The sequence below is a fragment of the Leptodactylus fuscus genome, chromosome 6 (assembly GCF_031893055.1).
Source record: "Leptodactylus fuscus isolate aLepFus1 chromosome 6, aLepFus1.hap2, whole genome shotgun sequence".
Lineage (NCBI taxonomy): Eukaryota > Metazoa > Chordata > Amphibia > Anura > Leptodactylidae > Leptodactylus > Leptodactylus fuscus.
Window position 1 is genome coordinate 182,055,337 of NC_134270.1, and position 63,179 is coordinate 182,118,515.

The 63,179-nt window shown below is 47.6% G+C and overlaps 2 protein-coding genes across 2 annotated transcripts in view; both read left to right on the forward strand.

Annotated features, from left to right (window-relative positions):
* Nucleotides 1–6,269, forward strand: part of LOC142210220 (phospholipase A2 inhibitor and Ly6/PLAUR domain-containing protein-like) — a 7,531-nt gene extending 1,262 nt beyond the window's left edge. Inside the window, exons 2-5 of the mRNA XM_075279245.1 lie at nt 350–457; nt 4,639–4,794; nt 5,785–5,931; nt 6,097–6,269. Of these exons, the coding sequence (XP_075135346.1) occupies nt 350–457; nt 4,639–4,794; nt 5,785–5,931; nt 6,097–6,269 (584 nt within the window). The remainder of the gene's footprint in view (nt 1–349; nt 458–4,638; nt 4,795–5,784; nt 5,932–6,096) is intronic.
* A 31,652-nt stretch (nt 6,270–37,921) lies between these two features.
* Nucleotides 37,922–59,538, forward strand: LOC142210221 (ly6/PLAUR domain-containing protein 3-like). The gene is made up of 5 exons (XM_075279246.1): nt 37,922–37,988; nt 40,269–40,415; nt 40,622–40,792; nt 56,328–56,474; nt 59,088–59,538. Exons 1-5 carry the CDS (start codon nt 37,922–37,924, stop codon nt 59,504–59,506), a joined length of 951 nt encoding a protein of 316 aa, XP_075135347.1. The 3' UTR covers nt 59,507–59,538.
* Nucleotides 59,539–63,179: the final 3,641 nt, after the last annotated feature.

Below are 63,179 nucleotides of genomic sequence, written 5' to 3' on the forward strand. Positions count from 1 at the left end.
GATAAAGAGCAATGTCTAAGGGTCCATGTCCAGAAAGGTCCACAGCCTCCAATGTAAAAAAACATTGTGTCACTGGCGTATGACTAGGGTACTTGGATAAGAGACATTATTTCCACCATACAGTCTATGAAGGACATTTCCAAGCTTCGGGAACTCTGCAGAGTGGAGGACATCATTTGTCTGGGACACCATAGAAGGTCCCGGCTTATGGACATCCACCAATGTTATTCTCTGATATGTCTACATTGACTTCCACACATTGCCTAGTTGCTGTCACCACTTCATCTGGAATAGATTCTACACAATCTGATACTCATATTAAAAATAAGTTTTTGCCCCCTTTCTCCAGGTAACTGCGTTCTGTGCTACGAATGCAGAAATTTCAATGAGAGTGACTGTGAGGGCACCCTGGTGACCTGTGGAAGCTGCATGACCCGAGTGACTGAGACTATGTCTGGTAAGTACTGTATATAATACAGAGGCTTTTACTAAGTACTGTATATAATACTGAGACCGAGTCTAGTAAGTACTGTATATAATACTGAGACTGAGTCTAGTAAGTACTGTATATAATACTGAGACTGTGTCTAGTAAGTACTGTATATAATACTGAGACCGAGTCTAGTAAGTACTGTATATAATACTGAGACTGTGTCTAGTAAGTACTGTATATAATACTGAGACTGTATCTAGTAAGTACTGTATATAATACTGAGACTGTGTCTAGTAAGTACTGTATATAATACTGAGACTGTCTAGTAAGTACTGTATATAATACTGAGACTGTGTCTAGTAAGTACTGTATATAATACTGAGACTGTGTCTAGTAAGTACTGTATATAATACTGAGACTGTGTCTAGTAAGTACTGTATATAATACTGAGACTGTGTCTAGTAAGTACTGTATATAATACTGAGACTGAGTCTAGTAAGTACTGTATATAATACTGAGACTGTGTCTAGTAAGTACTGTATATAATACTGAGACTGAGTCTGGTAAGTACTGTATATAATACTGAGACTGTGTCTAGTAAGTACTGTATATAATACTGAGACTGAGTCTAGTAAGTACTGTATATAATACTGAGACTGTGTCTGGTAAGTACTGTATATAATACTGACACTGAGTCTGGTAAATACTGTATATAATACTGAGACTGTGTCTTGTAAGTACTGTATATAATACTGACACTGAGTCTAGTAAGTACTGTATATAATACTGAGACTTTGTCTAGTAAGTACTGTATATAATACTGAGACTGAGTCTAGTAAGTACTGTATATAATACTGAGACTGTGTCTAGTAAGTACTGTATATAATACTGAGACTGTGTCTTGTAAGTACTGTATATAATACTGAAACTGAGTCTAGTAAGTACTGTATATAATACTGAGACTGAGTCTGGTAAGTACTGTATATAATACTGAGACTGTGTCTAGTAAGTACTGTATATAATACTGAGACTGAGTCTAGTAAGTACTGTATATAATACTGAGACTGTGTCTAGTAAGTACTGTATATAATACTGAGACTGTGTCTAGTAAGTACTGTATATAATACTGAGACTGAGTCTAGTAAGCACTGTATATAATACTGAGACTGTGTCTTGTAAGTACTATATATAATACTGAAACTGAGTCTAGTAAGTACTGTATATAATACTGAGACTGAGTCTGGTAAGTACTGTATATAATACTGAGACTGTGTCTAGTAAGTACTGTATATAATACTGAGACTGAGTCTGGTAAGTACTGTATATAATACTGACACTGAGTCTAGTAAGCACTGTATATAATACTGAGACTGAGTCTAGTTAGTACTGTATATAATACTGAGACCTCTACTAAGTACTGTATATAATACTGAGACCTCTAGTAAGTACTGTATATAATACTGAGACTGAATCTAGTAAGTACTGTATATAATACTGAGACTGAGTCTAGTAAGTACTGTATATAATACTGAGACTGAGTCTAGTAAGTATTGTATATAATACTGAGACTGAGTCTATTAAGTACTGTATATAATACTGAGACTGAGTCTAGTAAGTACTGTATATAATACTGAGACTGAGTCTATTAAGTACTGTATATAATACTGAGACCTCTACTAAGTACTGTATATAATACTGAGACTGAGTCTAGTAAGTACTGTATATAATACTGAGACCGAGTGTGGTAAGTACTGTATATAATACTGAGACCTCTACTAAGTACTGTATATAATACTGAGACCTCTACTAAGTACTGTATATAATACTGAGACTGTGTCTACTAAGTACTGTATATAATACTGAGACCTCTACTAAGTACTGTATATAATACTGAGACCTCTACTAAGTACTGTATATAATACTGAGACTGTGTCTAGTAAGTACTGTATATAATACTGAGACTGTGTCTAGTAAGTACTGTATATAATACTGAGACTGTCTAGTAAGTACTGTATATAATACTGAGACTGTGTCTAGTAAGTACTGTATATAATACTGAGACTGTGTCTAGTAAGTACTGTATATAATACTGAGACTGTGTCTAGTAAGTACTGTATATAATACTGAGACTGTGTCTAGTAAGTACTGTATATAATACTGAGACTGAGTCTAGTAAGTACTGTATATAATACTGAGACTGTGTCTGGTAAGTACTGTATATAATACTGAGACTGAGTCTGGTAAGTACTGTATATAATACTGAGACTGTGTCTTGTAAGTACTGTATATAATACTGAGACTGTGTCTTGTAAGTACTGTATATAATACTGACACTGAGTCTAGTAAGTACTGTATATAATACTGAGACTGAGTCTAGTAAGCACTGTATATAATACTGAGACTGTGTCTTGTAAGTACTGTATATAATACTGAAACTGAGTCTAGTAAGTACTGTATATAATACTGAGACTGAGTCTGGTAAGTACTGTATATAATACTGAGACTGTGTCTAGTAAGTACTGTATATAATACTGACACTGAGTCTAGTAAGTACTGTATATAATACTGAGACTGTGTCTAGTAAGTACTGTATATAATACTGAGACTGTGTCTAGTAAGTACTGTATATAATACTGAGACTGAGTCTAGTAAGCACTGTATATAATACTGAGACTGTGTCTTGTAAGTACTATATATAATACTGAAACTGAGTCTAGTAAGTACTGTATATAATACTGAGACTGAGTCTAGTAAGTACTGTATATAATACTGAGACTGTGTCTAGTAAGTACTGTATATAATACTGAGACTGAGTCTGGTAAGTACTGTATATAATACTGACACTGAGTCTAGTAAGCACTGTATATAATACTGAGACTGAGTCTAGTTAGTACTGTATATAATACTGAGACCTCTACTAAGTACTGTATATAATACTGAGACCTCTAGTAAGTACTGTATATAATACTGAGACTGAATCTAGTAAGTACTGTATATAATACTGAGACTGAGTCTAGTAAGTACTGTATATAATACTGAGACTGAGTCTAGTAAGTATTGTATATAATACTGAGACTGAGTCTAGTAAGTACTGTATATAATACTGAGACTGAGTCTATTAAGTACTGTATATAATACTGAGACCTCTACTAAGTACTGTATATAATACTGAGACTGAGTCTAGTAAGTACTGTATATAATACTGAGACCGAGTGTGGTAAGTACTGTATATAATACTAAGACCTCTACTAAGTACTGTATATAATACTGAGACCTCTACTAAGTACTGTATATAATACTGGGACCTCTACTAAGTACTGTATATAATACTGAGACCTCTACTAAGTACTGTATATAATACTGAGACCTCTACTAAGTACTGTATATAATACTGGGACCTTCACCATTATATTCTGATATTGTATCATCTTTGCCCCTTCAGGCCTCTGCGCCATCCTCTGGTCACATGTTATGGCGTAGGAGGCGTGTCTATTTGTGCTCCTGTGCTCCGTCTGTTTTAGCACAGCTTGGTTTTTGTTGCTTTGTGTCATCCTGTGCTATTAGTCCTCTGGCTACTATGGAGTTAAGTTTGTAGCTAGTTGATTGACATTTCTCTTTGTCAGTTGAGCCAAGGGCAGACTCCCTTCGTATTGTGTCCCCGCCCTCTCTTGTGCTTGCTATTAGCTTATCTGAGCTTGCTGCTTTCTTACTGTTTTCTGTATATTTATATTTCTGGTTTTGGTTATTCTCTGTGACTACTCTCTTGGATTCTGACTCTGTGCTTCATTGCCCATTTGGTTCTGACCCTTGGCTTTGCTGATTATCCATATCTGATTGTCTTGTCTGCATTTTGCCTTTACACTTGTTTGTAGGAAGGGTCTGTCGCCCAGTTGTCCTCTGCCACCTAGGATATAGGCAGGGACGGGGCTGGGTTTCAGTATTAGGACTCACTGTCTCTGTCATTCCTCTTCCTTCCAGGCTCCAGCAGCAGTTACTGGGGAATTGCTCATCTAGTAATTCCCTAACAGATATACGCTTGGACAGCCATATTTGTTTTCTGCCTGTCTACTGTCATTGTTAATCCAATTTTAAGCCTGTTTAGCTAAAAGGGGGGACCCTCGCTACAACCATCATGGATCAGAGAGTCCTGCTACAACTGTGCACGTCAATGTAATACAATAGTAATGATTTCTATGTCTTCGTAGGAGATGGAAACAATTCCTCATACTCTGTGTCAAAGACGTGTAACCTGAACCCCAAGATCTGCAACATCACCTACAGCGTCACTAGTGACCAGTACCAGGCAAGGTACACAGTGCAATGCTGCGTTGAAGACTACTGCAACAAGAAGGCTCTCGAAGGTAAGACAGCCCCATGGATCATCCAAAAGTGGAAAATGGCAAGAGTACCAAATTACACCAAGATGGTCCATGCACCATGGGCCACACATAGGATGCTATCCCATCATGAAGCCTGAAGTGCTTGGGTTTCCCCCTACCATATATCATTTATAATAATGTTAATGACTTATGTGGCCAGGAGATATTGTGAACCTAGGTTTTCAGAGTTCCCCAAGAAACCAGGGCACCCAAAGATCCATCATGAATCAGGGGGCCTCAAAGCTCCCCCAGGTATTAGGGCCCTCCACAGCTCCTCCATGAACCAGGGTCCCCCAGAGCTCCTCCATTGACCATGGCCTTTCACAATTCCCCACGAGCCAGGACCCTTCAGAGGTCCACCATGAATCAGGTCACCTCAAACATCTCCCAGGAACCAGGGTCCTCCACATTTCCCTAAGAACCAGGTCCCTCAGAGTTCCACTATGAACCATGGCCTTTCACTAATCCCCACGAGCCAGGACCCTCCAGAGGTCCACCATGAATCAGGTCGCCTCAAAGATCTCCCAGGAACCAGGGTCCTCCACATTTCCCTAAGAACCAGGTCCCTCAGAGTTCCACTATGAACCATGGCCTTTCACTAATCCCCACGAGCCAGGACCCTTCAGAGGTCCACCATGAATCAGGTCACCTCAAAGATCTCCCAGGAACCAGGGTCCTCCACATTTCCCTATGAACCAGGTCCCCCAGAGTTCCACTATGAACCATGGCCTTTCACAAATCCCCAAGAGCCAGGGCAGCCCAGAGCTCCAACTTGAGCCCCAAAATCTCCCCATGAATTGGGGAACTCCACTGCTCCCCCATTAATCAGGAACCTCTAGAGCTCCTCCATGAACCAGGGCAATTGCTACCTCTACACCACTATAGATAGCTCTAATGCCTTGCGATATTTTACTAGGTTGGGATTCATTGGGCAGTGGAGACAAATTTTCATTTCATCCTTTATGTTCCCAGTCACCCCACGGAATAAGACAGAGAACAACCTGCGATGTCCCACCTGCTACGCGGAGAACGAAGAGAACTGCATGGCCAACGCCACCGCAAAATGTACTGCAGATGAGAATAGATGTATCGTCTTCTCAGGAAAGATCCAACAGACAGGTAAGTCTGCAACGAAGTACTCAAGGGTGGAACGAAGGGTAACGCCAGGGTCTTCTTAATGTTCCCTGATTTCTATGTAGTCTGAGCAGATAAAATTTGGTTGCAAACGTGAATTTCCCCTTTCAGATATTGCAGATCTTAAACCCCATGTCTCTGTTTTTACAGGAACCTGTCAGACAGTCGCTTTCCAAGGTTGTGGGGCTGAGCTCCTGTGCAATAACTCTGGACAACTGTACCCTGACAACAATCTGTGTCAGAACGGCACCATGACCTGCTCCAATGGCCAGGACGCCTTTCTGGATTCTGAACAGGGACAACAGGGACAGAACGGCAACTGAGTGGTTGTCTATTGGACAGTCTTGGTTTGGCTGGTAGACGGCTGGACACGGATATTTACACGGATATCACTGTTTGCTATGGCAGAAAATAAAGGATATTGATTATGCAACAAAGAGTTGGTGCAGAGGTCAGAGGTCAGTACTTGGACATCAAACATGGACGGAGACAACTGTCCTGTACAATTATGGCCAAGAGTTTTACGACTGATACATATTTTGGTTTCCAAACAGTGTTGGCATGGCACAGGACTCATGGTGGTGCTCAACTTTCCTAATCTAGACCAGTTCTTGATGATCCAATCAATGAGTAATAAAGGGGCAATCTAACAAGCAGCATTGGATGCAAACTATGGTTAACAGAAGAAGACAATGATGTCAAGCACCACTGAGTCAGCAAATTCGGGGCAAACCAAAATTGGTGTTAGTTTCAAAACGTTTGGCCACAACTATATTAGTATCACATATATAGCAATAAAGTTTAAAGGTACGAACCCACAAAGGTGAGGGATACATGTCTGATACCTGGTCACTAAAACAGATGTCTGAAGCCTTGATCTGACGTGAGGGCCATAGAAGTCCATTGTGTGGTTCTTTACAGACCTTGCTGTATTTTATATACCTAGATGATGTATATGAGGTGTAGTCTCACAATAGAGGGAGCAAAAGCTAAAGAAATACCTTTAATATTGAAGAAACCCATAAAGAAGATTGAACTGCTGCACTCCATGACCGGTGCCCATGAGTGGTCATGTGAGCAAGGCCCAATCAAAGTCACCAAGAACCTCTGAGTTTGCCCAGGAGGCAAGAAGAGGCCTGAAGAGGACCAAAGACCCTGGAGAATGTGAGTATCAATGTTCATTATTTTACGACAACCATCAAAACAATATGATTTTGTGATACTCGGTCACAAGATGTCTATCACGTAGGTGTCTACCTTACTGATTCCCGTCACTCCCGTTCTGATACTGGTTCTTCAATGTTTTTTTCTCCCTGGTGCTCCTGAACCCATTGTAAACTCAATTCACACTTAGAACTGGTCATCAGTATCAGATTGGAAGGGGTCTGACAACCGGGACCACCACAAGTCCGCTGTTCTCTCTCCAGTGAGTGTCACTTCTGCTTCATAGGAGCTCCAGTACCAAGCATGGGCACTATACAACGTACGACGACGTGTTTGGTAAGTCCAGAAGAGACCGCGGGCTCATCCAGACACGGCTGAGATTATATAAGGACAAGAGTCAGGCAGAGTTTCGATGTGAGGAGTTGTCTGGATCCATTACCTTGCCTTGGGCCTCATGTAGAAGTCATCCACTATAAACAAACGCACCCACTAGGATATAATATATGTAGATGGAGATAATCCCCGTCGCTCTTCCAGATCTTCCGCTTATGATCTTTCTTTCAATTTGTATCTCATAACCTATAAAAGTTGGGTTCAGTTGGATTCAGGTCTTCTGCCAGACATGTGTCAAGAGTTTCCAGCGATATATCATTACTTATCTCTGATATATCAGTGGCCTGTAGGTGCGATAATACGGGAGATAGCAGGAGGTGTGTGGCGGGGTATTAGAAAGGGGCTCCATACAGTAACCGATACAAATGGTGGGCAAATAGAGAAACAAGGAATTAGAAAGATACAGGATGTTATTACAAATCTGACCCCAATATTTCGCTACTGGGTTTGCAATACTGGCTAAATTACTGGAGAAAAGATATCACGCAGGATCACATGACCTGGCAAATGAGACGGGAACACCCATAATACAGCCCTAGTGACAGGAGACGGCCAATATGAGGGACTATAGGTCAAATGTCACAGGCAAGATAGAAAGCCCAGGGAGCAGAAGGAAGGATTGTGGGGAGAGATTAGAAAGATAGGGCTAGACTGAGAGAGATAGGAGATAATACACAGATAATACAGTGGGGATTAGTGTAGTGGAGAGAGGAGCGAGAAGTCAAATATTCGATATTCGTTTTGATATTTGAGTATTCAACCGAATATCAAATCCCATTATAGTCTATGGGAGAAAATGCTTCATTTCAGGGAATCCCACCATTCACCTCAGGAGAGTCACCAAGTCCACTATGACACCTCAGGAAATGATGCCAACACCTCTGCAATGCAACTGGGACAGCAGGGGGCGCATGTCTGGGGGCATCTAACACACCAAAGTCTCTCTATTACCCCACTATCACAGCCTAACAACTACACACTATACACACTCACTACAACCTCTATCAAAGTGGGGAAATACCTGGAAACCTTCTTTCCCCCACATTAGTATGGACAGAAACACATATTTTACGCTAAAGAAACATTAACAAGCCCCCCTTTATATCACGTTCCCCATGACAATCACAGATGGAATAGACAATGGGAAATCCTTCAGTCCTCCCCTGACCTGTCATTGTGTGTGTGTGTGATGTGGTGAGACCTTCCAAAATTCACTTTTCTAGCCCTTAACATGAGCCTGTACAAATGAAGTTCCAGGCCCTTAAGCTGAGCTCCAGCAGAGTGTTAGGCCCTTTAGGGTGCATGTACACTACGTAACGCCGGGCGTGTATGAGAGCCGTACACGCCGGCATTACGGCAGACTGCCGAACACTTCCCATTCACTTCAATGGGAGCGCTCGTAACAGCGGCGTTTACGAGCGCTCCCATTGAAGTGAATGGGAAGTGACCGGCAGCCCTGCTGTAACGCCGGCGTGTACGGCTCTCATACACGCCCGGCGTTACGTAGTGTGCATGCACCCTTAAGTGAGTTGAGTCTTGCACCAGCAGAGTTTTAGTTTTTGGCCCTTTGGGTGAGTTGAGCCTTAAACCAGCAGAGGAGGAGGAGGAGGAACTGAAGAGCTGGAGCACAGACCTGGAACTTCATGTCGGGGTGCCTGACACTGGTGGACATGTATATGATGGGTCTATCCATTGGCTGTTCATTTTGATCAGAGCCAGCCGGTCAGCACTGACAGCTGACAGACGACTGCGCTTATGGGTGATGTCATTGGGTGCGCTGAAGACCCTTTCTGATAGCACGCTGGCGGCAGGACAGGAAAGGACCTCCAAGGCGTACAGCGCATGTTCCAGCCACAAGGCCAAGTTTGACACCCAATAAGTATAGGCCGCAGAGGGATCGGAGAGGATAGGGCTGGTGTCGGCCAGGTATTCCCGCAACATGCGCCTATACTTATCCCTCCTGGTGACACTAGGCCCCTCAGTGGCGGTGGTTTGGCGAGTGGGTGCCATTAACGTGTCCCAGACCTTGGAGAGTGTGCCCCTGTCGGGTGTGGACCGGATGGCAGTTTGTCGCCTGTTGGAGCAACTCTCCAGTGTGCCGCCAACGAGAGTTAATGGAAACATCTCCATCATGTTCTGCACCAGTTGCTTGTGGCAAGCATTGATGCGATTGGCCCTCCCCTCTACCGGAATGAAAGACGAGATGTTATTTTTATACCAAGGGTCGAGGATTGCAAATATCCAGTATTGTTTGCTCTCCAGGGTTTTGACAATGCGTTTGTCACTGGAAAAGCCCAACATGAAGTCAGCCATGTGTGCCAGGGTGTTAGTTGGCATGACTTCACTGCCCCCACTGGAAGGGTCACTCTCCATTTCCTCCTCTTCCTCCCTTCACCCTGAAGTAATGGGATGCACTGCACTTCCCCGCTAGCCTTGTGTGTGACAATCATCTCATCTACCACTTCATCCTCCTCCTCCTCCTCTTCCTCCATCGTTACAGGCTGAGAAGCGGACAGGAGTGTGCACTGACTATCCTGCTGGTAGGTTCTGCTCCTATCCCAGACTCCTCAGCGTCCAATACGTTATCCCTGATGGCGATGAGGGATTCTCGCATCACACACAGGAGGGGGATTGTTACACTCACTAGTGCGTCGTCACAGCTTGTTCACGCGTCGGTGGTCAAGTGGACCTTAGTGCAAAGCGTGGAACTAAGGGCCCGCCTGATGTTACAGGACACGTGCTAGTGCAAGGCACACCGGGAGAAGTAGGGACGGCATAGCGAGGTGCCGCAATTGCCATCAGGTCACAGATGGCCTGCATCTCCACAAGCCTGAACGGCAACATCTCCTGGGCCAGCAGTTTGGGGGTGTGCGTGTTTAAGGCTTGTGCATGGGGGTGGGTAGCGCTGTACTATTGCCTGCACTCAATCGTCTGGGAGATAGTGAGTTGCTAGGAAGAGGTGCATGATGGTGCTGGAGAAGGAGCTGAGGAAGGAAAAGGGAAGGAAGAGGGTAAAATCACCAAAGTGTCAGAGACAGATGTGGAGGTTTCCTGGCTGCTGGTCTGGACAGTGGGAGAGGCAGTGGCAGCAACACAGGACTATGATTGTCCTGCATTTGCTCTCACCCACTGAGCCCAGTGCTTGCCTTCCAAATGATGGCGCATGGCAGTGGTCGTAAGGTTGCTCTTTCAGAGTCCCTACTCGATTTAGAGTTGCAGAGTGTGCGAACAGCACTATATTTGTCCTCCACGCATACATTGAAAAATCTCCACACCATCGAGGAATGTGGCCTGGATGGGGGAGTTTTTCTTGAGTGGCTAGGACAAGGAACTTCTTGGGCCTTGCTGGTTCTGGCGTGGCTTCTGTGAAGCAGCTGTCCTCTGCCTCTGGACATGCCTCTGCCTCTAGCCACCTTTTTTGGTGCTGCGCTTTCCTCCACATCTACACTGCTTTCCCTGCTAGACATCACCCCTGCCCAGGTCGGGTTGGTCACCTCATCGTCCACCACCTCCTCTTCCAACTCCTCAATCTTCTCCTCCTCCTGCACACCGCACATGACAGCAGCCTGCCCTGATGGCAACTGTGTCTAGTCATCATCACTGAGGCCGAGAAACACTTGTTGTGGGTCCACAATCACAAAATTGCCAGGTGATGGTGGATGCTCCAGTGTTTGGGCATCAGGGCAGAGAAATTTGTCTGTTAGCTCCTGGGAATCGGGAAGTGATTGAACAGAGGAAGAGTGGAAAAGGACCCAAAAACAGATCCTTGGAGTGGGCAAGGGTGGGATGACTCTGCTGGGAAGATTGGGCATGTTGGGAGGAAGGAGGGGCAGACTCTTGGCTAGGAAGACGACTGCGGGTAGTGGCTGACTGGCTGGTGGAAATGCAGCTGGAAGCATTATCCGCCAGTCATTGTAATACCTGTTCCTGGTGCTCGGGCCTGGTTAATGTTGTACCCTGCACCCTGCTTAATGTAGCTATAAAGCCGGGGATTGTGGAGAAGCGCGATGCTGGCTGCCCCTCACCAGTAGGGATTGGATGCGCTGTGGCTTGATTGCAACCTTGCTCCGCAGCTGCATTTCCACACCCCCGGACTCGTTCCTGTCCCTTTGCGCTAATCTTATGCATTTTGAGATGTATACAAGTGTATAATACACAGATAATGCAGTGTGGGGGTTCTGGGGATCAGTGTAGTGTTATTACTAGAGAGAGATAGGAGATAATACACAGATAATACAGTGTGGGGGGTTCTGGGGATCAGTGTAGTGTTATTACTAGAGAGAGATAGGAGATAATACACAGATAATACAGTGTGGGGGGTTCTGGGGATTAGTGTAATGTTAGGACTAGAGAGAGATAGGAGATAATACACAGATAATACAGTGTGGGGGGTTCTGGGGATCAGTGTAGTGTTATACTAGAGAGAGATAGGAGATAATACACAGATAATACAGTGTGGGGGGTTCTGGGGGTCAGTGTAGTGTTATACTAGAGAGAGATAGGAGATAATACACAGATAATACAGTGTGGGGGGTTCTGGGGATCAGTGTAGTGTTATACTAGAGAGAGATAGGAGATAATACACAGATAATACAGTGTGGGGGGTTCTGGGGATCAGTGTAGTGTTATACTAGAGAGAGATAGGAGATAATACACAGATAATACAGTGTGGGGGGTTCTGGGGATCAGTGTAGTGTTATACTAGAGAGAGATAGGAGATAATACACAGATAATACAGTGTGGGGGGTTCTGGGGATCAGTGTAGTGTTATACTAGAGAGAGATAGGAGATAATACACAGATAATACAGTGTGGGGGGTTCTGGGGATCAGTGTAGTGTTATTACTAGAGAGAGATAGGAGATAATACACAGATAATACAGTGTGGGGGGTTCTGGGGATTAGTGTAGTGTTATACTAGAGAGAGATAGGAGATAATACACAGATAATACAGTGTGGGGGTTCTGGGGATCAGTGTAGTGTTATTACTAGAGAGATAGGAGATAATACACAGATAATACAGTGTGGTGGTTCTGGGGATTAGTGTAGTGTTATACTAGAGAGAGATAGGAGATAATACACAGATAATACAGTGTGGAGGGTTCTGGGGATTAGTGTAGTGTTATACTAGAGAGAGATAGGAGATAATACAGTGTGGGGGGTTCTGGGGATCAGTGTAGTGTTATACTAGAGAGAGATAGGAGATAATACACAGATAATACAGTGTGGGGGTTCTGGGGATCAGTGTAGTGTTATTACTAGAGAGATAGGAGATAATACACAGATAATTCAGTGTGGGGGGTTCTGGGGATTAGTGTAGTGTTAGGACTAGAGAGAGATAGGAGATAATACACAGATAATACAGTGTGGGGGTTCTGGGTATCAGTGTAGTGTTATACTAGAAAGAGATAGGAGATAATACACAGATAATACAGTGTGGAGGGTTCTGGGGATTAGTGTAGTGTTATACTAGAGAGAGATAGGAGATAATACACAGATAATACAGTGTGGGGGGTTCTGGGGATTAGTGTAGTGTTATACTAGAGAGAGATAGGAGATAATACACAGATAATACAGTGTGGGGGGTTCTGGGGATCAGTGTAGTGTTATACTAGAGAGAGATAGGAGATAATACACAGATAATACAGTGTGGGGGGTTCTGGGGATTAGTGTAGTGTTATACTAGAGAGAGATAGGAGATAATACACAGATAATACAGTGTGGGGGGTTCTGGGGATTAGTGTAGTGTTATACTAGAGAGAGATAGGAGATAATACACAGATAATACAGTGCGGGGGGTTCTGGGGATTAGTGTAGTGTTATACTAGAGAGAGAGAGAGGAGATAATACACAGATAATACAGTGTGGGGGGTTCTGGGAATTAGTGTAGTGTTATACTAGAGAGAGATAGGAGATAATACAGTGTGGGGGGTTCTGGGGATCAGTGTAGTGTTATACTAGAGAGAGATAGGAGATAATACACAGATAATACAGTGTGGGGGTTCTGGGGATTTGTGTAGTGTTATACTAGAGAGAGATAGGAGATAATACACAGATAATACAGTGTGGGGGTTCTGGGGATCAGTGTAGTGTTATTACTAGAGAGAGATAGGAGATAATACACAGATAATACAGTGTGGGGGTTCTGGGGATCAGTGTAGTGTTATTACTAGAGAGAGATAGGAGATAATACACAGATAATACAGTGTGGAGGGTTCTGGGGATTAGTGTAGTGTTATACTAGAGAGAGATAGGAGATAATACACAGATAATACAGTGTGGGGGGTTCTGGGGATCAGTGTAGTGTTATACTAGAGAGAGATAGGAGATAATACACAGATAATACAGTGTGGGGGTTCTGGGGATTAGTGTTGTGTTATACTAGAGAGAGATAGGAGATAATACACAGATAATACAGTGTGGGGGGTTCTGGGGATCAGTGTAGTGTTATACTAGAGAGAGATAGGAGATAATACACAGATAATACAGTGTGGGGGGTTCTGGGGATTAGTGTAGTGTTATACTAGAGAGAGATAGGAGATAATACACTGATAATACAGTGTGGGGGGTTCTGGGGATTGGTGTAGTGTTATACTAGAGAGAGATAGGAGATAATACACAGATAATACAGTGTGGGGGGTTCTGGGGATCAGTGTAGTGTTATACTAGAGAGAGATAGGAGATAATACACAGATAATACAGTGTGGGGGGTTCTGGGGATTAGTGTAGTGTTATACTAGAGAGAGATAGGAGATAATACACAGATAATACAGTGTGGGGGGTTCTGGGGATTAGTGTAGTGGAGATATATAGGAGGCTGAGTTTGCTGATTTTGGATTACTTTCCTGTTTCCTCCTTGTCTTGATGATTTGGTTGTATCTGGGACCTCTTGGACTTCTGATATTTCTCTACATTAAGTTCAGCTATTTCTGTTCTTTCTTGATTTTTGACCCTGGCTTGTATATCACATTCTTGCCTGCAATAATTTTCTTGTTTGGTCCTTTGCCTGCAAGTGCTCCTGTTTTCTGGCTCCTGAGCAGGCAAGTCCATCCTACCTTGCATTGGGCTCTGTTGAAGACCCCGTAGTAGCCTCAGCGTAGAGAAGCCACTCTGTATACTGTATACTTACAGTCTTATTTAGGGGGTTATGATGTTTAATAGAGATGAGCGAACAGTGTTCTATCGAACTCATGTTCGATCGGATATTAGGCTGTTCGGCATGTTCGAATCGAATCGAACACCGCGTGGTAAAGTGCGCCATTACTCGATTCCCCTCCCACCTTCCCTGGCGCCTTTTTTGCTCCAATAACAGCGCAGGGTAGGTGGGACAGGAACTACGACACCGGTGACGTTGAAAAAAGTAGGCAAAACCCATTGGCTGCCGAATACATGTGACCTCTAATTTAAAAGAACAGCGCCGCCCAGGTTCGCGTCATTCTGAGCTTGCAATTCACCGGGGACGGAGGTTTCCATCCAGCTAGCTAGGGCTTAGATTCTGGGTAGGCAGGGACAGGCTAGGATAGGAAGGAGAAGACAACCAACAGCTCTTGTAAGAGCTAAATTCCAGGGAGAAGCTTGTCAGTGTAACGTGGCACTGACGGGCTCAATCGCCGCAACCCAGCTTTCCCAGGATCCTGAATGGAATACACTGTCAGTGTATTCCCGTATACCCGATATATACCCCGATACCCGTTCCAACGGTGTGCCCCCCCACCTTCACCCCAGAAATACCCTGCAAGTCCCCTAGCAATAGAATTGGGGCTATATACACCCACAATTTTTACTACTGGTATACAGTGCCATTGTCTGACTGGGAATTCAAAGAATATATTGGGAATACAAATACCCTCATTTCTTGCTACTGCCATATAGTGCCAGTGTCTGACTGGGAATTCAAAGAATATATTGGGGTTACGTGCACCCACAATTTTTACTACTGGTATACAGTGCCATTGTCTGACTGGGAATTCAAAGAATATATTGGGAATACAAATACCCTCATTTCTTGCTACTGCCATATAGTGCCAGTTTCTGACTGGTAATTCAAAGAATATATTGGGGTTACGTGCACCCACAATTTTTACTACTGGTATACAGTGCCATTGTCTGACTGGGAATTCAAAGAGTATATTGGGAATACAAATACCCTCATTTCTTGCTACTGCCATATAGTGCCAGTTTCTGACTGGTAATTCAAAGAATATATTGGGGTTACGTGCACCCACAATTTTTACTACTGGTATACAGTGCCATTGTCTGACTGGGAATTCAAAGAATATATTGGGGTTATAAATACCCTCATTTCTTGCTACTGCCATATAGTGCCAGTTTCTGACTGGGAATTCAAAGAATATATTGGGGTTACGTGCACCCACAATTTTTACTACTGGTATACAGTGCCATTGTCTGACTGGGAATTCAAAGAATATATTGGGGTTATAAATACCCTCATTTCTTGCTACTGCCATATAGTGCCAGTTTCTGACTGGGAATTCAAAGAATATATTGGGGTTACGTGCACCCACAATTTTTACTACTGGTATACAGTGCCATTGTCTGACTGGGAATTTAAAGAGTATATTGGGAATACAAATACCCTCATTTCTTGCTACTGCCATATAGTGCCAGTGTCTGACTGGGAATTCAAAGAATATATTGGGGTTACGTGCACCCACAATTTTTACTACTGGTATACAGTGCCAATTTCTAACTAGGAATTCAAAATGCGCAAGGCTCCCGGAAAGGGACGTGGACGAGGCCGTGGGCGAGGTCGGGGGAATGGTTCTGGGGAGCAAGGTAGCAGTGAAGCCACAGGGCGTCCCGTGCCTACTCCTGTGGGGCAGCAAGCATTGCGCCACTCCACAGTGCCAGGGTTGCTTGCCACATTAACTAAACTGCAGGGTACAAACCTTAGTAGGCCCGAGAACCAGGAACAGGTCTTGCAATGGCTGTCAGAGAACGCTTACAGCACATTGTCCAGCAGCCAGTCAGACTCTGCCTCCTCTCCTCCTATTACCCAACAGTCTTGTCTTCCTTCCTCCCAAAATTCCGAAGCTTTACAGAACAATAACCCAAACTGTCCCTGCTCCCCAGAGCTGTTCTCCGCTCCTTTCATTGTCCCTCAACCTGCCTCTCCACGTCACGATTCCACGAACCTAACAGAGGAGCATCTGTGTCCAGATGCTCAAACACTAGAGTCTCCTCCATCTCCGTTCGATTTGGTGGTGGATGACCAGCAACCCACCCTCATCGACGATGATGTGACGCAGTTGCCGTCAGGGCATCCAGTTGACCGGCGCATTGTGCGGGAGGAGGAGATGAGACAGGAGTTGGAAGAGGAAGTGGTGGATGATGAGGACACTGACCCGACCTGGACAGGGGGGATGTCAAGCGGGGAAAGTAGTGTGGATGTTGAGGCAGGTGCAGCACCAAAAAGGGTAGCTAGAGGCAGAGGCAGAGGTCAGCAGCTTAGGCGAAGCCAGGCCACACCCGGAATCTCCCAAGATGTTCCAGTTCGTACCCAGCCCCGAAAAACTCCCACCTCGAGGGCACGTTTCTCGAAGGTGTGGAGTTTTTTCAAGGAATGCGCCGAGGACAGATATAGTGTTGTCTGCACAATTTGCCTCTCGAAATTGATTAGGGGCTCTGAGAAGAGCAACCTGTCCACCACTTCAATGCGCCGTCATTTGGAATCCAAGCACTGGAATCAGTGGCAGGCAGCAACGGCAGGACAAAGGCCGCCTGCCGTTCACGCCACTGCCACTGCCTCTGCCACTGCCTCTGCCTCTGCCACTGCCACTGCTGACTGTGCTGGCGATGCACTCCAGAGGACGAGCCAGGACACCACTTCATCTGCCTCCGCCACTTTGTTGACTTCTACCTCATCCTCCCCTGGTCCTGTCTTATCTCCTTCTCCTGCACCATCAAAGGCACCATCAGGCGTTTCTTTACAACAACCCACCATCTCTCAGACATTGGAGCGGCGGCAGAAATACACTGCTAACCACCCACACGCGCAAGCCTTGAACGCCAACATCGCTAAACTGCTGGCCCAGGAGATGTTGGCGTTCCGGCTTGTTGAAACTCCCGCCTTCCTGGACCTGATGGCAACTGCGGCACCTCGCTATGCCGTCCCTAGCCGTCACTACTTCTCCCGGTGTGCCGTCCCCGCCTTGCACCAGCACGTGTCACTCAACATCAGGCGGGCCCTTAGTTCCGCGCTTTGCACAAAGGTCCACTTGACCACCGACGCGTGGACAAGTGCATGCGGACAGGGACGCTACATTTCACTGACGGCACACTGGGTGAATGTAGTTGAGGCTGGGACTGCTTCCCAAACTGGCCCGGTGTACCTCGTCTCCCCGCCTAACATTCCTGGCAGGGACACGAGAAGAACACCCCCCTCCTCCTCCTCCTCTACCGCCTCCTCCTCCGCCACCGCCTCCTCCTCCGCCACCGCCTCCTCCTCCGCTGTTAGATTGACCCCAGCTACGAGTTGGAAACGTTGCAGCACTGGCGTTGGTAGACGTCAGCAGGCTGTGCTGAAGCTGATCAGCTTGGGGGACAGACAGCACACTGCCTCCGAGGTGAGGGATGCCCTCCTCGATGAGACGGCAATATGGTTTGAGCCGCTGCACCTGGGCCCAGGCATGGTCGTTTGTGATAACGGCCGGAACCTGGTAGCAGCTCTGGAGCTTGCCGGACTCCAACATGTTCCATGCCTGGCCCACGTCTTCAACCTAGTGGTGCAACGTTTCCTAAAGAGCTACCCCAATGTTCCAGAGCTACTGGTGAAAGTGCGGCGCATGTGCGCCCACTTTCGCAAGTCGACAGTAGCCGCTGCTAGCTTAAAATCTCTCCAGCAACGCCTGCATGTGCCACAACACCGGCTTTTGTGCGACGTCCCCACACGCTGGAACTCAACGTTTCAGATGTTGAATAGAGTGGTTGAGCAGCAGAGACCTTTGATGGAATACCAGCTACAAAACCCTAGGGTGCCACAAAGTCAGCTGCCTCAGTTTCACATCCATGAGTGGCCATGGATGAGAGACCTTTGTGACATCCTACGGGTCTTTGAGGAGTCCACAAGGAGGGTGAGCTCTGAGGATGCGATGGTGAGCCTTACAATCCCGCTCTTGTGTGTTCTGAGAGAATCCCTGATTGACATCAGGGATAACTCAGATCACACAGAGGAGTTAGGGATAGCATCCGATCCGTCACAGCTGGAGAGTAGGTCCACACATCTGTCCGCTTCACTGCGTTTAATGGAGGAGGAGGAGGAGGAGGAGGAGGAAGAAGAGTTGTCCGATGATGTGATGGTGATACAGGAGGCTTCCGGGCAACTTCGAATCGTCCCATTGTTGCAGCGCGGATGGGTAGACATGGAGGATGAGGAGGAAATGGAGATTGAACTTTCCGGTGGGGCCAGAGGAGTCATGCCAACTAACACTGTGGCAGACATGGCTGAGTTCATGTTGGGGTGCTTTACAACCGACAAGCGTATTGTCAAAATCATGGAGGACAACCAGTACTGGATCTTTGCTATCCTTGACCCCCGGTATAAAAACAACATCTCGTCTTTTATTCCGGTAGAGGGGAGGGCCAATCGCATCAATGCTTGCCACAGGCAATTGGTGCAGAATATGATGGAGATGTTTCCAGCATGTGACGTTGGCGGCAGGGAGGGCAGTTCCTCCAGTAGGCAACCAAGTTCTCACCGGTCCACACAAACGAGGGGCACACTGTCTAAGGTCTGGGACACCTTGATGGCACCCCCTCGCCAAAGTGCCGCCACGGAGGGTCCTAGTGTCACCAGGCGTGAGAAGTATAGGCGCATGTTGCGGGAATACCTTTCCGACCACAGCCCTGTCCTCTCCGACCCCTCTGCGCCCTACACGTATTGGGTGTCGAAGTTGGACCTGTGGCTTGAACTTGCCCTATATGCCTTGGAGGTGCTGTCCTGTCCTGCCGCCAGCGTCCTATCTGAGAGGGTGTTCAGTGCAGCCGGTGGCATCATCACTGACAAGCGCACCCGTCTGTCAGCTGAGAGTGCCGACCGGCTCACTTTGATAAAAATGAACCACCACTGGATAGAGCCTTCATTTTTGTGCCCACCTGTGTAAAGCACCCCAACATGAAACTCCATGTCTGTACTCAACCTCTCCAATTCCTCCGCATCCTCATACTCATCCACCATAAGCGTTGCACAATTCTGCTAATACTAGGCTCCCTCCAACATGATTTCCCCCAACTCTGCTGGTTAGAGGCTCCCTCCACCCTGATTTCCACCAACCCTGCTGGTTAGAGGCTCCCTCCACCCTGCTTTCCCACAACTCTGCTGGTTAGAGGCTCCTTCCACCATGAATTTGCCAAAACTGGGCTGTTTAGAGGCTCCCTCCACCATGAATTGGTCCAAACTGGGCTGGTTAGAGGCTCCCTCCACCATTAATTGGTCCAAACTGGGCTGGTTAGAGGCTCCCTCCACCATGAATTTGCCCAAACTGGGCTGTTTAGAGGCTCCCTCCACCATGAATTTGCCCAAACTGGGCTGTTTAGAGGCTCCCTCCACCATGAATTGGTCCAAACTGGGTTTTTTAGAGGCTCCCTCCACCATGAATTGGTCCAAACTGGGCTGGTTAGAGGCTCCCTCCACCATGAATTGATCCAAACTGGGGTGGTTAGAGGCTCCCTCCACCATTAATTGGTCCAAACTGGGCTGGTTAGAGGCTCCCTCCACCATTAATTGGTCCAAACTGGGCTGGTTAGAGGCTCCCTCCACCATTAATTGGTCCAAACTGGGCTGGTTAGAGGCTCCCTCCACCATGAATTTGCCCAAACTGGGCTGTTTAGAGGCTCCCTCCACCATGAATTTGCCCAAACTGGGCTGGTTAGAGGCTCCCTCCACCATGAATTGGTCCAAACTGGGGTTTTTAGAGGCTCCCTCCACCATGAATTGGTCCAAACTTGGCTGTTTAGAGGCTCCCTCCACCATTAATTGGTCCAAACTGGGCTGGTTAGAGGCTCCCTCCACCATGAATTGGTCCAAACTGGGTTTTTTAGAGGCTCCCTCCACCATGAATTTGCCCAAACTGGGCTGTTTAGAGGCTCCCTCCACCATGAATTTGCCCAAACTGGGCTGGTTAGAGGCTCCCTCCACCATGAATTGGTCCAAACTGGGGTTTTTAGAGGCTCCCTCCACCATGAATTAGTCCAAACTTGGCTGTTTAGAGGCTCCCTCCACCATGAATTGGTCCAAACTGGGGTGGTTAGAGGCTCCCTCCACCATTAATTGGTCCAAACTGGGCTGGTTAGAGGCTCCCTCCACCATTAATTGGTCCAAACTGGGCTGGTTAGAGGCTCCCTCCACCATGAATTGGTCCAAACTGGGTTTTTTAGAGGCTCCCTCCACCATGAATTTGCCCAAACTGGGCTGTTTAGAGGCTCCCTCCACCATGAATTGGTCCAAACTGGGCTGGTTAGAGGCTCCCTCCACCATGAATTTCCCAAAACTTGGCTGTTTAGAGGCTCCCTCCACCATTAATTGGTCCAAACTGGGCTGGTTAGAGGCTCCCTCCACCATGCATTGGTCCAAACTGGGGTTTTTAGAGGCTCCCTCCACCATGAATTGGTCCAAACTTGGCTGTTTAGAGGCTCCCTCCACCATGAATTGGTCCAAACTGGGGTGGTTAGAGGCTCCCTCCACCATTAATTGGTCCAAACTGGGCTGGTTAGAGGCTCCCTCCACCATTAATTGGTCCAAACTGGGCTGGTTAGAGGCTCCCTCCACCATGAATTTGCCCAAACTGGGCTGTTTAGAGGCTCCCTCCACCATGAATTTGCCCAAACTGGGCTGGTTAGAGGCTCCCTCCACCATGAATTGGTCCAAACGGGTTTTTAGAGGCTCCCTTCACCATGAATTGGTCCAAACTTGGCTGTTTAGAGGCTCCCTCCACCATGAATTGGTCCAAACTGGGTTTTTTAGAGGCTCCCTCCACCATGAATTTGCCCAAACTGGGCTGTTTAGAGGCTCCCTCCACCATGAATTTGCCCAAACTGGGCTGGTTAGAGGCTCCCTCCACCATGAATTGGTCCAAACTGGGGTTTTTAGAGGCTCCCTCCACCATGAATTGGTCCAAACTTGGCTGTTTAGAGGCTCCCTCCACCATGAATTGGTCCAAACTGGGGTGGTTAGAGGCTCCCTCCACCATTAATTGGTCCAAACTGGGCTGGTTAGAGGCTCCCTCCACCATTAATTGGTCCAAACTGGGCTGGTTAGAGGCTCCCTCCACCATGAATTGGTCCAAACTGGGTTTTTTAGAGGCTCCCTCCACCATGAATTTGCCCAAACTGGGCTGTTTAGAGGCTCCCTCCACCATGAATTGGTCCAAACTGGGCTGGTTAGAGGCTCCCTCCACCATGAATTTCCCAAAACTTGGCTGTTTAGAGGCTCCCTCCACCATTAATTGGTCCAAACTGGGCTGGTTAGAGGCTCCCTCCACCATGAATTGGTCCAAACTGGGGTTTTTAGAGGCTCCCTCCACCATGAATTGGTCCAAACTTGGCTGTTTAGAGGCTCCCTCCACCATGAATTGGTCCAAACTGGGGTGGTTAGAGGCTCCCTCCACCATTAATTGGTCCAAACTGGGCTGGTTAGAGGCTCCCTCCACCATTAATTGGTCCAAACTGGGCTGGTTAGAGGCTCCCTCCACCATGAATTTGCCCAAACTTGGCTGTTTAGAGGCTCCCTCCACCATGAATTTGCCCAAACTGGGCTGGTTAGAGGCTCCCTCCACCATGAATTGGTCCAAACGGGTTTTTAGAGGCTCCCTTCACCATGAATTGGTCCAAACTTGGCTGTTTAGAGGCTCCCTCCACCATGAATTGGTCCAAACTGGGGTGGTTAGAGGCTCCCTCCACCATTAATTGGTCCAAACTGGGCTGGTTAGAGGCTCCCTCCACCATTAATTGGTCCAAACTGGGCTGGTTAGAGGCTCCCTCCACCATGAATTGGTCCAAACTGGGGTTTTTAGAGGCTCCCTCCACCATGAATTGGTCCAAACTTGGCTGTTTAGAGGCTCCCTCCACCATTAATTGGTCCAAACTGGGCTGGTTAGAGGCTCCCTCCACCATGAATTGGTCCAAACTGGGTTTTTTAGAGGCTCCCTCCACCATGAATTTGCCCAAACTGGGCTGTTTAGAGGCTCCCTCCACCATGAATTGGTCCAAACTGGGTTTTTTGAGGCTCCCTCCACCATGAATTGGTCCAAACTGGGCTGGTTAGAGGCTCCCTCCACCATGAATTGGTCCAAACTGGGGTGGTTAGAGGCTCCCTCCACCATTAATTGGTCCAAACTGGGCTGGTTAGAGGCTCCCTCCACCATGAATTGGTCCAAACTGGGCTGGTTAGAGGCTCCCTCCACCATTAATTGGTCCAAACTGGGCTGGTTAGAGGCTCCCTCCACCATGAATTTGCCCAAACTGGGCTGTTTAGAGGCTCCCTCCACCATGAATTTGCCCAAACTGGGCTGGTTAGAGGCTCCCTCCACCATGAATTGGTCCAAACTGGGGTTTTTAGAGGCTCCCTCCACCATGAATTGGTCCAAACTTGGCTGTTTAGAGGCTCCCTCCACCATTAATTGGTCCAAACTGGGCTGGTTAGAGGCTCCCTCCACCATGAATTGGTCCAAACTGGGTTTTTTAGAGGCTCCATCCACCATGAATTTGCCCAAACTGGGCTGTTTAGAGGCTCCCTCCACCATGAATTGGTCCAAACTGGGGTGGTTAGAGGCTCCCTCCACCATTAATTGGTCCAAACTGGGCTGGTTAGAGGCTCCCTCCACCATTAATTGGTCCAAACTGGGCTGGTTAGAGGCTCCCTCCACCATGAATTGGTCCAAACTAGGGTTTTTAGTGGCTCCCTCCACCATGAATTGGTCCAAACTTGGCTGTTTAGAGGCTCCCTCCACCATTAATTGGTCCAAACTGGGCTGGTTAGAGGCTCCCTCCACCATGAATTGGTCCAAACTGGGTTTTTTAGAGGCTCCCTCCACCATGAATTTGCCCAAACTGGGCTGTTTAGAGGCTCCCTCCACCATGAATTGGTCCAAACTGGGGTGGTTAGAGGCTCCCTCCACCAATAATTGGTCCAAACTGGGCTGGTTAGAGGCTCCCTCCACCATTAATTGGTCCAAACTGGGCTGGTTAGAGGCTCCCTCCACCATGAATTGGTCCAAACTGGGGTTTTTAGAGGCTCCCTCCACCATGAATTGGTCCAAACTTGGCTGTTTAGAGGCTCCCTCCACCATTAATTGGTCCAAACTGGGCTGGTTAGAGGCTCCCTCCACCATGAATTGGTCCAAACTGGGTTTTTTAGAGGCTCCCTCCACCATGAATTTGCCCAAACTGGGCTGTTTAGAGGCTCCCTCCACCATGAATTGGTCCAAACTGGGTTTTTTAGAGGCTCCCTCCACCATGAATTGGTCCAAACTGGGCTGGTTAGAGGCTCCCTCCACCATGAATTGGTCCAAACTGGGGTGGTTAGAGGCTCCCTCCACCATTAATTGGTCCAAACTGGGCTGGTTAGAGGCTCCCTCCACCATTAATTGGTCCAAACTGGGCTGGTTAGAGGCTCCCTCCACCATTAATTGGTCCAAACTGGGCTGGTTAGAGGCTCCCTCCACCATGAATTTGCCCAAACTGGGCTGTTTAGAGGCTCCCTCCACCATGAATTTGCCCAAACTGGGCTGGTTAGAGGCTCCCTCCACCATGAATTGGTCCAAACTGGGGTTTTTAGAGGCTCCCTCCACCATGAATTGGTCCAAACTTGGCTGTTTAGAGGCTCCCTCCACCATTAATTGGTCCAAACTGGGCTGGTTAGAGGCTCCCTCCACCATGAATTGGTCCAAACTGGGTTTTTTAGAGGCTCCCTCCACCATGAATTTGCCCAAACTGGGCTGTTTAGAGGCTCCCTCCACCATGAATTGGTCCAAACTGGGGTGGTTAGAGGCTCCCTCCACCATTAATTGGTCCAAACTGGGCTGGTTAGAGGCTCCCTCCACCATTAATTGGTCCAAACTGGGCTGGTTAGAGGCTCCCTCCACCATGAATTTGCCCAAACTGGGCTGGTTAGAGGCTCCCTCCACCATGAATTGGTCCAAACTGGGTTTTTTAGAGGCTCCCTCCACCATGAATTTGCCCAAACTGGGCTGGTTAGAGGCTCCCTCCACCATGAATTGGTCCAAACTGGGGTTTTTAGAGGCTCCCTCTACCATGAATTTGCCCAAACTGGGCTGTTTAGAGGCTCCCTCCACCATGAATTGGTCCAAACTGGGTTTTTTAGAGGCTCCCTCCACCATGAATTGGTCCAAACTGGGGTGGTTAGAGGCTCCCTCCACCATTAATTGGTCCAAACTGGGCTGGTTAGAGGCTCCCTCCACCATTAATTGGTCCAAACTGGGCTGGTTAGAGGCTCCCTCCACCATGAATTTGCCCAAACTGGGCTGTTTAGAGGCTCCCTCCACCATGAATTTGCCCAAACTTGGCTGGTTAGAGGCTCCCTCCACCATGAATTGGTCCAAACTGGGGTTTTTAGAGGCTCCCTCCACCATGAATTGGTCCAAACTTGGCTGTTTAGAGGCTCCCTCCACCATTAATTGGTCCAAACTGGGCTGGTTAGAGGCTCCCTCCACCATGAATTGGTCCAAACTGGGTTTTTTAGAGGCTCCCTCCACCATGAATTTGCCCAAACTGGGCTGTTTAGAGGCTCCCTCCACCATGAATTGGTCCAAACTGGGCTGGTTAGAGGCTTCCTCCACCATGAATTTCCCAAAACTTGGCTGTTTAGAGGCTCCCTCCACCATTATTTGGTCCAAACTGGGCTGGTTAGAGGCTCCCTCCACCATGCATTGGTCCAAACTGGGGTTTTTAGAGGCTCCCTCCACCATGAATTGGTCCAAACTTGGCTGTTTAGAGGCTCCCTCCACCATGAATTGGTCCAAACTGGGGTGGTTAGAGGCTCCCTCCACCACTAATTGGTCCAAACTGGGCTGGTTAGAGGCTCCCTCCACCATTAATTGGTCCAAACTGGGCTGGTTAGAGGCTCCCTCCACCATGAATTTGCCCAAACTGGGCTGTTTAGAGGCTCCCTCCACCATGAATTTGCCCAAACTGGGCTGGTTAGAGGCTCCCTCCACCATGAATTGGTCCAAACGGGTTTTTAGAGGCTCCCTTCACCATGAATTGGTCCAAACTTGGCTGTTTAGAGGCTCCCTCCACCATGAATTGGTCCAAACTGGGTTTTTTAGAGGCTCCCTCCACCATGAATTTGCCCAAACTGGGCTGTTTAGAGGCTCCCTCCACCATGAATTTGCCCAAACTGGGCTGGTTAGAGGCTCCCTCCACCATGAATTGGTCCAAACTGGGGTTTTTAGAGGCTCCCTCCACCATGAATTGGTCCAAACTTGGCTGTTTAGAGGCTCCCTCCACCATGAATTGGTCCAAACTGGGGTGGTTAGAGGCTCCCTCCACCATTAATTGGTCCAAACTGGGCTGGTTAGAGGCTCCCTCCACCATTAATTGGTCCAAACTGGGCTGGTTAGAGGCTCCCTCCACCATGAATTGGTCCAAACTGGGTTTTTTAGAGGCTCCCTCCACCATGAATTTGCCCAAACTGGGCTGTTTAGAGGCTCCCTCCACCATGAATTGGTCCAAACTGGGCTGGTTAGAGGCTCCCTCCACCATGAATTTCCCAAAACTTGGCTGTTTAGAGGCTCCCTCCACCATTAATTGGTCCAAACTGGGCTGGTTAGAGGCTCCCTCCACCATGAATTGGTCCAAACTGGGGTTTTTAGAGGCTCCCTCCACCATGAATTGGTCCAAACTTGGCTGTTTAGAGGCTCCCTCCACCATGAATTGGTCCAAACTGGGGTGGTTAGAGGCTCCCTCCACCATTAATTGGTCCAAACTGGGCTGGTTAGAGGCTCCCTCCACCATTAATTGGTCCAAACTGGGCTGGTTAGAGGCTCCCTCCACCATGAATTTGCCCAAACTTGGCTGTTTAGAGGCTCCCTCCACCATGAATTTGCCCAAACTGGGCTGGTTAGAGGCTCCCTCCACCATGAATTGGTCCAAACGGGTTTTTAGAGGCTCCCTTCACCATGAATTGGTCCAAACTTGGCTGTTTAGAGGCTCCCTCCACCATGAATTGGTCCAAACTGGGGTGGTTAGAGGCTCCCTCCACCATTAATTGGTCCAAACTGGGCTGGTTAGAGGCTCCCTCCACCATTAATTGGTCCAAACTGGGCTGGTTAGAGGCTCCCTCCACCATGAATTGGTCCAAACTGGGGTTTTTAGAGGCTCCCTCCACCATGAATTGGTCCAAACTTGGCTGTTTAGAGGCTCCCTCCACCATTAATTGGTCCAAACTGGGCTGGTTAGAGGCTCCCTCCACCATGAATTGGTCCAAACTGGGTTTTTTAGAGGCTCCCTCCACCATGAATTTGCCCAAACTGGGCTGTTTAGAGGCTCCCTCCACCATGAATTGGTCCAAACTGGGTTTTTTAGAGGCTCCCTCCACCATGAATTGGTCCAAACTGGGCTGGTTAGAGGCTCCCTCCACCATGAATTGGTCCAAACTGGGGTGGTTAGAGGCTCCCTCCACCATTAATTGGTCCAAACTGGGCTGGTTAGAGGCTCCCTCCACCATGAATTGGTCCAAACTGGGCTGGTTAGAGGCTCCCTCCACCATTAATTGGTCCAAACTGGGCTGGTTAGAGGCTCCCTCCACCATGAATTTGCCCAAACTGGGCTGTTTAGAGGCTCCCTCCACCATGAATTTGCCCAAACTGGGCTGGTTAGAGGCTCCCTCCACCATGAATTGGTCCAAACTGGGGTTTTTAGAGGCTCCCTCCACCATGAATTGGTCCAAACTTGGCTGTTTAGAGGCTCCCTCCACCATTAATTGGTCCAAACTGGGCTGGTTAGAGGCTCCCTCCACCATGAATTGGTCCAAACTGGGTTTTTTAGAGGCTCCATCCACCATGAATTTGCCCAAACTGGGCTGTTTAGAGGCTCCCTCCACCATGAATTGGTCCAAACTGGGGTGGTTAGAGGCTCCCTCCACCATTAATTGGTCCAAACTGGGCTGGTTAGAGGCTCCCTCCACCATTAATTGGTCCAAACTGGGCTGGTTAGAGGCTCCCTCCACCATGAATTGGTCCAAACTGGGGTTTTTAGTGGCTCCCTCCACCATGAATTGGTCCAAACTTGGCTGTTTAGAGGCTCCCTCCACCATTAATTGGTCCAAACTGGGCTGGTTAGAGGCTCCCTCCACCATGAATTGGTCCAAACTGGGTTTTTTAGAGGCTCCCTCCACCATGAATTTGCCCAAACTGGGCTGTTTAGAGGCTCCCTCCACCATGAATTGGTCCAAACTGGGGTGGTTAGAGGCTCCCTCCACCAATAATTGGTCCAAACTGGGCTGGTTAGAGGCTCCCTCCACCATTAATTGGTCCAAACTGGGCTGGTTAGAGGCTCCCTCCACCATGAATTGGTCCAAACTGGGGTTTTTAGAGGCTCCCTCCACCATGAATTGGTCCAAACTTGGCTGTTTAGAGGCTCCCTCCACCATTAATTGGTCCAAACTGGGCTGGTTAGAGGCTCCCTCCACCATGAATTGGTCCAAACTGGGTTTTTTAGAGGCTCCCTCCACCATGAATTTGCCCAAACTGGGCTGTTTAGAGGCTCCCTCCACCATGAATTGGTCCAAACTGGGTTTTTTAGAGGCTCCCTCCACCATGAATTGGTCCAAACTGGGCTGGTTAGAGGCTCCCTCCACCATGAATTGGTCCAAACTGGGGTGGTTAGAGGCTCCCTCCACCATTAATTGGTCCAAACTGGGCTGGTTAGAGGCTCCCTCCACCATTAATTGGTCCAAACTGGGCTGGTTAGAGGCTCCCTCCACCATTAATTGGTCCAAACTGGGCTGGTTAGAGGCTCCCTCCACCATGAATTTGCCCAAACTGGGCTGTTTAGAGGCTCCCTCCACCATGAATTTGCCCAAACTGGGCTGGTTAGAGGCTCCCTCCACCATGAATTGGTCCAAACTGGGGTTTTTAGAGGCTCCCTCCACCATGAATTGGTCCAAACTTGGCTGTTTAGAGGCTCCCTCCACCATTAATTGGTCCAAACTGGGCTGGTTAGAGGCTCCCTCCACCATGAATTGGTCCAAACTGGGTTTTTTAGAGGCTCCCTCCACCATGAATTTGCCCAAACTGGGCTGTTTAGAGGCTCCCTCCACCATGAATTGGTCCAAACTGGGGTGGTTAGAGGCTCCCTCCACCATTAATTGGTCCAAACTGGGCTGGTTAGAGGCTCCCTCCACCATTAATTGGTCCAAACTGGGCTGGTTAGAGGCTCCCTCCACCATGAATTTGCCCAAACTGGGCTGGTTAGAGGCTCCCTCCACCATGAATTGGTCCAAACTGGGTTTTTTAGAGGCTCCCTCCACCATGAATTTGCCCAAACTGGGCTGGTTAGAGGCTCCCTCCACCATGAATTGGTCCAAACTGGGGTTTTTAGAGGCTCCCTCTACCATGAATTTGCCCAAACTGGGCTGTTTAGAGGCTCCCTCCACCATGAATTGGTCCAAACTGGGTTTTTTAGAGGCTCCCTCCACCATGAATTGGTCCAAACTGGGGTGGTTAGAGGCTCCCTCCACCATTAATTGGTCCAAACTGGGCTGGTTAGAGGCTCCCTCCACCATTAATTGGTCCAAACTGGGCTGGTTAGAGGCTCCCTCCACCATGAATTTGCCCAAACTGGGCTGTTTAGAGGCTCCCTCCACCATGAATTTGCCCAAACTTGGCTGGTTAGAGGCTCCCTCCACCATGAATTGGTCCAAACTGGGGTTTTTAGAGGCTCCCTCCACCATGAATTGGTCCAAACTTGGCTGTTTAGAGGCTCCCTCCACCATTAATTGGTCCAAACTGGGCTGGTTAGAGGCTCCCTCCACCATGAATTGGTCCAAACTGGGTTTTTTAGAGGCTCCCTCCACCATGAATTTGCCCAAACTGGGCTGTTTAGAGGCTCCCTCCACCATGAATTGGTCCAAACTGGGCTGGTTAGAGGCTCCCTCCACCATGAATTTCCCAAAACTTGGCTGTTTAGAGGCTCCCTCCACCATTAATTGGTCCAAACTGGGCTGGTTAGAGGCTCCCTCCACCATGCATTGGTCCAAACTGGGGTTTTTAGAGGCTCCCTCCACCATGAATTGGTCCAAACTTGGCTGTTTAGAGGCTCCCTCCACCATGAATTGGTCCAAACTGGGGTGGTTAGAGGCTCCCTCCACCACTAATTGGTCCAAACTGGGCTGGTTAGAGGCTCCCTCCACCATTAATTGGTCCAAACTGGGCTGGTTAGAGGCTCCCTCCACCATGAATTTGCCCAAACTGGGCTGTTTAGAGGCTCCCTCCACCATGAATTTGCCCAAACTGGGCTGGTTAGAGGCTCCCTCCACCATGAATTGGTCCAAACGGGTTTTTAGAGGCTCCCTTCACCATGAATTGGTCCAAACTTGGCTGTTTAGAGGCTCCCTCCACCATGAATTGGTCCAAACTGGGTTTTTTAGAGGCTCCCTCCACCATGAATTTGCCCAAACTGGGCTGTTTAGAGGCTCCCTCCACCATGAATTTGCCCAAACTGGGCTGGTTAGAGGCTCCCTCCACCATGAATTGGTCCAAACTGGGGTTTTTAGAGGCTCCCTCCACCATGAATTGGTCCAAACTTGGCTGTTTAGAGGCTCCCTCCACCATGAATTGGTCCAAACTGGGGTGGTTAGAGGCTCCCTCCACCATTAATTGGTCCAAACTGGGCTGGTTAGAGGCTCCCTCCACCATTAATTGGTCCAAACTGGGCTGGTTAGAGGCTCCCTCCACCATGAATTGGTCCAAACTGGGTTTTTTAGAGGCTCCCTCCACCATGAATTTGCCCAAACTGGGCTGTTTAGAGGCTCCCTCCACCATGAATTGGTCCAAACTGGGCTGGTTAGAGGCTCCCTCCACCATGAATTTCCCAAAACTTGGCTGTTTAGAGGCTCCCTCCACCATTAATTGGTCCAAACTGGGCTGGTTAGAGGCTCCCTCCACCATGAATTGGTCCAAACTGGGGTTTTTAGAGGCTCCCTCCACCATGAATTGGTCCAAACTTGGCTGTTTAGAGGCTCCCTCCACCATGAATTGGTCCAAACTGGGGTGGTTAGAGGCTCCCTCCACCATTAATTGGTCCAAACTGGGCTGGTTAGAGGCTCCCTCCACCATTAATTGGTCCAAACTGGGCTGGTTAGAGGCTCCCTCCACCATGAATTTGCCCAAACTTGGCTGTTTAGAGGCTCCCTCCACCATGAATTTGCCCAAACTGGGCTGGTTAGAGGCTCCCTCCACCATGAATTGGTCCAAACGGGTTTTTAGAGGCTCCCTTCACCATGAATTGGTCCAAACTTGGCTGTTTAGAGGCTCCCTCCACCATGAATTGGTCCAAACTGGGGTGGTTAGAGGCTCCCTCCACCATTAATTGGTCCAAACTGGGCTGGTTAGAGGCTCCCTCCACCATTAATTGGTCCAAACTGGGCTGGTTAGAGGCTCCCTCCACCATGAATTGGTCCAAACTGGGGTTTTTAGAGGCTCCCTCCACCATGAATTGGTCCAAACTTGGCTGTTTAGAGGCTCCCTCCACCATTAATTGGTCCAAACTGGGCTGGTTAGAGGCTCCCTCCACCATGAATTGGTCCAAACTGGGTTTTTTAGAGGCTCCCTCCACCATGAATTTGCCCAAACTGGGCTGTTTAGAGGCTCCCTCCACCATGAATTGGTCCAAACTGGGTTTTTTAGAGGCTCCCTCCACCATGAATTGGTCCAAACTGGGCTGGTTAGAGGCTCCCTCCACCATGAATTGGTCCAAACTGGGGTGGTTAGAGGCTCCCTCCACCATTAATTGGTCCAAACTGGGCTGGTTAGAGGCTCCCTCCACCATGAATTGGTCCAAACTGGGCTGGTTAGAGGCTCCCTCCACCATTAATTGGTCCAAACTGGGCTGGTTAGAGGCTCCCTCCACCATGAATTTGCCCAAACTGGGCTGTTTAGAGGCTCCCTCCACCATGAATTTGCCCAAACTGGGCTGGTTAGAGGCTCCCTCCACCATGAATTGGTCCAAACTGGGGTTTTTAGAGGCTCCCTCCACCATGAATTGGTCCAAACTTGGCTGTTTAGAGGCTCCCTCCACCATTAATTGGTCCAAACTGGGCTGGTTAGAGGCTCCCTCCACCATGAATTGGTCCAAACTGGGTTTTTTAGAGGCTCCATCCACCATGAATTTGCCCAAACTGGGCTGTTTAGAGGCTCCCTCCACCATGAATTGGTCCAAACTGGGGTGGTTAGAGGCTCCCTCCACCATTAATTGGTCCAAACTGGGCTGGTTAGAGGCTCCCTCCACCATGAATTGGTCCAAACTGGGGTTTTTAGTGGCTCCCTCCACCATGAATTGGTCCAAACTTGGCTGTTTAGAGGCTCCCTCCACCATTAATTGGTCCAAACTGGGCTGGTTAGAGGCTCCCTCCACCATGAATTGGTCCAAACTGGGGTTTTTAGTGGCTCCCTCCACCATGAATTGGTCCAAACTTGGCTGTTTAGAGGCTCCCTCCACCATTAATTGGTCCAAACTGGGCTGGTTAGAGGCTCCCTCCACCATGAATTGGTCCAAACTGGGTTTTTTAGAGGCTCCCTCCACCATGAATTTGCCCAAACTGGGCTGTTTAGAGGCTCCCTCCACCATGAATTGGTCCAAACTGGGGTGGTTAGAGGCTCCCTCCACCATTAATTGGTCCAAACTGGGCTGGTTAGAGGCTCCCTCCACCATTAATTGGTCCAAACTGGGCTGGTTAGAGGCTCCCTCCACCATGAATTGGTCCAAACTGGGGTTTTTAGAGGCTCCCTCCACCATGAATTGGTCCAAACTTGGCTGTTTAGAGGCTCCCTCCACCATTAATTGGTCCAAACTGGGCTGGTTAGAGGCTCCCTCCACCATGAATTGGTCCAAACTGGGTTTTTTAGAGGCTCCCTCCACCATGAATTTGCCCAAACTGGGCTGTTTAGAGGCTCCCTCCACCATGAATTGGTCCAAACTGGGTTTTTTAGAGGCTCCCTCCACCATGAATTGGTCCAAACTGGGCTGGTTAGAGGCTCCCTCCACCATGAATTGGTCCAAACTGGGGTGGTTAGAGGCTCCCTCCACCATTAATTGGTCCAAACTGGGCTGGTTAGAGGCTCCCTCCACCATTAATTGGTCCAAACTGGGCTGGTTAGAGGCTCCCTCCACCATTAATTGGTCCAAACTGGGCTGGTTAGAGGCTCCCTCCACCATGAATTTGCCCAAACTGGGCTGTTTAGAGGCTCCCTCCACCATGAATTTGCCCAAACTGGGCTGGTTAGAGGCTCCCTCCACCATGAATTGGTCCAAACTGGGGTTTTTAGAGGCTCCCTCCACCATGAATTGGTCCAAACTTGGCTGTTTAGAGGCTCCCTCCACCATTAATTGGTCCAAACTGGGCTGGTTAGAGGCTCCCTCCACCATGAATTGGTCCAAACTGGGTTTTTTAGAGGCTCCCTCCACCATGAATTTGCCCAAACTGGGCTGTTTAGAGGCTCCCTCCACCATGAATTGGTCCAAACTGGGTTTTTTAGAGGCTCCCTCCACCATGAATTTGCCCAAACTGGGCTGGTTAGAGGCTCCCTCCACCATGAATTGGTCCAAACTGGGGTTTTTAGAGGCTCCCTCCACCATGAATTTGCCCAAACTGGGCTGTTTAGAGGCTCCCTCCACCATGAATTGGTCCAAACTGGGTTTTTTAGAGGCTCCCTCCACCATGAATTGGTCCAAACTGGGCTGGTTAGAGGCTCCCTCCACCATGAATTGGTCCAAACTGGGGTGGTTAGAGGCTCCCTCCACCATTAATTGGTCCAAACTGGGCTGGTTAGAGGCTCCCTCCACCATGAATTTGCCCAAACTGGGCTGTTTAGAGGCTCCCTCCACCATGAATTTGCCCAAACTGGGCTGGTTAGAGGCTCCCTCCACCATGAATTGGTCCAAACTGGGGTTTTTAGAGGCTCCCTCCACCATGAATTGGTCCAAACTTGGCTGTTTAGAGGCTCCCTCCACCATTAATTGGTCCAAACTGGGCTGGTTAGAGGCTCCCTCCACCATGAATTGGTCCAAACTGGGTTTTTTAGAGGCTCCCTCCACCATGAATTTGCCCAAACTGGGCTGTTTAGAGGCTCCCTCCACCATGAATTGGTCCAAACTGGGGTGGTTAGAGGCTCCCTCCACCATTAATTGGTCCAAACTGGGCTGGTTAGAGGCTCCCTCCACCATTAATTGGTCCAAACTGGGCTGGTTAGAGGCTCCCTCCACCATGAATTTGCCCAAACTGGGCTGGTTAGAGTCTCCCTCCACCATGAATTGGTCCAAACTGGGTTTTTTAGAGGCTCCCTCCACCATGAATTTGCCCAAACTGGGCTGGTTAGAGTCTCCCTCCACCATGAATTGGTCCAAACTGGGGTTTTTAGAGGCTCCCTCCACCATGAATTTGCCCAAACTGGGCTGTTTAGAGGCTCCCTCCACCATGAATTGGTCCAAACTGGGTTTTTTAGAGGCTCCCTCCACCATGAATTGGTCCAAACTGGGCTGGTTAGAGGCTACCTCCACCATGAATTGGTCCAAACTGGGTTTTTTAGAGGCTCCCTCCACCATTAATTGGTCCAAACTGGGCTGGTTAGAGGCTCCCTCCACCATTAATTGGTCCAAACTGGGCTGGTTAGAGGCTCCCTCCACCATGAATTTGCCCAAACTGGGCTGTTTAGAGGCTCCCTCCACCATGAATTTGCCCAAACTGGGCTGGTTAGAGGCTCCCTCCACCATGAATTGGTCCAAACTGGGGTTTTTAGAGGCTCCCTCCACCATGAATTGGTCCAAACTTGGCTGTTTAGAGGCTCCCTCCACCATTAATTGGTCCAAACTGGGCTGGTTAGAGGCTCCCTCCACCATGAATTGGTCCAAACTGGGTTTTTTAGAGGCTCCCTCCACCATGAATTTGCCCAAACTGGGCTGTTTAGAGGCTCCCTCCACCATGAATTGGTCCAAACTGGGGTGGTTAGAGGCTCCCTCCACCATTAATTGGTCCAAACTGGGCTGGTTAGAGGCTCCCTCCACCATTAATTGGTCCAAACTGGGCTGGTTAGAGGCTCCCTCCACCATGAATTTGCCCAAACTGGGCTGGTTAGAGGCTCCCTCCACCATGAATTGGTCCAAACTGGGTTTTTTAGAGGCTCCCTCCACCATGAATTTGCCCAAACTGGGCTGGTTAGAGGCTCCCTCCACCATGAATTGGTCCAAACTGGGGTTTTTAGAGGCTCCCTCCACCATGAATTTGCCCAAACTCTGCTGGTTAGAGGCTCAATCCACCCTGATTTTCAAAACAAATGTTGGTGCCAACCTCAACTTACTACAAGGGCCAAATTCACTGCTGGTGACAAGCTCTCCTCACTGCAAGTGCCAAATACACATGTTTCAAGGTGTTTTCCTACTGTCAGAGAGGTGGTATTGAGTGTGTAAAGTGTGTAGTTGTTAGGCTGTGATGTTGGGGTAATAGAGGGTCTTTGGTGTGTTAGATGCCCCCAGACATGCTTCCCCTGCTGTCCCAGTGTCATTCCAGAGGTGTTGGCATCATTTCCTGGGGTGTCATAGTGGACTTGGTGACCCTCCAGACACGGATTTGGGTTTCCCCCTTAACGAGTATCTGTTCCCCATAGACTATAATGGGGTTCGAAACCCGTTCGAACACACGAACATTGAGCGGCTGTTCGAATCGAATTTCGAACCTCGAACATTTTAGTGTTCGCTCATCTCTAATGTTTAACCCCTTAAGTACTGCCGTTCGGCAGCTATACGGCGTACACACTCTCAGGTGCTATACTTTCCCTTACTCTTCTGTTACATATGACCCTCGCTATATAATGACTTCCAGAGAAGACGCTTGATACAGTAAATTTTTGCTTAATTACGAAACTCAGTAATTGTCTGTAATTAGGTCAGATATGTAAGAGGTTTCACACTGAATGACTTTACATCCTGAGATCACGGCATGTCCGATCATGTCACATTCTCTGTTAGTAAGAACAGCCCAGAATAATAAGACCAAGAGAGGAATCGCACAGGACGACACATACTGAGACCATGGGGATCCCTCAAATGGAAGAGGGGGTTATGACATTTTTTGCAAGGGGGAACCAGTGCAAAACCAGAAATCTCAGAATGCTAAAGCTTGAGCCACATTTTGCTTCTAAATGCAACATATAATCGTATTCTATGTGGATGTCAAACTAGCCAAACCTTTAGGGTCAGTTCACACGTGAAAACCGCCTAGCTTATTTGTGCGAGGTAAAAAACCTCGAGGAGTTTTTTTGACGCTGTTTTTTGCATTCCGCGCGGTTTTTGACGAGGTTTTTGACGCGGTTTTCGCTAGCGGTTTTCGCTAGGTTTTTTTTTTCCTATATGTGCTATAGAAACTGCAGGCGAAAACCGCGCGGTTTTTGTAAAAAACCGCGCGGTTTTGTGTGCAAAAAAACGCGCGGTTTTTTACCGCGCGGTTTTCGCCTCCCATTCACTTCTATGCAATTCTTCAGGCGTTTTCCGCCTGAAGAAAGGTCATGTCGCTTCTTCAGGCGGAAAACGCTAGGAGGAAAAAAAAAGCTAGTGGTCTACATAGACCACCATGTTAAAGGAGAGGTTTTTGAAGCGAATTCCGCTGTCAAAAACCTCCCCTTTGCCCACGTGTGAACTAGCCCTTAGGAAATGGGAAGGTTTTGGAAGGAGCTTGCAGGTCTCAATGCATGACCATGGAGAGTCAAGAACATTTGGCTCACAGTTACTTAGCATGCAACAACACTCATCTGGAGATGTGAACCCATTAGATCTCAGGGCTGAACAAAATGGCGGAGTCTAAGGAGATCTGCTTTCCTCACCTTAAACTCGTGCAAGGTGATATGGACATAACCCCTGAAGTGGCCTTCACTACCAATAGCAGACACATAGAGAGGCAGTAGACAGGACTCATGGTGGGATGAAACGGGTCAAGGCTGGCAGAGTTCAGTCATAAGTGGAATCCAAGCAGAGGTCAGGGCAGGTAGAGAACAGAAGACCATGGTCAGGAAACCAAGTTGTAACCATAAACAGCAAGAACAATTCAGTCTAAAACTGGAAGCAAATTCTTGCTCAGGTCAGCGTCGCACCTCCCATGAGGCGACCTGAAGCGACCGCTTCAGACGGCGCTATGCCAGGGCCCCGGGGAAGGCGGCATTTTTGCTTACCTAAGCCAATCCAGGACAGGCTGTCCCGGACTGGCTTAGCGTCACCGTCACCGAACGGTGGATTGGGGAGGCCGCTGGAGCAGCGCTGCTCCAGCGGCCTCCCCTCATGCTCAGGCAGAGAGCAGGTCCTCTCCCTGCCTGCTCTCTGCCTGCTAATGCCGCTCTGCCACGCCCCCTTTGCTCCGCCCTGCCCCCCTCCTCCCAGGGGGGGGGGGGCGGCTTTTTGTCGTCCGCCTCGGGCGGCGAAACAGGTAGGTTCACCCCTGGCTCAGGTGTAAAAATCATTTGTGGTAGACCAGATGTCCTCAATGTCTCCCAATCTCATCGGCATGCTGGAGTGTCAGCTGATCCCATCAAAACTGGGGGCCCAACAATATGACTTTGAGATGAGGAAAGGACAACTCAAAATTAGCTAAGGTGGAACCACTGAAGTTTACCCAATGGAGGACTTTGACCACTTGCAAAATGTAATGTTCTCAGGCATCCAACTGGATGGGATAGTAAAGCCACCAGGTAGACTATCGCTGTTCTTGGACCTCCTGGGCGGATGGTCATGCAGACTTTGGGTGAAGTCATTCTTACCTGGCACCATAGACCTTGACGATATTGGCTGAAGATCTGACCACTTTTGAGGTCTTTAGAGGTCTAGATGATAATAAAACACAAGGTTTGTCACTGTGTCACAATGATGCGGCCACCAACATCATGCGAAGCTTATAAAACTGGATTTACAGCCGATGCCACTTGGCAGGATTAGGAGCGGTGACTGTGCGTGTAATTGGAATGACTAAAATAGTGAAAGATGCTCCGGGGAAAGTTTGGCTTCTGTGTTATTCAGGTTATAGAGCTGATGATTACGTCTGGATGGGAGGATCCCCACCTATGACTTATGGAATGGATCCAAACAAGGCTGATAAACAAGGAGAAACAATAGAAAGACAGATGATACGTTAGAGCTAGCAGGTTGGAACCAGAATCAGATTCTCAGGGAGGAACAGGATCACTGAAGATGGAGAAGATATTTGGCCCGACTCTGCTGATCATCCTTTCCTTGGTCTCCACGTTCGGTCAGGAAGGTAAGAAGTCTTTGGATGATATTGGAAATTTCTATATGTCCACAGTATTTATGTGCTTAGGTGGGAACCAAGTCAGTGTGATCTTCTGATATGTCATAGATACATTGAAGAAGATCGCATTGACCTTGGATCCCAATGTAGAAATTACAAATCCTACGGGCTCCGTCATGCATAGGAAACTTGTGCTGACCTCATAGTCCAAATATATGCAAAGAAAGTGACCACAGACGTGTCATTGGAGAAGCAGAAGTTAGATTATGGTCTTCAGAAGATCGAGCAGAATGCTGAGAAACATGTCTGAGTTACAATTTGAACAATTTTCACTTTGGCATGATATAGTTATTGGAAATTTCCAAGGAAAGTTGGAATTAGGATCCAAGTAAACTACAAGAGACGAGATAGATGATACGTTAGAGCTGACTGGGTGAACTGGAATAACTTTCTCAAGGAGGAGAAGAATCGGTGAAGGCGGAGAGAGGATATCTTCTCCGTCATGGACATAGTCTACAGTGTAGTCTTACCTACAACTTACAGAAAGTTTGAAGCAAGTCCAATGTCAAGATTGCCATAATGCACTGACTATCTGTAAGAACTCCGCTTGCTTGTGTAGTGGGTTGTCACTAATATACAGTATACATCATTATTGCCTGTGCACCCCTATTTATAGCCCATACTGCCCTACTGATGGTCTCCTGCAAGGCCAAGGGGAACTTAAAGGGGATCCCTATTAAGACTGTAGTGTAAATGTATCTCTGCATAGTATAGAGTGAAGGGGGTATCGTCACTCCTTAGGGAGAGACCACCATATAGGTGTGTGAAGACTCATTAAGCCTTTAGCACTCCACTTTGCAAGGGACCATGGGAAGAATATGCAAATCTGTCTTCCATGATGTAATTAGGAAGTCAGGTGCCTCAGTGTTGCAAACCAATAGAGGGCGCTCACTGGAATGTGCAAGCCTGTCTTCCCTGATGTAATTAGGAAGACAGAATCTCAGTGATATGGCCCAATAAAGGCACCTGACTTCCTAATTACATCATGGAAGACAGATTTGCATATTCTTCCCATGGTCCCTTGCAAAGTGGAGTGCTAAAGGCTTAACAAGTCTCCACACAGCTATATGGTGGTCTCTCCCTAAGGAATGACGATATCCCCTTAACCCTGTCTAAGCCTCTCACCTCTACCAGGTTAGTCTTCTCTACATCGGGCTGACGAGATGCAATAACATCGAAACGGCCGTCCTCGGTTGAGAGACTGTACCTGGTAATAATCCCAGCATCATTGCAAAACAAAGGCCTCTTGGAAGGTCGATGTTAAAGGGAGCAAATCTTTATTGGACAATATCACTGAGATTCTGTCTTCCTAATTACATCAGGGAAGACAGGCTTGCACATTCCAGTGAGCGCCCTCTATTAGTTTGCAACACTGAGGCACCTGACGTCCTAATTACATCATGGAAGACAGATTTGCATATTCATCCCATGGTCCCTTGCAAAGTGGAGTGCTAAAGGCTTAACAAGTCTGCACACAGCTATATGGTGGTCTCTCCCTAAGGAGTGATGATATCCCCTTAACCCTGTCTAAGCCTCTCACCTCTACCAGGTTAGTCTTCTCTACATCGGGCTGACGAGATGCAATAACATCGAAACGGCCATCCTTGGTTGAGAGACTATACCTGGTAATAATTCCAGCATCATTGCAAAACAAAGGCCTCTTGGAAGGTCGAGCATGATGCTAAAGGGAGCAGCCTTTATTGGGCTATATCACTGAGATTCTGTCTTCCTAATTACATCAGGGAAGACAGGCTTGCACATTCCAGTGAGCGCCCTCTATTGGTTTGCAACACTGAGGCAGCAGCTGACTTCCTAATTACATCATGGAAGACAGATTTGCATATTCTTCCCATGCATAATATAGAGTGAAACAACAAAGCTGGGGAGATTATATCCCCCAGTCCAAACAATACAAAACATCATACATCTTCATCTAAGGAAATATATAAGAGAGTCTCGAAATTCAACGACACAAAAATGACTTTTTTTTCATTGCAAAAGTCGTAAAATGTGTATATAGATATAATGTGACAATTGTATTATCATTAAGAAAGAAATGTAAAAAACTTAGTAAATCTCATATAATCCAAAACGGGGACATTGAAAAATAGAGCTCACTCTACAAAAAACAAGCTGATGTAATGACACATGTTCACTATATACATATATACGTGGAAGGTTTGCTCTATTTACCCATTCATTCTCTTCTCTCCTCCTCTTACCCTGTAGATGGCACCACTTACGAATCCGAATCCATTCAGTGTTACTCTTGCACGGACCAAGGTGATGGAGACTGCCTACCCGAAAAAGCCACCAATGTTACCTGCGCCTTGGATCATAATGTTTGCGTAGAGACCATCAGCGCCATAAAGACAAGTACGTAAACCGCCAAACTAAAGACAAAAAGAGTAAAAGCTCTATAAACACAAGACCCCTTCAGAGGCTGCCGGGACCACCTGACTTCTTTACCTTACCGATGTGTCTTGATCTTGGCCCGTTTTGTTACCTCATAGTGCAGACCCCATAACCGGCCCCATGTTCATAGCTTTTATTGGTCTCTAATAGTTTGTCTCATCCCACAGGTCATGAGAATCACGTCGTTCTGAAGAAAGGCTGCGGTTACGGCGACGAGGCGAAATTTGAAAGAACTCTGTCCTTTCATGGGATCACCGTATTTGCTCAGCTGAGACAATGTAACAGCAGCTTGTGCAACAGTAACATGAATCTGAAAGACTATCAACTGGCCACTGATGGTAAATGTTTATACGTCATACTGCGCCCAAAATGTCAATCGGTGCCCAAAATAATGCCGCCATATAGAACTGAATATTATACAGTGCCAACATAATGCTACTCTACATAACGTACCTAATATAGTCAATTAAAACCAATAGTACCGCACAGTGCCTATATACTACCACCACATAGTACCTATATATTACCACCGCGCAGTGCCTATATACTACCACCACATAGTACCTATATATTACCACCGCGCAGTGCCTATATACTACCACCATATAGTACCTATATATTACCACCGCCGCAGTGCCTATATACTACCACCACATAGTACCTATATATTACCACCGCACAGTGTCTATATACTACCACCGCACAGTGCCTATATGCTACCACCGCACAGTGTCTATATACTACCACCGCACAGTGCCTATATGCTACCACCGCACAGTGTCTATATACTACCACCGCACAGTGCCTATATGCTACCACCGCACAGTGCCTATATACTACCACCGCACAGTGCCTATATATTACCACCGCACAGTGCCTATATACTACCACCACATAGTACTTATATATTACCACCGCGCAGTGCCTATATACTACCACCACATAGTACCTATATATTACCACCGCACAGTGCCTATATGCTACCACCGCACAGTGCCTATATACTACCACCACATAGTACCTATATATTACCACCGCACAGTGTCTATATACTACCACCGCACAGTGCCTATATGCTACCACCGCACAGTGCCTATATACTACCACCGCACAGTGCCTATATATTACCACCGCACAGTGCCTATATACTACCACCACATAGTACTTATATATTACTACCGCACAGTGTCTATATACTACCACCGCACAGTGCCTATATACTACCACCACATAGTACTTATATATTACTACCGCACAGTGTCTATATACTACCACCGCACAGTGCCTATATACTACCACCACATAGTACCTATATACTACCACCGCACAGTGCCTATATGCTACCACCGCACAGTGCCTATATACTACCACCACATAGTACCTATATATTACCACCGCACAGTGTCTATATACTACCACCGCACAGTGCCTATATGCTACCACCGCACAGTGCCTATATACTACCACCGCACAGTGCCTATATATTACCACCGCACAGTGCCTATATACTACCACCACATAGTACTTATATATTACTACCGCACAGTGTCTATATACTACCACCGCACAGTGCCTATATACTACCACCACATAGTACCTATATACTACCACCACACAGTGCCTATATACTACCATTGCACAGTGCCTATATACTACCACCACATAGTACCTATATATTACCTCTGCACAGTGCCTATATACTACCATTGCACAGTGCCTATATACTACCACCACATAGTACCTATATATTACCACCGCACAGTGCCTATATACTACCATTGCACAGTGCCTATATACTACCACCACATAGTACCTATATACTACCACCACACAGTGCCTATATACTACCATTGCACAGTGCCTATATACTACCACCACATAGTACCTATATATTACCACCGCACAGTGCCTATATACTACCATTGCACAGTGCCTATATACTACCATTGCACAGTGCCTATATACTACCACCACATAGTACCTATATACTACCACCACACAGTGCCTATATACTACCATTGCACAGTGCCTATATACTACCACCACATAGTACCTATATATTACCTCTGCACAGTGCCTATATACTACCACCGCACAGTGCCTATATACTACCACCACATAGTACCTATATACTACCACCACATAGTACCTATATACTACCACCGCACAGTGCCTATATACTACCATTGCACAGTAGCTATATACTACCACCACATAGTACCTATATACTACCACCACACAGTGCCTATATACTACCATTGCACAGTGCCTATATACTACCACCACATAGTACCTATATATTACCACCGCACAGTGCCTATATACTACCACCGCACAGTGCCTATATACTACCACCACATAGTACCTATATACTACCACCACATAGTACCTATATACTACCACCGCACAGTGCCTATATACTACCACCACATAGTACCTATATACTACCACCACATAGTACCTATATATTACCACCGCACAGTGCCTATATACTACCACCACATAGTACTTATATATTACTACCGCACAGTATCTATATACTACCACCGCACAGTGCCTATATACTACCACCGCACAGTGCCTATATACTACCACCACATAGTACCTATATATTACCACCGCACAGTGCCTATATACTACCACTGCACAGTGCCTATATACTACCACCACATAGTACCTATATATTACCTCTGCACAGTGCCTATATACTACCACCACATAGTACCTATATACTACCATTGCACAGTAGCTATATACTACCACCACATAGTACCTATATATTACCTCTGCACAGTGCCTATATACTACCACCGCACAGTGCCTATATACTACCACCACATAGTACCTATATACTACCACCACATAGTACCTATATACTACCACCGCACAGTGCCTATATACTACCATTGCACAGTAGCTATATACTACCACCACATAGTACCTATATACTACCACCACACAGTGCCTATATACTACCACCGCACAGTGCCTATATACTACCACCGCACAGTGCCTATATACTACCACCACATAGTACCTATATATTACCACCGCACAGTGCCTATATACTACCACTGCACAGTGCCTATATACTACCACCACATAGTACCTATATATTACCTCTGCACAGTGCCTATATACTACCACCACATAGTACCTATATATTACCACCGCACAGTGCCTATATACTACCATTGCACAGTGCCTATATACTACCACCACATAGTACCTATATATTACCACCGCACAGTGCCTATATACTACCACTGCACAGTGCCTATATACTACCACCACATAGTACCTATATACTACCACCACACAGTGCCTATATACTACCTCTGCACAGTGCCTATATACTACCACCACATAGTACCTATATATTACCACCGCACAGTGCCTATATACTACCATTGCACAGTGCCTATATACTACCACCACATAGTACCTATATACTACCACCACACAGTGCCTATATACTACCACCACATAGTACCTATATACTACCACCACATAGTACCTATATACTACCACCGCACAGTGCCTATATACTACCACCACATAGTACCTATATATTACCACCACATAGTACCTATATACTATCACCACATAGTACCTATATATTACCACCACACAGTGCCTATATACTACCACCACATAGTACCTATATATTACCTCTGCACAGTGCCTATATACTACCACCACATAGTACCTATATACTACCACCACATAGTACCTATATACTACCACCGCACAGTGCCTATATACTACCACCACATAGTACCTATATACTACCACCACACAGTGCCTATATACTACCACCACATAGTACCTATATATTACCACCACACAGTGCCTATATACTACCACCGCACAGTGCCTATATACTACCACTGCACAGTGCCTATATACTACCACCACATAGTACCTATATATTACCTCTGCACAGTGCCTATATACTACCACCACATAGTACCTATATATTACCACCGCACAGTGCCTATATACTACCACTGCACAGTGCCTATATACTACCACCACATAGTACCTATATATTACCACCGCACAGTGCCTATATACTACCATTGCACAGTGCCTATATACTACCACCACATAGTACCTATATATTACCACCGCACAGTGCCTATATACTACCACTGCACAGTGCCTATATACTACCACCACATAGTACCTATATACTACCACCACACAGTGCCTATATACTACCTCTGCACAGTGCCTATATACTACCACCACATAGTACCTATATATTACCACCGCACAGTGCCTATATACTACCATTGCACAGTGCCTATATATACCACCACATAGTACCTATATACTACCACCACACAGTGCCTATATACTACCACCACATAGTACCTATATACTACCACCACATAGTACCTATATACTACCACCGCACAGTGCCTATATACTACCACCACATAGTACCTATATATTACCACCACATAGTACCTATATACTATCACCACATAGTACCTATATATTACCACCACACAGTGCCTATATACTACCACCACATAGTACCTATATATTACCTCTGCACAGTGCCTATATACTACCACCACATAGTACCTATATACTACCACCACATAGTACCTATATACTACCACCGCACAGTGCCTATATACTACCACCACATAGTACCTATATACTACCACCACACAGTGCCTATATACTACCACCACATAGTACCTATATATTACCACCACACAGTGCCTATATACTACCACCGCACAGTGCCTATATACTACCACCACATAGTACCTATATATTACCACCGCACAGTGCCTATATACTACCACCGCACAGTGCCTATATATTACCACCGCGCAGTGCCTAAATAATATACTATAGTAATATAGGTAGCCATAAATTTATACTGCCATCACCCAGAGGACACCTGTAATGGGTATCTGGATTTTTAAGCCTGGGGGGGTCATATGTTTTAAAGCCACACTCAAGAATCATACAGAAATCACTAGTCAGCTGGAATGACTCAGATTTGGGGCAGCCAGCTTGGTGGTTATAACAGTCTTACAAGAAGCATCAGGCTTAACGTTTACAAGGAACTTAAAGGAGGGAAATACTGTGGTGGTTACAGACAGACTCTCAGGAAGAACATAGTCTTGGTGTTTAAAAGTCTTTACAGAGACACAGTTATTGCCCGTCCCTATCTCTATAGAGGCACAGTTATTGCCCGTCCCTATCTCTATAGAGGCACAGTTATTGCCCGTCCCTATCTCTATAGAGACACAGTTATTGCCCGTCCCTCTCTCTATAGAGACACAGTTATTGCCCGTCCCTATCTCTATAGAGACACAGTTATTGCCCGTCCCTATCTCTATAGAGGCACAGTTATTGCCCGTCCCCATCTCTATAGAGACACAGTTATTGCCCATCCCTATCTCTATAGAGGCACAGTTATTGCCCGTCCCCATCTCTATAGAGACACAGTTATTGCCCGTCCCTATCTCTATAGAGGCACAGTTATTGCCCGTCCCCATCTCTATAGAGACACAGTTATTGCCCGTCCCTATCTCTATAGAGACACAGTTATTGCCCGTCCCTATCTCTATAGAGACACAGTTATTGCCCGTCCCTATCTCTATAGAGACACAGTTATTGCCCGTCCCTCTCTCTATAGAGACACAGTTATTGCCCGTCCCTATCTCTATAGAGACATAGTTATTGCCATCCCTCTCTCTATAGAGACACAAATCAAGTCAAATCAAATCAAAAAGCTTTATTGGCACGTCCGAATAGGTATTTGGCATTGCCAAAGCTAGTAAAGTGGGCGTGGGGGGGGGGGGCGTTGGGTTGGGTGGGTGGTGGGTATGGGGGGTGGTTTGGGTTATAACAGTCCATGGAGTCTCATCTTCCTCTTCGTTGGTGACCGCTATATGGGGGGTTGGGGGTGGGGTGGGGTGGGTGTTTTGGGATAAATATAACAGTCCGTGGAGTCTCATCTTCCTCTTGTTCGGTGACAGCTGGACACGTATTGGGCAGCGATCTCCACAGTGGCCTCTTCTTCTCCCAGTAGGATGTAGAGTTTCCTCTTCTCCCAGTCTGGGATGTGGGCAGAGAGTCTTTGGTAGTAGACGGCCCTCACAGCTGAGTATTTGGTGCAGTGTAGCAGGAAGTGGGTCTGGTCTTCTAGGGCCCCCTGGTCACAGTGCTGGCACAGTCTCTTCTCCCGTGGCTTGTACGTCTGCCTGTATCGCCCCGTCTCTATCTCTAGGTTGTGGGCGCTCAGTCTGTACCGGCTCAGGGTCTGTCTGTGCTTGGGGTGGCGTATTCTCTCCAGGTAGGTGGCCATGGTGTAGTCCCTTTGTAGGGATTGGTACACATTGGTGAGTTTCTTGGAGTTATTTATTTCGTTTCTCCATTCTTCAATGTACCGCTCTCTGTTTGCCTCTGTGGTCGCCTTTATTTCGGCCTTGGTTATCATCTGTTGGTGTTTTTGGTTTGGTGGTTGGCTGTTGTTTGGTTGGTGAGTGTCTGGTTTGCTCGGGTGGCTTAGCCATGCTTGGTGGTGGTAGGAGTCGCTCCCCTGGATGTGTGCCTGGAAAGCTAGCGCCCTCTTCTGTATGGTGAGCCATAGGGGGAGTCTGCCTAGCTCTGCCCTGCAGGCCATGTTGGTGGTGTTGCGATGGACATGGAGCAGGTATTTGCAGAACTCCAGGTGGAAGTTCTCTGTTGGGCTGGAATCCCACCTTGACTGGTCTGGGTAGGTGGCTGGGCCCCAAACCTCACTGCCATAGAGAAGGATCGGGGAGATGACTGCGTCAAATATCTTCAGCCAGACCCTCACCGGTGGTTTGAGGTGGTACAGTTGTCTTCTGATGGCGTAGAAGGTTCTGCAGGCTTTTGCTTTCAGGGTTTCTATTGCTGCTTTGAAGCTTCCTGATTGGCTGAGCTCCAGCCCCAGGTAGGTGTAGCTGTTGGTTTTCTCCAGTGTGGAGCCGTTCAGTGTGAATTGTGGGGTGGTGGAGGCTTTATTGTGGCCCTTCTTCTGAAATACCATGACTTTGGTCTTCTTCTGGTTGATGGGTAGGGCCCATGTGGTGCTGAATTTTTCCAGCACTGACAGGCTTTCTTGGAGGTCTTTCTCGGTGGGGGCCAGGAGTAGGAGGTCATCGGCGTATAGCAGGAACTTCACCTCTCGATTGTTCAGGGTGAGGCCTGGGGTTGGTGAGGCCTCCAGGGCTGTAGCCAGTTCATTGATATAGATGTTGAAGAGCGTTGGGCTCATGCTACAGCCTTGTCTGACCCCTCGGGCCTGTTGGAAGTATGCTGTCCTTTTCCCATTCACCTTCACACTGCACTGGTTTCCGGTGTAGGAGCTCTTGATGACGTCGTACGTTCTTCCTCCTATTCCACTCTCTAGGAGTTTTAGGAGTAGGCCTGGGTGCCATACTGAATCAAACGCCTTCTTAAAGTCCACGAAGCAGGCGAATATCTTGCCTCTTCTGGTGTTGTGGACGTGCGTCTTGATGAGGCTGTGCAGGGTGTAGATATGGTCTGTGGTGCGGTGGTTTGGCATGAACCCTGCTTGGCTCTTGCTGAGGACCCCGTGTTGTGTGAGGAAGGTGAGGATTCTGTTATTGATGATGCTGTTGAACAGTTTCCCCAGCGTGCTGCTGACGCAGATCCCTCTGTAGTTGTTGGGGTCATATTGGTCCCCATTCTTGTAGATGGGGGTTATGAGGCCTTTGTTCCAGTCTTCGGGGAAGTGTCCAGCATTGAGCACGAGGGTGAATAGCTTTGCCAGTGCCGTGTGTATTGCTGGAGGGCTGTATTTGATCATCTCTGGTAGGATGCCGTCAGGGCCACTGGCCTTTTTGCCTTTCAGCACGGCAATTCTTTCCTGTATATCTTTTATGGTGATTGTGAGTCCAGAGGGTTCTGGAAGTCTTTGATGACTTTCTCCATGTCCCTCAGTTTGGTGATTATCTGTTGCTGTTCTGGAGTTAGTTCTTCTTCTGGGATGTTTTTGTAGAGACCTCTGAAGTAGTTGAGCAAGATATTGCCATTTTGGATGTGGAGAGAGTTTTTCTTGGGCTTTGTGCCCATGTGGTGCCAGGTCTCCCAGAATGAGCTGTCCTGGAGGGAGTCCTCTAGTTGCTCTATTTTGTGGGAGAGGTATCTCTGTTTCTTCTCTCTGAGGGTGCCCTTGTATTGCTTGCATAGATTGTTGTAGGCTTCCCTTACCTCCTTGTTGTTGGGGTCCCTGTGTTTTTGGTTGGAGGCTGTTCTTAGGGTATGGCGTAGTGCTCTGCAGTCGCTGTCGAACCATTTGTGGGACTGTTTGTTGGTTTGTCTTATTGGTTTGGTTCGTTTCAGGCCTGCTAGTTCTGCTGTGGTCTGTAGGATGTACTTGAGATCCTTCACAGCTCTGGTGACTCCCTGTTGGTCTGGCTGATAGGTGTTTGTATGGAAGTTTGTGAGCAGTGTCTTGATTTCGGGTCGGTTGGTTGCGTTGGTATATTCTATGGCCTGGTGGTTGGCCCATGTGAAATGTCTTGGTAGGTTGTAGAGGCCGGACTGTTGGGGCTCATGTGTGGGTGTTTTGTTCATGGTTCTCATGTATAGTAGGATCTGGTTGTGGTCTGATAGATGGGAGTCAGGTGCGATTGTGAAGTCTTCAATGTCTGACAGGTCTGTGTCTGTAATGGCATAGTCCACCACGCTGTTGCCCACTTGAGAGTTTAGTGTGAAGCGTCCTCTGGGATCGCCTGTGGTACGTCCGTTTATTATGTACAGTCCTAGGCTTCGGCACATGTTCAGTAGAGATGAGCGAACAGTGTTCTATCGAACACATGTTCGATCGGATATCAGGGTGTTCGCCATGTTCGAATCGAATCGAACACCACGTGGTAAAGTGCGCCAAAATTCGATTCCCCTCCCACCTTCCCTGGCGCCTTTTTTGCACCAATAACAGCGCAGGGGAGGTGGGACAGGAACTACGACACTGGGGGCATTGAAAAAAATTGGAAAAAGTCATTGGCTGCCGAAATCAGGTGACCTCCATTTTAGACGAATAGTGGATTTCAAATCCGGGTCATATGAGAATGTGAACTTTGTGACTATGAGACAGGGATAGCTGTACAGGCAGGGATAGCTAGGGATAACCTTTATTTAGGGGGGAATGTTATTAAAAATAACTTTTTGGAGCTCTATCGGGTGTGTAATTGTGATTTTTGTGAGATAAACTTTTTCCCATAGGGATGCATTGGCCAGCGCTGATTGGCCGAATTCCGTACTCTGGCCAATCAGCGCTGGCCAATGCATTCTATTAGCTTGATGAAGCAGAGTGTGCACAAGGGTTCAAGCGCACCCTCGGCTCTGATGTAGCAGAGCCGAGGCTGCACAAGGGTTCAAGCGCACCCTCGGCTCTGATGTAGGAGAGCCGAGGGTGCACTTGAACCCTTGTGCACCCTCAGCTCTGCTACATCAGAGCCGAGGGTGCGCTTGAACCCTTGTGCACACTCTGCTTCATCAAGCTAATAGAATGCATTGGCCAGCGCTGATTGGCCAATGTATTCTATTAGCCTGATGAAGTAGAGCTGAATGTGTGTGCTAAGCACACACATTCAGCTCTACTTCATCGGGCTAATAGAATGCATTGGCCAGCGCTGATTGGCCAGAGTACGGAACTCGACCAATCAGCGCTGGCTCTGCTGGAGGAGGCGGAGTCTAAGATCGCTCCACACCAGTCTCCATTCAGGTCCGACCTTAGACTCCGCCTCCTCCGGCAGAGCCAGCGCTGATTGGCCGAAGGCTGGCCAATGCATTCCTATGCGAATTCAGAGACTTAGCAGTGCTGAGTCAGTTTTGCTCAACTACACATCTGATGCACACTCGGCACTGCTACATCAGATGTAGCAATCTGATGTAGCAGAGCCGAGGGTGCACTAGAACCCCTGTGCAAACTCAGTTCACACTAATAGAATGCATTGGCCAGCGCTGATTGGCCAATGCATTCTATTAGCCCGATGAAGTAGAGCTGAATGTGTGTGCTAAGCACACTCATTCAGCACTGCTTCATCAAGCCAATACAATGCATTAGCCAGTGCTGATTGGCCAGAGTACGGAATTCGGCCAATCAGCGCTGGCTCTGCTGGAGGAGGCGGAGTCTAAGGTCGGACCTGAATGGAGACTGGTGTGGAGCGATCTTAGACTCCGCCTCCTCCAGCAGAGCCAGCGCTGATTGGTCGAGTTCCGTACTCTGGCCAATCAGCGCTGGCCAATGCATTCTATTAGCCCGATGAAGTAGAGCTGAATGTGTGTGCTTAGCACACACATTCAGCTCTACTTCATCAGGCTAATAGAATACATTGGCCAATCAGCGCTGGCCAATGCATTCTATTAGCTTGATGAAGCAGAGTGTGCACAAGGGTTCAAGCGCACCCTCGGCTCTGATGTAGCAGAGCTGAGGGTGCACAAGGGTTCAAGTGCACCCTCGGCTCTCCTACATCAGAGCCGAGGGTGCGCTTGAACCCTTGTGCAGCCTCGGCTCTGCTACATCAGAGCCGAGGGTGCGCTTGAACCCTTGTGCACACTCTGCTTCATCAAGCTAATAGAATGCATTGGCCAGCACTGATTGGCCAGAGTACGGAATTCGGCCAATCAGCGCTGGCCAATGCATTCTATTAGCCCGATGAAGTAGAGCTGAATGTGTGTGCTAAGCACACACATTCAGCACTGCTTCATCACGCCAATACAATGCATTAGCCAGTGCTGATTGGCCAGAGTACGGAATTCGGCCAATCAGCGCTGGCTCTGCTGGAGGAGGCGGAGTCTAAGGTCGGACCTGAATGGAGACTGGTGTGGAGCGATCTTAGACTCCGCCTCCTCCAGCAGAGCCAGCGCTGATTGGCCGAATTCCGTACTCTGGCCAATCAGCACTGGCTAATGCATTGTATTGGCTTGATGAAGCAGTGCTGAATGTGTGTGCTTAGCACACACATTCAGCTCTACTTCATCGGGCTAATAGAATGCATTGGCCAATCAGCGCTGGCCAATGCATTCTATTAGCGTGAACTGAGTTTGCACAGGGGTTCTAGTGCACCCTCGGCTCTGCTACATCAGATTGCTACATCTGATGTAGCAGTGCCGAGTGTGCATCAGATGTGTAGTTGAGCAAAACTGACTCAGCACTGCTAAGTCTGCATTCGCATAGGAATGCATTGGCCAGCCTTCGGCCAATCAGCGCTGGCTCTGCCGGAGGAGGCGGAGTCTAAGGTCGGACCTGAATGGAGACTGGTGTGGAGCTATCTTAGACTCCGCCTCCTCCAGCAGAGCCAGCGCTGATTGGTCGAGTTCCGTACTCTGGCCAATCAGCACTGGCCAATGCATTTCTATGGGGAAAAGTTAGCTTGCGAAAATCGCAAACTGACAGGGATTTCCATGAAATAAAGTGACTTTTATGCCCCCAGACATGCTTCCCCTGCTGTCCCAGTGTCATTCCAGGGTGTTGGTATCATTTCCTGGGGTGTCATAGTGGACTTGGTGACCCTCCAGACACGAATTTGGGTGTCACGGAGCAAAGGTATACGTCTTCCTCCGGAAGGTCTTTTGAATCAACACGGACGCAAGAGGTCGGGAGACAACAGCAATTTATTGTAATCCACAAAGTTAGTAGCCGGCGGCGGTCACATCAACCGTAATAACAATAAGTCCACAGAAGTCACAATCCAATGATAACTTTGGTTCCTTGGTCCTGTAACTAAATCCTGGCTCTCTACAGAGCTGTGCACAGGCCGGCTAACACATACTAACTCCAAGCTACAACTATATACTAAGACTGTTACTTCCTCTATCTGTGGGTGGGGAGGGCTGAGTCACAGATCCTTCCCCCCTCACCTATACCAAGGAGAGCAGACTCCCTGTCTCCTGTGGACAATGCACCGTCCAACATCTTCTTGGAGACACTGATCAGATTATCTCCACCCATTGTCCTCACTGGTCCTCACTAGTTAGAGGTATTTGCATACAATGTGCTAACACACTAGACCCCAATCAGCCAACTACACATTGATGTATACAACAGGTTAGAGAATACATTCCACATGAAATATATATTACACATTGCCTATAGTATAGACTCTAACCATCCCGTGACAACCCCTCCCCCTCTCAAAACATGTGCATGACACAATTGGCCTACACAGGTAAATTGGGGAATGCACATCAGTCTCTATAGGTCATATGTCCTCCTGCCGGGATAACCCATCTGCGTTCTGGTGTTGGTTCCCTCGGCGGTACTGAATGGTAAAGTTGTAGGGTTGAAGGGCTGGCATCTGGCAGAAAATCCGGTGGATCCATGTTGGCGTCTCTCTGAGCTTGGCTTCGGGTCACTGCTCCCACAAAGTGGCACTGTAGATTTCCAACATCGTTGCCTAACAGAACATCGGCCGGCAGCCCGCTCATCACACCAATTGTGCATCGTTTTGGTCCATAACCATAGTCGAGTTCCACGGTAGCTTTAGGAATACGTTTCCGAGTACCTCCTGCCAACTCGATAGAAAGGCCAGGGCCCTCCTCTAGGGCCTCGGGTCGAACCACTCGGGGGTCCGCTACCGTTAGGAAAGCTCCCGAGTCCCGGAATCCAACAACTGTTCGGCCATCCAGTAGGACCTCCTGCAAGTGCTTCCGCTGAAGGTTTGCGGGATGTGTGGCGGAAGGCTGAATCCCATAGACCCCTGGAGGTGGAACAGATGGGTCATTCATGGAGTCACCTGGAAATGGGGCCAAACTTTCTGTCCTAGGGGTGGTTCCCAGGTAGTGAATAGGCCGGGATGCCACGGTGGCCCGTGCCCCCATGTTAACAGGGCAACTAGCTTGCAAATGTCCAGGCCGCCCGCACCCAAAACATCTGCGCTCTAGCATTCTTCCAGTAGGTCGTTGTCTAGGGACAGGGTTGTTCATAGCTGGAGGCCGATGGGCTGGGGCAGGGGTAGAGGGGGAATTGTAATCCTGAGGCCGGGCACGAAAGGTGGGTGGCTGGCTGAAGGGTGTCTGGCGGACTGTGGTAGTTTTCCGCTCCTCTGCAAACAACCTCTTCCACTGCGGCTTGATGGTCAGGCCCTCATCTGCAAGGGAAGCAGCTTGCTCAACTGTGGCTGGGTTCCGTTCCAGCACCCACTCACGGATCTCAGCGGGGCACTGGGAAAAGAACTGTTCCTTAAGTATGACTTGGAGGACCTTATCGACTGTGACAGCCTCCTCTCCTTCTAGCCAGCGCTTGCATGCTTGCTTCAACTTGTGGGCGAACATGTGGAAGGAGCTTCCCCCATTGTAAGACAAAGAGCGGAACTGAACTCGGTAGGTCTCTGGAGTGACTGCATAATACTTCTGCACCGCTCTTTTAATGGCCTCATAGTCCCGCTGATCACTAGGGTCCATGGCTCTGAGAGCTTCCGCAGCCCCATCTCGTAGGTGCCCCACCAGATACCGGACCCAATCCTTCTCTGGGACTTCCATCAGGTGGCACTGGTGTTCGAAGTCCTGAAAATATCCATCAACATCCCCAGCCGCTTCATCAAAGGTCTTGAAGTGTTTATGGGAGACATATGGTGGTTCTCTCACTGTTGGGCTGGGGGTCGACGTTTGATTATAATTCCTCATAGTTATCTCAGCCATTCGCATTTCATGCGCCATTCTTTCCTTTTCATGCGCCATTCTCTGTTCCTCCTTCTCCGTTTCCTGAGCCCTCTGTAATGCTCTACTCCTTTGCTCTGCAGTTGCTCCTAGCCCCAGCACTGCCAACTCCTCCTCATACAAAACAACCCATCTGCTCTTTTGGGTCTGTACCTGCCACTCCTGTATCTCTACTGTCTCCTGGGGGCAGCCCTCCTCATGGTCGCTTTGCAGGGTCATCTCCTCCAGTGCCTCGATCAGTTGCTCTTTCGTTCTTCCCTGGTAACTCAGGTTTAGTTCCCGGGCCCTTACTTGTAGACTTGCCATAGTCCAGTTCCTGTATTCTGAGGTTGTGGCTCCATTAATCGCTGAGCTGCTGTAGTCCATCTCGCTGTCCGCTGTTGATCCCACCGCTGCCAACCAGTTGTCACGGAGCAAAGGTATACGTCTTCCTCCGGATGGTCTTTTGAATCAACACGGACGCAAGAGGTCGGGAGACAACAGCAATTTATTCTAATCCACAAAGTTAGTAGCCGGCGGCGGTCACATCAACCGTAACAACAATAAGTCCACAGAAGTCACAATCCAATGATAGCTTTGGCTCCTTGGTCCTGTAACTAAGTCCTGGCTCTCTACAGAGCTGTGCACAGGCCGGCTAACACATACTAACTGCTAGCTATATCTATATACTAAACTGTTACTTCCTATACCTGGGGGTGGGAAGGGCTGAGTCACAGATCCTTCCCCCCTCACCTATGCCAAGGAGAGCTTACTCCCTGTCTCCTGTGGACAATGCACCGTCCAACATCTTCTTGGAGACACTGATCAGATTATCTCCACCCATTGTCCTCACTGGTCCTCACTAGTTAGAGGTATTTGCATACAATGTGCTAACACACTAGACCCCAATCAGCCAACTACACATTGATGTATACAACAGGTTAGAGAATACATTCCACATGAAATATATATTACACATTGCCTATAGTATAGACTCTAACCATCCCGTGACATTGGGTTTCCCCCTTAACGAGTTTATGTTCCCCATAGACTATAATGGGGTTCGAAACCCATTCGAACACTCGAACAGTGAGCGGCTGTTCGAATCGAATTTCGAACCTCGAACATTTTAGTGTTCGCTCATCTCTAATGTTCAGCAGTTGTCTCCCACTTTTGTTGACAATTCTGTCTTAGCTGTTTCTTCTTGTCTGTGTGGGTTCTGGGTGGTGGATCTCACTACCGTGCGTATGTGGGTTGTCGTCAGGGGGCAGGTAGTCTATCTCTGTGCCTGTCCTTGCATTCAGGTCTCTGCATATTAGTACTCAGTTATTGCCCATCCCTCTCTCTATAGAGACACAGTTATTGCCCATCCCTCTCTCTATAGAGACACAGTTATTGCCCGTCCCTCTCTCTATAGAGACACAGTTATTGCCCATCCCTCTCTCTATAGAGACACAGTTATTGCCCGTCCCTCTCTCTATGCAGGCAAGTGAAACCAGTGGTGGTTCCACTCAATAGAGAGGCGCAATCTTGGCAGTTTCATTCTCTAGAGAGACATAGTTCTTGAGGGTTACGCTCTCTAGAGAGGTATCCTTCTTAGCAGTTACACAGTTTAGCGTGGCACAGTTCTTAGTGGTTCCACTCTCTATAGAGGCACCTGTCCTGGTGATTCCATTCTTTACAGTGACACAGTTATTAATGGTCCCACTTGCTACAAAGACACAATTGTTAGTTGTTCTACTGTCTAGAAAAGCCCAGTTCTTGGTTATTCCACTTTCTGCAGAGATAAAGTTCTTGGTTGTTCCATTCACTACAGAGACACGGTTCTTACAAGTTCCACTCTCTAGAATAGCACGGTTCTTGATGGTGCCATTTTTGGCATATTTTTGGTGGTTCCATCCCTGTAGAGGCAAAGTCTTAGTACACAAACTCTTTTCCACTTCCACTCTTTTCCACTTCCTTCAGAGGCACAGTTTTGGTGGTTACAGTCTCTAGAGAGGCACACAACTTGAAATATTATGGTCTCATGGATAAACTTTATCTGGTGGTTGCCAGTCGCACACACCTCACTTCTAGCAGACTTATAATGTATCCCTCATATGAGCAACATATTCTAGAGTCTCAGTGACATAGATGTCTATGGAAGGTCTCAGACCTGGGTTATCCATGTGATGAATTATCCTGATATGCCGCATTTGTGTCTTACAGATAATGTTACTCGTACACCCAATGATGAACAATGCTACAGCTGTATTGGGACGCCTGAGAAGAAATGTTCCCCATCGAACGCTCCGGTCATGCAATGTTACGACACCTACAGTCATTGCTTTGATGGGAATGTCACAATATCTATAGGTAAAAATATATCTAAAATATATCTAACACATGCAACTCACAGCACGCAACGTGGCAACCTGAATATTAAACATGTCTATGTCTATGCAGAGGATGTGAAGCTTTGCCCCATTATAGAGATATAATATGAAATGAATGGTTATAAGTTGGATTGTCCATCAATGGTTCCAACACTTCCCAAAAAGGCACAACTTGTGGACATTTCCACATACAGCGTGAGATGCCTTTCAGCTAAATGCTTGGTCAGACCCATCTAGACCCCTCTGTCCTCCTCTACACTCCTCTATTTTTCTCCAGACTCCTCTGCCACCTCCAGACTCCTGTTTCCTCCTCTAGACTCCTCGGTCCTCTCCAGACTTTTCTTTCCTCTTCAGACCCCTCTGTCCTCTCCAGACCCCTCTGTCCTCTCCAGACCCCTCTGTCCTCTTCAGACTCCTCTGTCCTCTCCAGACTCCTGTTTCTGCCTCTAGATTCTGCGATGTCCTCTCCAGACCCCTCTGTACCTCTCCAGACTTTTCTGTCCTCTCCAGACCCCTCTGTCCCCTTCAGACGTTTCTGTCCTCTTTGGACTCCTCTGTCCTCTCCAGACTTTTTTGTTCTCTGACTCCTCTGTCCTCTCCAGACCCCTCTGTCTCTCTCCAGACCCCTCTGTCTCTCTTCAGACTCCTCTGTCCTCTCCAGATGCTTCTGTCCTCTTCAGACTCCTCTGTCCCCTCCAGATGTTTCTGTCCTCTTTAGACTCCTCTGTCGTCTCCAGATGTTTCTGTCCTCTCCAGACCCCTCTGTTCTCTCCAGACTCATCTGTCTCCTCCAGACTCCTCTTTTTCCCTCCAGACCCCTCTGTCTCTCTCCAAACTCCTCTGTTTTCTCCAGAGTTTTCTATCCTATCCAGACTTTTTTGTTCTCTGACTCCTCTGTCCCTCTCCAGACCCATCTGTCTCTCTTCAGACCTCTCTGTCCCTCTCCAGACCCCTCTGTCTCTCTTCAGACTCCTCTGTCCTCTGCAGACTTTTCTGTCTTCTCCAAACTCCTTTGTTCCCCTCCAGACCCCTCTTTTCCCCTCCAGACCTCTCTGTCCTATCCAGATCCCTGTCTCTCTTCAGACTCCTCTGTCCTCTCCAGACTTCTCTGTCTTCTCCAGACTTTTCTGTCCTCTCCAGACCCCTCTGTCCCTCTCCAGACCCCTCTGTCTCTCTTCAGCCCCTCTTTCTCTCTTCAGACGTCTCTGTTCCCTTCAGATGTTTTTGTCCTCTCCAGTCTCCTCTGTCTCTCTTCAGATTCCTCTGTCCCTTCAGACCCCTCTGTCCTCTCCAGACCCCTCTGTCCTCTTCAGACTCCTCTGTCTTCTCTAGACCCCTCTGTCCCCTTCAGACCCCTCTGTCCTCTCCATACCCCTCTGTCCTCTTCAGACCCCTCTATCCTCTCCAGCCCCTCTGTCCTCTCCAGACCCCTCTGTCCCCTTCAGATGTTTCTGTCCTCTTTGGACTCCTCTGTCCTCTCCAGACTTTTTTGTTCTCTGAGTTCTCTGTCCTCTCCAGACCCCTCTGACTCTCTTCAGACTCCTCTGTCCCCTCCAGATGCTTCTGTCCTCTTCAGACTCCTCTGTCTTCTCCAGATGTTTCTGTCCTCTCCAGACCACTCTGTTCTCTCCAGACTCATCTGTCTCCTCCAGACTCTTCTGTCCTCTCCAAACTTCTCTGTTCCCCTCCAGACTCCTCTTTTCCCCTCCAGACCCCTCTGTCTCTCTCCAAACTCCTCTGATTTCTCCAGAGTTTTCTATCCTATCCAGACTTTTTTGTTCTCTGACTCCTCTGTCCCTCTCCAGACCCCTCTGTCTCTTTTCAGACCTCTCTGTCCTTTAAAGACTCCTCTGTCTTCTCCAGACTTTTCTGCCCTCTCCAGATTCCTCTGTCCCTCTCCAGACCCCTCTGTCTCTCTTCAGACCTCTCTGTCCCTCTCCAGACCCCTCTGTCTCTCTTCAGACTCCTCTGTCCTCTTTAGACTCCTCTCTCCTCTCCAGACCCTCTGTCTCTCTTCAGACTCCTCTGTCCTCTGCAGACTTTTCTGTCCTCTCCAAACTCCTTTGTTCCCCTCCAGACTCCTCTTTTCCCTTCCGGACCTCTCTGTCCTATCCAGACCCCCCTGTCTCTCTTCAGACTCCTCTGTCCTCTCTAGACTTCCCTGTCTTCTCCAGACTTTTCTGTCCTATCCAGACCCCTCTGTCCCTCTCCAGACCCCTCTGTCTCTCTTCAGACATCTGTTCCCTTCAGATGTTTTTGTCCTCTCCAGTCTCCTCTGTCTCTCTTCAGATTCCTCTGTCCCTTCAGATTCCTCTGTTCCTTCAGACTCCTTTGTCCTTTCCAGACCCCTCTGTCCTCTCCAGACCCCTCTGTCTCTCTTCAGAGTCCTCTGTCCCCTCCAGACGTTTCTGTCCTCTTCAGACTCCTGTGTCCTCTCCAAACACCTCTGGCAATATCTGCCACAATGTAGAAAAGCCGCTTACTATTGTTTCAGGTCGGGGACATGGATACTCTCATCATTTCCATTCTACAGTGCCATCAAATGTATTATATGTAACTTGTAAAATTCTGGGGCTTTTCTCTTCCTGTCTAGATAATGACACGACCCACATACCCATCAAGAGCTGCACTAACAGATACCGTTGTGCCGTGCAGACCTTGACCTATGGCAGTACCAATTTAGAGATTAAAGGAGCCTGCTGCTCCGGAGGAAATTGCAACCGAGACCTCTCCAATGAAACCCAGCTTGGAGAACTGCCCTTCCTGATATTCCTAGGTGATAACAAAGAAGAACCCTCCACCACTGCTGCGGCCCACCCATGGATAACCACCACAGGTACAGTGCCAACCACAAAGGGCACCAAACTAGGAGAAGGAGAAGAATACGCTGATACAAAAAGCACTCAAGGCTCCCGGTCCAGTAACCAACCTGAAGACAGTCATAGTAATAACAAGGCCCATGGTCTGCTCTACTCACCTTGGCTTATCCTCATCCTCATGACCCTTTTTTGATCGTTTGTCTCCATCTCCTTCTCAAGACTTTGGGGTTTTTTAGCTCAACTTCTGTTTTTTCAGAAATTTTTGTTATGGGATCAAAGTTAGTTATGGGATCAATGTCTTCACTTCTATTGACTCCAATACACATTAGAGGTGAGTTGTCTGAACCCACTGATTTTGATGCAACTGGGCAACTATCTAATGTGTATGGAGACCTCCTGAGTCTGAGCCAGATGATGGAGGGCAAGGGTGCTGGGATTGGGTTTTTGGTATCACAGGAGAAAAGCCAACCCTGGAGTAACTTAGGCAAGCCATGCCCATTAGATTCTCATTGGCAAAAATGGTCACTTTTGCCATTCCGCCCAACAAAAGGCTGGTGATTGGCCACGCTGCCACACTTGGTCACTCAACTTTTTTAAAAAATACAAGGGCCCTATTCTTGTGATTGGGTGCCCCCTTATCCAGAGCAAAAATACCCCTCGAAGTGATAGACGGTAATGTGCCTTATGGGCTCTCTATAGGTCATACCTATGGAGCAGGATAGCCTCAAAAGCTACATAACCAAGACATCCGGAATAGTCCAGGTTGTCACAGCCCTGCCTCTTCACGGCTGTCACTGATTCCACCAGTAATAATAACCGTTATATCATCCTGATATGTGATAATTAAAGGATATTTCATCTAATATGTGCATTGGTTTTTATCAATAAAAATGTGTAAAAAAGTTATGTGTTATTTTATATATTCCCACTGATTCTCCATATTCCTTGTTATTCCTGCACCAGGTACAGCTACATGTACTACTACTCTGGGCCCACCAAAGCCATGGATTCAGAGGGCACATTAGAGTCATAGACTCATAAGTTCAACCAGAGTCATAGATTCATAAGGTCCACCAGAGTCATAGATTCATAAGGTCCACCAGAGTCATGGATTCATAAGGGCCACCAGAGTCATAGATTCATAAGGTCCACCAGAGTCATAGATTCATAAGGGCCACCAGAGTCATAGATTCATAAGGTCCACCAGAGTCAAGGATTCATAAGGGCCACCAGAGTCATAGATTCATAAGGTCCACCAGAGTCATAGATTTATAAGGTCCACCAGAGTCATAGATTCATAAGATCCACCAGAGTCATAGATTCTTAAGGTCCACCAAAGTCAAAGATCCATAAGGTCCACCAGAGTCAAGGATGCATAAAGCCCACTAGAGTCAAGGATTCATAAGGTCCACCAGAGTCATAGATTCATAAGGTCCACCAAAATCATAGATTCATAAGGTCCACCACAGTCATAGATTCATAAGGTCAACCAGAGTCATAGATTCATAAGGTCCACCAGAGTCATAGATTCATATGGTCCACCAGAGTCATAGATTCATAAGGTCCACCAGAGTCATAGATTCATATGGTCCACCAGAGTCATAGATTCATAAGGTCCACCAGAGTCATAGATTCATAAGGTCCACCAGAGTCATAGATTAATAAGGTCCACCAGAGTCATAGATTCATAAGGTCCACCAGAGTCATAGATTAATAAGGTCCACCAGAGTCATAGATTCATAAGGTCCACCAGAGTCAAGGATTCATAAAGCCCACTAGAGTCAAGGATTCATAAGGTCCACGAGAGTCATAGATTCATAAGGTCCACCAGAGTCATAGATTCATAAGGTCCACCAGAGTTATAGATTCATAAGGTCCACCAGAGTCATAGATTCATAAGGTCCGCCAGAGTCATAGATTAATAAGGTCCACCAGACACATGGATTCATAAGGTCCACCAGAGTCATGGATTCATAAGGTCCACCAGAGTCATGGATTCATAAGGTCCACCAGAGTCATGGATTCATAAGGGCCACTAGAGTCATAGATTCATAAGGTCCACCAGAGTCATAGATTCATAAGATCCACCAGAGTCATAGATTCATAAGGTTCATCAGAGTCATGGATTCATAAGGTCCACCAGAGTCATAGATTCATAAGGTCCACCAGAGTCATAGATTCATAAGGTCTACCAGAGTCATAGATTCATAAGGTTCATCAGAGCCATAATTCATAAAGCCCACCAGAGTCATAGATTCATAAGGTCCACCAGAGTCAAGGATTCATAAGGTCCACCAGAGGCATAGATTCATAAGGTCCACCAGAGTCATAGATTCATAAGGTCTACCAGAGTCATAGATTCATAAAGCCCACCAGAATCATAGATTCATAAGGTCCACCAGAGTCATAGATTCATAAGGTCCCCCAGAGTTAAGGATTCATAAGGTCCACCAGAGTCATAGATTCATAAGGTCCACCAGAGTTAAGGATTCATAAGGTCCACCAGAGTCATGGATTCATAAGGCCCAACAGAGTCATAGATTCATAAGGTCCACCAGAGTCATAGATTCATAAGGTCCACCAGAGTCATAGATTCTTAAGGTCCACCAAAGTCAAGGATTCATAAGGTCCACCAGAGTCATAGATTCATAAGGTCCACCAAAATCATAGATTCATAAGGTCCACCAGAGTCATAGATTCATAAGGTCAACCAGAGTCATAGATTCATAAGGTCCACCAGAGTCATAGATTCATAAGGTCCACCAGAGTCATAGATTAATAAGGTCCACCAGAGTCATAGATTCATAAGGTCCACCAGAGTCAAGGATTCATAAAGCCCACTAGAGTCAAGGATTAATAAGGTCCACGAGAGTCATAGATTCATAAGGTCCACCAGAGTCATAGATTCATAAGGTCAACCAGAGTCATAGATTCATAAGGTCCACCAGAGTCATAGATTCATAAGGTCCACCAGAGTCATAGATTAATAAGGTCCACCAGAGTCATAGATTCATAAGGTCCACCAGAGTCAAGGATTCATAAAGCCCACTAGAGTCAAGGATTAATAAGGTCCACGAGAGTCATAGATTCATAAGGTCCACCAGAGTCATAGATTCATAAGGTCCACCAGAGTTATAGATTCATAAGGTCCACCAGAGTCATAGATTCATAAGGTCCACCAGAGTCATAGATTCAAAAGGTCCACCAGACACATGGATTCATAAGGTCCACCAGAGTCATGGATTCATAAGGTCCACCAGAGTCATGGATTCATAAGGGCCACTAGAGTCATAGATTCATAAGGTCCACCAGAGTCAAGGATTCATAAAGCCCACTAGAGTCAAGGATTAATAAGGTCCACGAGAGTCATAGATTCATAAGGTCCACCAGAGTCATAGATTCATAAGGTCCACCAGAGTTATAGATTCATAAGGTCCACCAGAGTCATAGATTCATAAGGTCCACCAGAGTCATAGATTCAAAAGGTCCACCAGACACATGGATTCATAAGGTCCACCAGAGTCATGGATTCATAAGGTCCACCAGAGTCATGGATTCATAAGGGCCACTAGAGTCATAGATTCATAAGGTCCACCAGAGTCATAGATTCATATGGTCCACCAGAGTCATAGATTCATAAGGTTCATCAGAGTCATGGATTCATAAGGTCCACCAGAGTCATAGATTCATAAGGTCTACCAGAGTCATAGATTCATAAGGTTCATCAGAGCCATAATTCATAAAGCCCACCAGAGTCATAGATTCATAAGGTCCACCAGAGTCAAGGATTCATAAGGTCCACCAGAGGCATAGATTCATAAGGTCTACCAGAGTCATAGATTCATAAAGCCCACCAGAGTCATAGA

Excerpts from the sequence above, each read along its gene's own strand:
- LOC142210221 (XM_075279246.1), top strand. The coding sequence starts at position 37,922 with ATGGAGAAGATATTTGGCCCGACTCTGCTGATCATCCTTTCCTTGGTC. Across the intron at positions 37,989-40,268 it reads CTCCACGTTCGGTCAGGAAG|ATGGCACCACTTACGAATCC; the intron begins GTAAGAAGTCTT and ends CTTACCCTGTAG. Across the intron at positions 40,793-56,327 it reads CTATCAACTGGCCACTGATG|ATAATGTTACTCGTACACCC; the intron begins GTAAATGTTTAT and ends TGTGTCTTACAG.